This window comes from Enhydra lutris, unplaced genomic scaffold (genome assembly GCF_002288905.1).
Source record: "Enhydra lutris kenyoni isolate GAN:26980312 unplaced genomic scaffold, ASM228890v2 scaffoldscaffold44, whole genome shotgun sequence".
In the NCBI taxonomy this organism is placed as follows: domain Eukaryota; kingdom Metazoa; phylum Chordata; class Mammalia; order Carnivora; family Mustelidae; genus Enhydra; species Enhydra lutris.
In genome coordinates this window covers 884,462-952,741 of record NW_019154128.1, presented here as the reverse complement: position 1 = coordinate 952,741, position 68,280 = coordinate 884,462, and the positions used below count along the sequence as shown (strand labels likewise).

At 49.1% G+C, this 68,280-nt stretch overlaps 1 protein-coding gene across 1 annotated transcript; it reads right to left on the bottom strand.

The window, feature by feature from the left end:
• Window positions 1-7,870: 7,870 nt before the first annotated feature.
• Window positions 7,871-39,689, bottom strand: LOC111155892 (ectodysplasin A receptor). Its single transcript, XM_022516348.1, has 11 exons — window positions 39,460-39,689; window positions 38,628-38,750; window positions 37,693-37,874; window positions 29,593-29,678; window positions 22,291-22,377; window positions 20,631-20,756; window positions 20,441-20,515; window positions 20,068-20,140; window positions 17,416-17,572; window positions 16,052-16,112; window positions 7,871-10,465 (listed from the first exon to the last, which is right to left on the bottom strand). The coding sequence occupies exons 1-11, from the start codon at window positions 39,544-39,546 to the stop codon at window positions 10,143-10,145; spliced, it is 1,380 nt and encodes a 459-aa protein (XP_022372056.1). The 5' UTR covers window positions 39,547-39,689; the 3' UTR covers window positions 7,871-10,142.
• Window positions 39,690-68,280: the final 28,591 nt, after the last annotated feature.

Sequence of the window (68,280 nt, the reverse complement as noted above, 5' to 3'; positions counted from 1 at the left end):
ATCGGAGAAAGACAACTATCATATGATCTCCCTGATATGAGGAAGTGGAGATGCAATGTGGGGGGGGTTTGGGGGGTAGGAAAATAATAAATGAAAGAAGATGGGATCGGGAGGGAGACAAACCACAAGAGACTCTTAATCTCACAAAACAGACTGAGGGTTGCTGAGGGGAGTGGGGTCAGGAGAGGGGGTGCGGTTATGGACATTGGGGAGGGTATGTGCTATGGTGAGTGCTGTGAAATGTGTAAACCTGGCGATTCACAGACCTGTACCCCTGGGGATAAAAATACATTATATGTTCATAAAAAAATTTAAAAATTAATTAAAAAAAAAGAAATACAAAGACGCCTAAGAGACTACAGTGAACAATTATATGCCAACAAATTGGACAGTCTAGAAGTGGAAGAATTACTAGAAACATGTAGCCTACCAAAAATGAATCATAACAAAATAGAAAATCTGAACTAGAAAGGAGATTGATCATTAGTTAAAAACCGTTCAACAAGCAAAATTCAGGACCAGATGGCTTCACTGGCAAATTCTAGAATGCATTCAACAAAGAATTAATACCACTCCTTTTCAAAATCTTCAAAAAAGTACAAGAGGGGAAAATCTCCCAAACACATTTTATGAGGCATTAGGCCAACCCTAATACCAGGACCAGACAAGGATATTACAAACAAAATTATAGGTCAATATCCCTAATGAACAAAGATGAAAGAGTCTTCAACAAAATATTAGCAAACTGAATTTCAACAATACATTAAGAGGATCTTACACCATGATCAAGTGGGATTTATTCCAGGGATGTAAGGATGATTCAACATGTGCATATCAGTCAATGTAATACATCCCAAAGACAAAATTAAAGATAAAAATCAAATGATCATCTCAACAGATACAGAAAAAGCAGTTGAAAAATTCAACATCCATTTGTGATAAAAACTCTTAATAAAGTGGGTATAGGCAGAAATGTACCTCAGTGTAATAAAGGCCATATATGACAGGCCACGGCTAACCTCATACTCAATAGTGAACAGCTGAAAGTTTTTCCTCTAAAATCAGAAACAAGACAAAGATGTCCATTCTCACTACTTTTATTTAGCATAGTATTGGAAGTCCTAGCCAGAGAAATTTGTTTAAAAATATAAAGAGCATCCAAACTGGAAACGAAACAAAATTGTCACTATTAGCCGATGACATGATATTATATGTAGAAAACCATAAAGACCCCATTAAAAAACTGTGAGAACTAATAAACAAATTCAATAAAGTTGTAGAAGACAAAAATCAATACACAAATCTATTGCATTTCTTAACACTAATAATGAAGTAGCAGAAAGAGAAATTAAGAAAATAATCTCTTTTACAGTTACACCCAAAAGAATAAAATACCTAGGAATAAAATTTTTTTAAGTTTTCATTGAAATTCCAGTTAGTTAACATATAGTGTAATATTAGTTTCAGGTGTACAATATAGTGATTCAAAACTTCCATACAACACTCAGTGCTCATCAAAGTGCACTCCTTAATCCCCATCATCTATTTAACCCAACTCCGCATCCACTTCTCTTCTGGTAACCATCAATTTGTTCTCTATACTCAAGAGTCTATTTTTTTGGTTTGCCTCTCTCTCTCTTCTTTTCCTCCTTTGCTCTTTTGTTTTGTTTCTTAAACTCCTCATATGAGTGAAATCATATGGTATTTGTCTTTCTCTCACTGACACATTTTCTTAGCATAATGTTCTAGAGCTCCATCCATGTTGCTGTAAATGCCAAGATTTCATTCTTTTTTTAATGGCTGAGTAATATTCTATTTTGTATATATACCACATCTTTCTTACCTATTCATCAGTTGATGGACATTTGGATTCTTTCCATTATTTGGCTCTTTTAGATAATGCTGCTATAAGCATCAGGGTTCATGTATCCCTTCAAATTAGTATTTGCATTTTTTGGGTAAATACCTAATAATGCAGTTGCTGGGTCATATGGTATTTCTTATTTATTTATTTATTTGTATTTCTATTTTTAACTTTTTGAGGAACCTCCATATTGTTTTCCAGATGGCCACACCAGTTTGCATTCCCACCAACAGTGCAAGAGGGTGCCTCTTTCTCCACATCCTTGCCAACACCTGTTGTTTCTTGTGTTGTTGATTTTAGCCATTCTGATGTGAGGGTGTGAGGTAATAGTTCATTGTAGTTTTGATTTGAATTTCTTTGATAATCTGTGATGTTGAGCATCTTTTCTTGTGTCTGTTGGCCATCTGTATATCTGATTTGGGAAAACATCTATTCATGTCTTCTGCCCATTTCTTATGGGATTATATTTTTCTGGGTGTTGAGTTTGATAAGTTCTCTGTAGATTTTTGGATACTATCCCTTTATCAGAAATGCCATTTGCAAATATCTTCTTCTATTCCATAAGTTTCCTTTTAGTTTTGTTGTTTCCTTCACTGTACAGCAGCTTTTTATTTTGACATAGTCCCAATAGTTTATGTTTACTTTTGTTTCCCTTGCCTTAGGAGACATATCTAAAAAGAAATTGCCATAGCCAATGTCAAATAAGTTACTGCCTGTGTTCTCTAGGATTTTAATGGTTTCCTGTCTCACATTTAGGGCTTTCATCCATTTTGATTTTATTTTTGTGTATAGTGTAAGAAAGTAGTCCAGTTTCATTCTTTTCCATGTTCCTCTCCAGTTTTCCAAACACCATTTGTTGAAGAGACTATCTTTTTCCCATTGAAAATTATTTCCTGCATTGTTGAAGATCAATTGGCCATACAGTTGTGGGTTCATTTCTGGTTTTTCTGTTGTGTTCTATTCATATGTGTTTATTTTTGTGCAAATGCCATACTGTTTTGGTTACTATAGCTTTGCAATATAACTAGAAGTCCAGAATTGTGATGCCTCAGCTTTCCTTTTCTTCCTTCCTCCATTCGTCCCTCCTTCCCTCCCTCCATCCTTCTTTCCCTCCCTTTCCCCCTCCTTCCCTTCCTTCCTTCCTTTCTCTCTCTCTCTTTTCTTTCTTTCTTTCTTTCTTTCTTTCTTTCTTTCTTTCTTTCTTTCTTTCTTTCTTTCTTTCTTTCTTTCTTTCTTTCCTAAGATTTATTTACTCATTTTAGGGAGAGTGAGAGAGTGTGGTGGGGGGAGGGGAAGAGGGAGATGGAGAGAGAATCCCAAGCAGACTCCATGCTGAGCAAGGAGCCCAATATGGGGCTTGATTCAACGACCCCAAGATCATGACCTAAGCTGAAGCTAAGAGTCAGACACCCAAATGACTATGCTACTCAGGCACCGTCCAGCTTTGCTTTTCTTTTTGAAGATTGCTTTGGCTGTTTGGGGTGTTTTGTGGTTCCACACAAATTTTAGGATTGTTTGTTCTAGCTCTGTGAAAAATGCTGGTGCTATTTTGATAGAGATTGCATTAAATGTGTAGATTGTTTTGGGTAGTATAGATATTTTAAAAATATTTTTTCTTCCAATGCATGAGCATGGAATTTTTTTCCATTTCTTTTTGTCATCTTTAACATCTTTCATAAGCATTCTATAGTTTTCAGAGTATAGATCTTTTACTTCTTTTGTTATTCCTAGGTATCTTACGGTTTTTGGTGCAGTTGTAAATGGCATTGATTCCTGGATTTCCCTTTCTGTTGCCTTGTTATTGGCATATAGAAATAGAACAGATTTCTGTATATTGATCTTGTATCTTGCCACCTTTTAAAAAATTGTTATTTACTTAAGTAATCTCTACACCCAGCGTAGGGCTCAAACTCTTGACCCTGCGGTCGAGTCCCATGCTCTTCCAACTGAGCCAGCCATGTGCCCCTGTATCATGGGACTTTACTGATTTTGAGTATCAGTTCTAGCAGCTTTTTGGTGGAGTCTTTCACGTTTTCTATATGGAGTCTCATGTCATCTGCAAATAGTGAAAGTTTGACTTCTTCCTTGCTGATTTGAATGCCTTTTATTCCTTTTTGTAGTCTGATTGCTGAGGCTAGGACTTCCAATACTATGTAAAATAAAAGTGATGAGAGTAGACATCCCTGTCTTGTTCCTGACCGTAGTGGAAAAACTCTCAGTCTTCCCCATTAGGATGATATTAGCTGTTGGTTTTTCATATATTTACTATAGGTTGAATACCTAGGAATAAATTTAACAAAAGAAGTGAAAGACTTGTATATTGAAAAATATAAGATATTAGTGAAAGAAATTGAAGGAAGACTCAAATAAGTGTAAAGATATTCTTTATTCAGAGATTAGAAGAATTAATATTATTAAAATATTCATACTACCTAAAGCAATCTACAGATTCAATGCAATCCCTATCAGTATTACAATGATATTTTTCAGAGAAATAGAACAAAAAGTCTAAACTTTGTATGGAACCACAAAAGACCTTGAATACCCAAAGAACTGTACAAGTGTACTGTATGATCTCACTTTACGTGGAATCTAAAAAAGAACCCAACCCAGCAAGCTCATAAACACAGAGAACAGATTGGTGGTTCCAAGAATTGAGGGTGGGAGTGGGAGGAATGGATGAGTTAACTGTGTTTTGTCTCTTTGTTTTTTAATTTAAATAAACTGAAGGGAAATTAAAAAAAAAAATCCAACCTCTGAATTAGAAGAGGCCCCTGCCATGCTTTTTCCTGTCATGTGCTATTAGTCCAGGCAGAGCGGCTACTGGGCCTGGAAGCATAGACCTCCTCTGGGTGTAGGGTTACTGGTGTTTGCTCTTGGGGAGGGGGGGCCCATTCAGGTCCTCACAGCAGACAGCAGAAATCTGTGTGCCAGTATTTTCTCTGGTCACAATGACTGCCTCTTCTCTCCTGCACTGGTATTTTCCCTTGTACTAATCATTTTGTAATCATCATCATCTTTCCTATCTGAATTCCATTTGGAAAGTTCTTTGCAATGAGTTTACTAGTTTCTATGCCCTTCAAGATTAAATAACGTAATGATACGTGCCAGATGGGGTACTTTATTATGTGATTCTCACAATTCTAAAAAAAAAAAAAACACATAATACTGTTTTAATACTGTATTTAGGGGCGCCTGGGTGGCTCAGTGGGTTAAAGCCTCTGCCTTCAGCTCAGGTCATGATCCCAGGGTCTTGGGATGGAGCCCCGCATCGGACTCTCTGCTTAGCAGGGAGCCTTCTTCCTCCTCTCTCTCTCTCTCTGCCTGCCTCTCTGCCTACTTATGATCTCTGTCTGCCAAAAGAATAAAAAATAAATAAAATCTTTAAAAAAAATACTGTATTTAGTGCTGTAATTTAATACTGTAAATCCCTATTTACAGATGAGAAAACTGAAGCATAGAAAAAGGACTCAAAACTGTTGGGCTCTGGGAGTGCAGTAGGCACAATAGAAATGACCCCTGGGGCCGCCATCTTCCAGCCTCCTCCCCACCTTTCCTTAACCCTTGACTCTCCCGCCAAAAGGATGTATGCCCAGGTCACATCTCCCTAGGTAACTCGACACCTATGCAGGAAACAGATAAAAGACCCCCACCAACTCACTCCCAGTGCGACTTCCCCCATTCCTCTTTCTGGAGTCGAGGAACCTCGCCCGAGGGTGCCCACTTCCTCGCCCAAGGGTGCCTACCTCCTCCCAGTGAGACTTTCCTGGCTCCCCTTCTCCTGAGCCCCGAAACTTCGCTGGAAAGTGCCTTTAATAAACCTTGCCTTGCTCCCACTTCACCTGGTGTTGTGTTTATCTCGCTTATAAAACCTTACAAAAACTGCCTTTAAAAGAGTCCCACATGGGTGATTATGAGAGAATAGGAACATTTTCCCTCAGTGAAGTCGTTACCCTGTATGTGTGACACTGATCAGGATTAAGAAAACAAGGAAGAACAGAATATGAATAATCTGTTTCATTGGAATCACTATGTAACTTTGAGTAACAAGCCAGGCTCAGGGTTACTCTTAGAAAAATGGTTTTAAGCCTTCTCTCCATTTTCACCCTCTGGTTATCTCTCTATGAGTTTTTAAAAAATGAAATACATAGAAAACTTGAACTTCTCATGAGGTCTTTTGGCACCAGAACGAGTAGCTGAGCAGGACCCCTCTGATCATCCAAAATATATTTTAAAGCAACAATGTTTGTGCTGTCTCCAGGTTTACCTGGTCCATAAAGCATTCCAACACATTGGAAGTAGTACCAGAATTTTAGCTTTTTACTACAAAATGCAAGATTGTCTTTGAAGGGCTGCAAATGCATTGAGTGGAGCAGCAAAATTTCCACCCAAAGCCAACAACTCTTTCAAGCTTCTAAAAGCCATCATTGTTGCCAAAGGGAATGATTCACTAGAAATGTTTGGGGAAGAAAAGTATAAGCAAAGCCCTGAATAAGGAGATATCCTCTAATCCAAACTGGGTTCTCATGAGACTCTGCCATGTCGCCCTGGCCCACTGAGGCTGGAGGTGGAGGAGAGCAGAGCTCGAGCGCCCCAGTCAGGGTTGCAGGGCAGGTGGCCCACTGAAGTCCTTGCTGCTGAGCACCTGCAGCCCAGCTGTCCGTCCCTTCTTCACAGTTCCCCGCAGGAAGGCAGTCACTGCTTAGTATTCACGCAGCAAAAGAGCCCCCCTGGAAAGTATGCTTTGACAGAACACTTCCTCTGAGGATGTTACATTGTCATAGTCCAGTCATCATGTACTTATTGTGGTTGGCAGACCAATGGTTCCTCAAAAACATTTACCCTCTAACCCCTATGTCTTAGGACCATGTGACCTCACATGGACTTCGTAGAAGTGATTAAGCTTGAGATGGAGAAATGATTCCGGATTACCTGGGTGGCCCCATGTGATCACAAGGGGAAAGAGAGGGAAGCAGGAGGGTGTCAGGGAAGGATATGTGACAAAGGAAGCAGATGTTGGAGAGACAGGATTGTTGGCCTGGAAGATGGAAAGGAACCATGAGCCAACAAATATGGACAGAGGCTGGAAGTTAGAACAGGCAACATTTTCTTCTGTAGCCTCCACAAGGAATGCAATTCCATTCAAACTTTGACTTGAGGACTTCTGACCTCCAGAACTGTAAGACCATAAATTCTGTTGCTTTAAACCACTAAGTTTGTGGTAACATGTTACTGCAGTCATAGGAAACAAACATACCTGTGGATATTTGCATTGTCTGGCCTAATATTTTACCTTTTGTGATTTGACTTTGTTCTTCACAGTTAGGGTTATGACTTGCTTTGGCCAAAAGAATGAGCTAGAAGGGATGATGTGCCAGTTCTGGGTGTAAGCCTGACGAAACTTTGTATGTCCGCTCACTATTGCTCTTCTTTCATTGTCATTATTGAGGCAGGCCTAACCTAAATGATGGTCTGAGGTCTAGGATGGGGGACTACAGAACAGAGCAACCGCGGTGAGAGTATCCCAACAGACAGCGGCCCCCGCTGAGCCATATCCAACTGAGGCCACCTTACGTCAGCTGAGATCCTTATCGACCTCTGAACTGTAGTAATAAATTGTCACTTTAAGCCACTGAATTTTGGGCATTTTAGCATTACACAGCAGGAGCTAAGTGATACATGATGGCAACTTGGAAAGCAATGCTCCAGGTGTTTATTTACACAATCTCGTTGTAATGTTTGCTTCTGTCAAACACATGACCTAGGCCATAAAAATGTAGGCAATTCATTTAGGCTGGTCACAATCTTGCAGTCTCATCATACACAGGCAATAACCAGGACCAGAGTAATCAAAGGCTTCTCCACTCACCCACCTCCTCCCTCCATCCACCCCCAGAAAGAACTCACATTGTAGCAATCTGTCGATCTCCTTTTTATTAGTTTATTGAAATTGTAAAATATAATAAGTTATATATACAAAATTAGACAAAATTATTGAAAATTAAGACTTCACTGGCTAGGACCCATAGCTCTTAGCCTCGGGTGTTCCCTAAATGTTTTTAAGGATAGCAAAACAATGCCTGTCTCCATACAGAATGGCAAGGTGGAATTCCCGGCTCTAGTCAGTGATAATCATTGTGGTCTCATTGATTTGAATTCCATAACGTAGGCTAACGTCCATCAAAATAGACTTTTCTTGGATTTGTTTCCAAATAAGTGAATGACAAAGGAATGTTTAACTCTGTAAGGATGAGCTCCCTAAAAATGGCAAGTTTAGAGTCACCAAAACGTGGCGTGATGCTGGCTGGACATCCAGCCCCATGAAATGAGGCCAGGCTCCGGGCCTGGGAACAGCCCCCCCTGCTCCTTCACTGAGAATGTTGTTCTTGGGAAACTGCAGGTTGTCTCCCTGGAATGGTACGCTCATCACATGTGACATTTGCTGCCTGGTTCAGGGGGAGCCTCTCATCATCATCATCACAAAGCATGAGAAAGGGGCGCCATAGAATTTCAAAGAGGAATTAAAAGGAAAATTAAGTTTTGCCATGGAGTATTTAGCTTGCAGGATATACCAGATAGGTTTTGAAAAACAGCAGCAAACAGACACAGCAAATGATGATATTAAATATTCAGGACCTAATTATGATCCTATCACAGTATGTTCTACATTCATTGGTGGGAAATTGCTTGTTGGCTCTGAACATATGACTGATTTCCTCCCCCCAAAGCATTTGCTCAGTCATGCGACTTGTAATTTTAAAAACATCACTTTGTAAGCCAGAGACTGGTTTTAATTTAGTAATAACCCATAGATCTGTCATTAGGAAGCTCAGCATGAACTCTAAATTAACCCCCTGGTATGATCACTACACTGGCTCCCACGCTCTTGGCAACAGCACGTGTGGTAAGAGAATCTTCCAAGAACAATGCCAGTTTATTGAACTCTAAACATATGTTAAACAACTATAGTTACTCTGAGTTCTTCTGCTTCTAGTCTCATTTTACTTGATGACTCCCGGTATTCACTTGGATGTGCACCTTGAAGGCCTGGCATTTCCTACAGCCCTACTTCCCTGTTGCCCACCTGCACCTTACTTCCCCTGATTGCAGAGCCACAGGCTAACCTCTTCTTAGCAGAAGAGACACTGAAGCCTGGGAAGGAGAAGAAAATGGTCCAAGTTGGCACAACTAGAACCAGGTCCCTGATTCCAAGCCCAGGCCGTCCCTGTGCTGTGAGGCCCACTTTCCTCGACTGGTTCAGAAGCTTTCATGCCTCAAGTCTCATCCACAAGTCTTGGATGCTCAGAATCTACAATTGTGCTTGGCTGAACTCTTAGGAAGTCACCATTTCTCTTTATACATACAGCAGACCACTCCTTTCTGTGTGAAGCTAAAACAGGCTGACACATCATGGATTGTGTTCTTGAGCAATGCTTCCCACAAAGGGTCAAACCTGACTAAGGATGAGAGTGGAAAGCAATTCATGTGTAATACAAAATCACCGGGTCCCAGGCCCGGGACTCATGCAGTAGAAACTGGCCACAGATTGGACACAGGTCTACCTGACTGAACAAACACACACCTTGTATATCAGTGACAGAAGGCAGACCACAGAGTGAACTCTTCCATCAGTGCCTGGAAGGGCTGTAGGAATACAGATGGCGTAAAGAACAGGCAAAGTTATCCCAAAGAAGCCACAGACAACTATCAAACCTGACACAATACATGGAGTGGGGTGTCTGCCTTTTGTAGACATGTCACCAGGCTTTCAAGCTGCTTTCCTCATGAGGCTTCCCTCCTTCATCATGCTTGGGGAGCCATCTCCTCCCTCAGAACTTCTCTCACATTTTCTTAGCATCCCCTCACCCAGACTCTTTGATGTCTTCTAGCAAGGTGGTTTGTAAACACGTCTTCTATCTCTCCCTAGGTTGTAAACTCCTTAAAGACAGGAACAGATTCTTCACCTCTGTCATCCCCACATTGTTTGGTTCATCTGAGCACCCAGCAATGTCCCTTGAATGAGTTCATGAATAAATATTCATCCTGCCCGGTGAGGTACAGGTGGGGAGCTGGGAACATCCCAGCTTTAATATTTTATCTTTGGTTAGATTAGAAGATGGGCCTCATTTCCTCTTGTTCCTGGGAACAGCTTAGGGCAAAGCCTGGTGACAGCAGAAAAAGCCTCAATTCTTATCAGTCTGTTGGCAGCACTCACAGCTCCAGAGCCCTTGTTGGATCCTTGGTGCCTCCCAGGGAGGACAGCCCACAGGCCGGCTCCTCAGGATGTCGTGGGTGGTTGGGAGGCTGGGGGCACAAGCCCGGCCCACTCGAGTATGTCCGCACATAAGGACTCCACAGCATCTAGCCGCTCGATCTGCACCAGTTTTGTTAGCAGCTCTGGGATGCTGTAGCCTGCTGTGCTGATGCGGTCAAAGAGCTGCATGCCATCTGTCATGCCCCCAATCTCATCCCTCTTCAGTCCAAAGCTCTCGGCCAGGTGGCGCCATGTTTTCACAACAGCCTTCTCGGAGTTGTACGTGGAGCTGAGCATTCGGCTTGTCTTTTCAAGGCAGTCAAATGGCAGCTCTGTGGGGCTGAGACCTGCAGAGACAAAGGGCCACCATCAGACATTGTGAATGGCAATTAACAGAAGCACAACACAATTAAAAATTATTTTTAAAACTTTAAAAAAATTTTTTAAAATAAAACACAGATGCAGAGAACCACACAAAATAAATGCATAGCTTGAGGTTAACTACACCCAGGACTTTGCCAGCCCCAAGAGAAGCCCAAGTATCCTAATCTCAGTAATAGCCCCCTCTCCTCCTAGGAAAATAGCCGCCGCAATGTTAGAGTAATCCCCTCAATACCACTGTTAGCAGTCACCAAAGTCCTGAGCATGGGCTACCTTTAGTTGGGTGACCTTGTTTCCCCTGGAGCTACGCTGAGGAGGGAGTCAAAGGAACAGTATCACATCCCTTTATGGGGATAGCAATCACCTTTATGAAGGTACTTTCAAAGATAGCCTGAAGTTGGTGCTACCTGAGCCAAGTCACCACCATCTGATGGTTCTCAGCCTTCCCTGCACATTAGACTTACCTGGGATATTGGGGTGGGGGGGGATGATGTATTTTCACTTTTGGATGATGGAGTAAATATGTTTTTCCCTTTTCCACCTGGTAAGTACAGCTAAAAACCCTGAATGGTATGTACAAAGCAAACATAAAGAGACTCTATGGAGAAAAAAGACAGACTGGTGGGGGTCTTGGGAGTAGAGCAATGATGCGTGACATAGTGCTGAGTTCCTTGGTTTCCTTTTGCCTCATTATCACAGACATAGAGATGAAGAGTCCAGCAACCCAGAAATACCAATAACAAACAAAAATAACCCCAACAGAGGCCTGCTTTCTCAGCCAAAGCATTAGGAAAAGAGAAGCTCATCAAGAAGAAAACATTTATAGACAATACCCACTTGTTACAGCTGAACACCACAGAGAAAACTGTGGCCCAGTCCCCACTAAGGCCAGCAAAGGCTGTAAGAGTCTGGAGGTCCACCTTCAGAAGGCTCTAAGACTGCACCAGTTATTAAGGAAGGCCAAGTTGAGAGCCTGCCCACTCCAGTGTCTTAGTGGAGACCACACAGAGAAACAGATTCCCACCCCACCCCCCTGCCAGGAACAAAAAGAAGCCCCTACTTGGGTGTCAATGAAGAGTGAATGGGAACCTAGACATCTACCACCACAGAGATATCAGAAGAAACAAGCTACATCAGAAAGCTTAAATAAAATTCAGAGTCTCAGAACGTGACATAAATCTTCTAGTTTCAGTAGAAACCCACTCATCACATCAAGAACTAGGCAGATCTCAAATGTTCTTAATTTTATTTTTGAAAATATTTCCAAAAAGAATGTGAGGCAAGTCAGCCAAATCCTCTATTGTTGTTGATGGCTAGGAAGATCTCAAATGAATGAAAAAAGACAAAACCAGAGATAACAGAAATATTAGAATTATCTGATACATATTTTAAAGAAGTCATGATAAAAATGCTTCAACAAATAATTACATGCATGCTTGAAACAAATGAAAAAATGAAAGCCTCACAAAAGATAGAAAATATAAAGAAGAACTAAGTGGCAATGTTAGAACCACAAAAAGACAATAAATGAGATCAAAAGCTGAGTAGATAAGCTCAATGGCAGAATATAGACAGAGGAAAGAATTAGTTAACTGGATAATAGAATTGAAATTATTTATCTGAACAACAGATATAAAATAAACTAAAAAACAGAGTCCCAAGGACCTGTGGGGCTGAAACAAAAGATCTCACATTTGTGCCATGGAGGCCTAGAAGAGGAGAGAGAGGGTATGGATGAAAAAGGAAATAATGGCTGAAAACTTCCCAAACTTGGAAAGTGACATAAGCCTACAGATTCAAGAAGCTGAAAAAACTCCAAACAGGATACACCCAAAGAAATTCACATCAAGACACATCATAAACTCTTGAAAGCTAAAGACAAAGAAGTCTTGAAGGCAGAAAAAAAAAAAATCAACACCTTACCTACAGTGGAAAAGAATTAGAAGGTCAGTGGATTTCTCATCAGAAACCTGGAGACCAGAGGAACATGGCACAGTATTTTCAACTACAGAAAGGAAAGAACTGTCAACATAGTGTCCCATACCCAGTGAAAATAGCCTCCAAGAATGAAGGGGAAATCAAGGCAACCTCAGGATGAAGGGAAAACCAAGAATTTGTCACCAACAGAACTACCTTAAAAGAATGACTAAAAGAAGTTTCTCAACAGAAAGGAAAGCATGAAAGAAGGAACCTTGGAATATCAGAAAAGAGCATGGTAAGCAAAAATATTGGTAAACACAATAGCTTTCCTTTTCCTTTTAGGTTTTCTGAATTATGTTTGCTAGTTGAAACAACCGATGTGGTTCTGAATATATGTAGAGGAAATATTTAAGACAACTTTAAACAGGAAAGGACATAAAGGGAAGTTTTTTATATTTCATTCAAACTAGTAAAGGGATGACCCCAATCATCCTAAAATAGCTATGGAAAAGGCTATGTACTCAGAACTTATAAAGTGCCTCACTCAAAACAACACCAAAATGGATTTCTAAAATATGTTCAAGTGACCCAAAGGAAAGCAGGAAAAAGAAAATAGAGAAAATGAAAAACAGAAACAAAAAAGAGTAAACAAAAAATAAAGTAGCAATCTTAAATGATAAACTAGACCCACACAAATATGCCCAAGCTGATTTTTGACAAAGGCGCAAAAGCAATTGAACAGACAAAATATAGTTTTTCCCAAAAAATGGTGCTAGAGCTACTGGACATCTAAAGGCAAAAACAACAAATGAACAAACAGCAAAACAAAATAAAACAAAAACTCACCTCAGTCTAAGTCTCACATCTTTTATAAAAATTAACTCCAACTGATCATGGACTCAAAGGCAAAACAAAATGATAAAACTTTTTAGAAAACAATCACAAGAAAATATCTTTGTGATCTAGGACTAGGCAAAGAGATCTTAGCCTGGATACAAAAAAACACAATCTATAAAAAACACAATCTTACCAAAATTTCACCTTTCTGTGAAAGACCCTATTAAGAGAATGGAAAGACAACCTACAGAGTGGAGAAAATAACTGCAAATCACATATCCAACAAAGGTTACAGCAAAACCCTCCACAATCCATTTGGAAAATGGGCAAAAGACAGAGTGAAACATTTTACTGAAGAGGACATACAGATGGCAATGACCTCATGAAAAGATGCTACATTAGGGAAATGTAAATTCAGACCACCATGAGATAAGAAAACATAACTATCTGAGTGACTAAAATAAAAAACAGCACTACTACCAAATGCTGGCAAGAAAGTAAAGGAACAGGATGACTCACACATTGCTGGTGGGGATGGACACGGTACAGGCATTTTGGAAAACCGTTTGGAGTTTTTTTTTTTTTTAAAGATTTATTTATTTACTTGAGAGAGAAAGAGAGACAGAGACAGAGACAGCATGAGTGGGAGGGGCAGAGAGAGAGAGAGAGAATCACAGGCAGACTCTGTGCTGTGCCAAGCTTGGAACCCAAGGCTGGGCTCGACCCCACGACCCTGAGATCACGACCTGAGTCAAAACCAAGAGTCGGACGCTCAACCGACCGGGCCACTCAGGCGCCCCAGCAGTTTTTAAAAACACAAAACATACAACTATCATACAACCCAACAACTGTACTCCTGGGCATTTATCCAGTGAAATGATGACTTATGTTCACATAAAAATCTATTCATGGCTCTTTATAGTGGCTTTATTCATAATAGCCCCAAACCAGCAACAACCAAGATGTTCTTAAATGGATGAATGCTTCGATGAGTTGTGATTCGTTCATGATGTGGGCAGGTACTAGGGGTATGAGGAAAAATCTACAACACACAACAATCTGCATGAGTCTCCTGGGAATTAGGTGGAGGAAAAGGGCCTTTGGCAAGAGTCTACACAGTGCCTGAGTCCACTTAATGTTCACAAAATGACAAAACTGTAGAAATGAACAGATTAGCGGTTGCCTGTGGCTAAGGAGAGGTCGGGAAGTGGGGGAGAGAGTGAGGCTAAAAAGGGTATCCAGAGGGATCCTTGTGGTGAGAGAAATGGGCTCTGCCTTTGGGTATCAATGTCAATGTTCTGATTGTGACTTTCAGAGATGGTTCAGAGGGATGGTCTCGAGGAACACTGAGGAAAGGGTCCACGGGAACTCTCTGTATAGTGTCCTACCACCACATGTGAATCTGCTGTGATCTCAGAATTACAAGTTTAATTAAAAACAAACAAAAGAAATGGATGTCGGAGACTCACCCCAGCCAAATTACATCAGGATCTTGGGGGCATTTGGGGGCTGGGCTGGGCAGAGGGCAAATAGTGGAAAACTCTGGGTGAGTGTCTGGGTGAATATACTATTCCCCCAGGACTGGGCACTGGTCTAAGGTTCTCTGCCTTGGTGATGTGAGGGTCCCTAAGGGTTGATAAGCACACTACACACCCCAGGCTGAGAGAGGGTGGTCAGGCACATGGGGCTCACACACTTCATCCTCCCAGTCTCACTGGAAAGTCTCCTCTTTTCTGTGGGGTTCCCGAAATTAATCTGAAAACCATTGTACCAGGGATGGGTGCTAAAAGCCAAGACATCTTTTGGAACAGAGAAGAACTTTCCAGGGTAATGGAATGCAAACCGCAGACCATCCATCATAGGGCGGCCATGCCAGGCTTATCAGACATGGGGCATTGTTCATTTGGAGAGATGCTGTGTTTCAACAGGCAGGCAAGTTGAGGTCTTGGCCCCTGGAAGTTACCTCTGGCTAAAGGAGCACTCAGCCAGCAAGGCTTCCCCGGGCTTGGTGTGCTGAGCTCCACTTCTGCGGAGAAATGAGAGGCCCCCTGGCTCCACTCCTCCTGCCTGGGCCAGACCCAGAAGTCCAAGGAGGGATGCCCGTGAGACCAGGATCAAGTGGCCTGGTGAAGCTGGGGAGCATTTCCTAACCTCAGCGATGAGGGGTTTTGTCCCCTGGGTGAAGACAAAGGTAATTTAGAGCCTAGATTTGGAAGAAATGGGAACTGTGGATTCTGGTTTTAGGTTGAAATGCTTATATTTCTAGTCCTGCTGCCCAGACACAACGTGTAGTTGTTGTGAAACAGCCTGACTCTGCTGGCTCGGGAAGCATCTTTGAGGAGGGGAGCAGGTACCCAAGGAAAGGGCAAGGAAAGGGCCTGCTAATGACTGGGTAAGTGACTGAAAACACCAGAGCAGGGCAGCGTCTGACGGACACTGGAGGACGCCGGCTCCTTCCACTACTGTTCTCTCCTGACTCCATGGTCCCCCAGGGAGGCTCTGTCCCAGGGCTGGCTGGGTGTCATCTCCTGGTCCTGAGAGGGAAAGGGGCTTGGGGATTGCCAGAGAAAAGGCCTTAAATAGTTTGATGCCAAATTCCACGCCCCTTCACACATGATGTGGGTTCGCCAGCCACTGGGATGAGGAACGTGACAAGCTGGGGGTGGTGGTGGCCTTTCTGGTCCCCGTGGGACCTTGGGACTCCTGCCAGAGCCACCTCCTCCAAGCTGATGGTTGGGGCAAGATCCTTGGGGAGATCTGGGGTACAGATCCCCAAAGAGCATGTCCATGCCTACCTTCAACGACTCCACACACATTGGCGTACACGTCCAATATCTTTTTCCTTCGACTTTGAATCTATGGGAAAAGTTAAGGGTATGTTAATTTTCGGAATAAGAGAAAGTGGAAGCCCACAAAAATGCCCGTTCTCCAGCCCAGTGCTGGCAGCTGCTCTCCCAACTGAGAGTCAGAAATGCTGACTGGCGCCCTCACATGACCGTCTCATCAGGAAATTCGTGTACCTTCCGTGTTCAGAGGTGGAGCTGCTCTTTAGGGTCCCTTGGACGTTCAGGCTCACAAGACACCTGGCATCAGTCTGTGTGGGAGGGTGAGTGGTGGGGACCCCAGCTGGCCAGTGGGGGCCTGAGATGCCATGGCTGTGTCTGCAGCCATCCACAGACTCTTCTCCCAGAGCCCACCGCTCCGGGTAAGGACATGAGGCCATGCTGGATCGGCACAGGAAGGGTCCTGGCTGAAAGTTTCCATGCCCCACAGGAGCTGGTACCTCTCAGAACAACTCCATAGACCTCCAGGGTCCCTGCAAGTGATGGGTGCCATGACAGATGTCCCCGGACTGAGGGCAGCGCAGAGTGTGGCATCCCTGTCCGGACCAGCTTCCCAGGCGGGGACATGTTCACCATTAACAACATTACCTAGCCGCACACTGACCTACGCTTGGATCAGGCTGCCAGTGAACCACGTGCTGCATGCTCAGGCAGCCTGGGCAGCGCTGTGCCCCTCTGCCCGTGCACCCTGCCACGGCTCCTTCTGGGTGGCCTGCTTTGGGCGACAAGCTCTTTGGACCATTTTACATGCAAAATGCATATTATGTATGCATGAGTGTGTACACTCAGCAGTGTGTGTGTATGTGTGAGTGTATACACTGGGTGTGTGTGTGTATACACTGGGTGTGTGTGCATGTGAGTATGTATGCTGGTGTGTATAAGTGTGAGTGTATACACTCTGGGTGTGTGTGTGTGTGTGTGTGTGAATACTCTGGGTGTGAATGTGTGTACACTCTGGGGGTGAATGTGTGTACACTCTGGGGGTGTATATGTATGTGTGAGTGTGCACACTGGGTGTATGTATATATGTGAGAGTGTGTGTGTGTGTTTTGTGGGGGTTTTTTGGTCTGCTTAGACACATGCCCATACACTTACAAAAGTTTTTTTTGTCCTACGGTATTCCAAGCAATTTTAACATTTCTCTCTTTGCTTACTAGCTTCCATTTTCTTCTATAAAGCTAGGTGATACAAAGACAAGTTTCCCATTTTTTTGCTTTCAGCCCACCACCCTATCTAGGTTCCTCTGGCCTGCCTGCCTCATGCCTCTGTCTCCCTGGGCGACAATGAGTGTGCAAGGAGCAGCACTGGGGCCTCACCCCGGCTGACTTGGTGGCCGCCGACTTCTCCCGGGCCAGGTGGACCAGCGACAAGAGGCACAACTCTGGGGAGCCCTGCTTGTCAGAGGCTGGCTCCTCGTCACTGTCTAGGCTCCGGCTCAGCAGCTGCTCATTCTCCGATGACGCGTCGTTCTCGCTGTGGGAACAGGAGGGTGCTTGTTAGCAGTGTCCCTGACACGTTCTCCCAGTGGGAAGATGATCGATTGGGGTGTGGGGACCAGCAGCTCCTGGGCACTAGGTGAGAGAGACACACCACACCTGCTACTCCTCGTCCTCTGCTCTCCTCCCAACTGGTGACCTGGCTGCAGGGTGGCTGCGGGGTCCCCCACAGGGCTGGGGTTTATCAGGGAGGGGGACAGCATCTGCTCATCTGTCCCCCTGACCTGGCTCAGCTAAGCCTTCCCGAATAGGTCCCAGCTTCCTGTTTCAATGCAGGCCTGCTCCAAGTTCAGCCGTGGGTCTAAAGGCAAACAGGTTTTGTGGCCGGCGCAGAATCTGGGCAAGTTCTCCAGAACAATCCAAAACAAAGCTGAATGAGCCTTCCTGGGGACCCCCCCTGTTACCAGGGGGTGACCTGCTGAAACATGTGCGCTGTGGGCAGGGTCACAGCAAGCTGCGACGGGGCCTCAGGAGCTCCCCCAGGAAGCCAGGTGGGCCCACGTTCCACCACGGCCCACCGTCCACTGCCCTAGGCACATGTGGGTTGGAGCTGAAACTCTCAAAATCATTCCAAATATCTGAAAAACAACATTCTTTTTTTAAGGCATCCTGTTCGCTTCCTGTGGTCTGGCTGACAAATTACAAAGAATTCTTTTCTAGCCACTGGGTTACGGTAATGAAGCCCGCAGTCAATGCAACCCTAGAGGGGGGATGCAGGTGAGGCTCAGTAAGTTCAGGGCCTCTCTCGGAGTTGGCTGGCCTGCCGCGGTCCCCACCCGACAGCAGGCTAGGAACAAAAGCACAGTTGTCCCCAGAGATTACTGACAGCTCCAGGTCCTTCCGCTAAGGCCCGAGAGCAGACAGAGAGGACAGGATCTCTGTGCCTTGTCTTTTACAGCACGACTGTCCTGTTTTCATTTTTATTTGATATTTACATATGAAACAAGTATTATTTTTCCAAATGTTCTTCCAAGTCCCCCTTTTCCCCAGTCCTTAGACGAAACTTAAGTCCTAGAGATACATCCCTGCCCTTTGGGTACTCTTCTCTCCTACTTTTGAGAATGAGCAAAGGCTGGAACCCAGAAGGGGAGAGGCTGCCACAACATGAGGCTGGACAGACGGGAGGGTGGAGGAGAGCCTCGTCCCGGGGAGGCACACTGCCGAGCCAGCCCCTGCAGTCCTGCCCAGCCTGGCCCAGCCTGGCCCAGCCTGGGGCTCAGAAAAGGAGTCGTGGGAACAGAAACACTCACAGGAAGTGACCCCACCTAAGGGATTGCCCAGGAGGATCCACACTTTCTTTTCTTTCCCAGCATGCCCAGATTTCGTGATTTAAGTCTGCTTCCTACCCTTGCATCAGGGGTCTTGAGAGATGCTGGAGTTTTCTAAATGAGGTAACAACTTTGGAAGTGCTCAGTGAAAGCCAAAGCTCTCCACGAACCCTGGATTCAGGACCCCTCCTACAAACGAAAGGCTTTGCAGGAGTCCACCCACCTGGGGAAGGTCGCAGGCCAGAGGCCAGGCCAGGAGACAATGCTCCTCTGCTCTTTCTGTAATTAGTTTGGGGCCTCGCATGGCCTCAGTGCGAGAGGCTAGACAGGGGACCGACACCATGGGGTGGATTTGTGGAACCTAAACAGGACCGAGTCCAAATGACCATCTAAGGGGGCAAAGGAAAAGTTGACTTTCCTCTGCCCTGGATATTAAAGCCAGCGCTGATTCTACATTCTAATGTGTGGTAAGTATGGAAAAAATCTCACATGTCCCAGTTCTTCCTTAAGAGGCCTTACTTCACAAGTGTTAGTGGTTGGTCTGGAGTGTGCACAATATGGGCTGTGGGGCCAGACGGCCTGGACTGGTCCCCCGGCCCTGCTGCTCCTGGATGTGCGACCTCAGAAACGTGACAGCTTCCAAACTTCAGCTTCCCACAGATCAGGGTAATATGAAGACCTTGCACGTGGGGCACTCCCAGACTTAGCATGGCGCCCAGTGGGCAATCAGTCCCAGATGTCCATTAGCCATCATCATCACCAGCGCTGTTCGGGGTTTAGGGACACCAGTTCTGGCTTTAGCACTAGTGATACCAGTGTTGCTGTTGGCCATGGTGGGCTGCTGGAGAAGAAGGGGGCACTCTCTAGCTTCGGGTCAGCACACAGAAAGTGTTGAAGAGGAAGGCCGAGGCGGGGGGTGGCAGACAGCTGGCCCTGAAGAAAGGTGTTGACCAACTGCCCCTCACACGGCCTGGCCCCTGCTGCAGGTCAGAGGCGGCCCTGAGGCCTGGTACTCTCCTGCCTTGCTGGTCCCGGGGCCCTGTTCCCTTTGGAGCCTCCAGGCCAGTGGCCAGGCTTCTCGGGATGCTCCCCATCTGGCATGCCTACTCCCCTTTCTGCTCAGGACCCCAGGAGGATCCCTGACCTGACCTGGGGGTGGAGGGTGCCCCACCCCATGATGAGGAGCTGCTTTGGCTTGACTTACCTCTTGGCAGTCTTTACTGGAGCTGTGGTCAGCTTCTCAAATTCGTCCTTCTCAGAGAAAATCACCACACTGTCTGCAGGCAAATGAGAAGATTGGGGGGTGGGGGTGGGAACTGGAGTCAGCCCCTGGCTCTGAGCTCATCCGTCCCCGCTCCCCTTCACTTCCTCTTTAGCAGGCCTTCCCAGTGACTAAGCCACATCACCCCCAGGGCCAAGCGTGATGTGGGGGCCCCGATGCCTCTCCCTGCAGCCGTGTTCTAGGTGGCATGAGAGTGCCAGCAGCTGGGAGGCCAGGCTTCTCTTGGGAGGGCAAGGGGGGCACACAACCTCCACCCTAGATGGACACCCGTGCTTTGGAGGTTCGGTTTGCAGACCTTGGGCCTCTTTCTTCTCCTCTTCCTTGCTCACTTGGGCTTCCACACTCTTCACTGGGTGGCTGGTGCAGCAGGCTGGTTGGAGAAAGGGAAGGTGTGAGGAGTCTGGCTCATGGACTGGGTAAGCCGGCAGAACCGTCAGAGAGCAAGGGTGTGCGGGGAGGGAGTGGGGGCATTGGGGGCCAGTCACCTGGAGCAGAAGGCTTCGTCTTCATGATGTAGAACATGATGATGAGCACAATGGCTATGGCCATGATGAAGATGGTGGACATGGCAATGATCAGGGCGGTGGCCAGATGCCCTTGGCCTGAGAGCTCTGCTGGAGGCAGGGAGAGAGGGCAACACAGAGCTCAGGACTCCCTACAGGCGACCCTGAGGCCCGCAGAGTCTGCCCTCTAAGAAGACCGCAGTGCCTAAGGCTGGGGACGCGTCTGGGGGACCCTCAGAATCCCAAATGCTTGCTTAGCCTCAGGTTTGCCTTGGCCGCCGTTTCCGGAACCCTGGCTGGTCTTAACTGAGGCTGATGACGATGCATCAGGAACGCCAGGCTTTGGGTTTGCTCGGTTGTTCCTGAGGTGCTAACTCTTGGTGCTACTACTTTGAGAGCCCGGGGTGGGTTGGGATGCAGAGAGGAAGAAGCCCACGAGCACGTGTCCTGAAGACAGTTAGTCCCATCCAAGCAGAAGTCGCCTCCGAGGGCCAGAGATTCGATCCTCGGTGTGACGCTATCCTGTGTCTCATGCAATTTCAGCCTAAGCATCAATAATCAGCCTCCCAGGGCAAAGGTAGGGCAGGCGCTGCCGCAGCTCTTCCTCTGTTCTGTCACCCCCACCACTGGGTGCCCTTCCCCAGGGGGCTCTCATTGGTTTCCCCCATAATCCCTGCTGTCAACACGTGCAATGCCCTGATACTCGTTCTCTGAAATAAACAGGATTCTGGTCCTCATGAGGCAGGATCCAGGCGACCCACCATTTCCACAGGGAAGGGACAAGATCTAAAGCACCAGGGACCCCCTGAAGGAGGCAGAGGCTGTTTTGGAAAGAGATGCCAGGGCTTGTAGGCCTGGCGCTGCTGGTTTCCGTGCCAGTCCTCCCGGGCGGGGTGTGTCTGCAAGAATTCACTGTTTGGACCCCAGGAATGGGTGCTATAAATGATTTAATATTTGCTGTGTTGTGTGCTGTTCCCTGTCCCCAACCCGGGGCCTGGCGGAAATAAGACTCCTATATCCTGGCCAAGTCTTCTTGCTTTGATGCTCTGCGAATGTGCAGGAGGGCCAGGTTCGGGAGGGCGACGCTGAGGCGAGTGTGAGAGTGTGCTGTGGGACTCTGAAGGCCCCCGAACCTCACGGAGACCTGGGCCTTAAATAGGCTTAAATAATGGACGGCACTGAAACTGCCAGATGGTAGGAAGGAGCAGCGTGAGACAGCGGGAGGGACCAGCCTCAGGGGCCTCCTCCCTCCTCAAAGCCTTTCCATCCCTAAGGGATTGGGGAGCAAAATGTAGTTCTTGGAAACGCATATGCAAGTGCTGGGCTCTGCAGGTTGATCTGAAAGCCAGCAACAGAATGGCTGCTGCCATCAGGCCCCGCCATGGCCAGGAAGCTCGTTCTGTGCCGCCCAGTGCCTGTCCCCGGAGCGCCACCCCGCCCCTCCAGGTGTGCCTTCCTTGCCAGTGTGTTCTAAGGGGCCCAGGGCGCCCACGGAGAGATGGATTCCCGTCCTTGCAGAGATCTTGACCGACTTCCCACTCCTGGGGGGACCGAGGAGCCCCACTGCCGGTACAGGCTCCCACTATGCGTTCATCCTAGCCCCTTATTTTCAGCTGGCTACCTGCAGAAGCACTATCCGTACCTTTGTGGGCATGCTGGAAAGGAGACAGGGTGCTGCTGCCGGAGGTGCTGGGGAAGTTGGCCGAGACTCCGGGGCTGGTGCCTGCACCTGCAAGGGGAACCCAGTCACTGCGTGTTCCCCGGGATGACCTGGACAGACCCCACTTTTGAGGATGGAAAGCAAGGTGTGGCCGCAGATCTGGGAGATCTAGAATTCTCGATTACATGGGTGTTGCATCGGGGTCGGTGGACAGGGGAACATTTTCATTTCTTAGTGTGTTTCATAATCCTTAACGAGCACTTTGACCTCCCAAGGGTTATTCTTATTCTTCAGGAAGAAGGCACATAAGTAAATCTGCTAAGACTTAACAGTGGTGTCTCACCAACTTCACTTTTCTATGAATGAAAGTAAAATATATGCCATCTACAGAGATGAGAAAAGTCCATATATATACAAAAGGGTAGGAGGAAAATAATACTTGAGAAATTTCTTCAGTTATGTAAAACAGGAGTGTATTTTTAATCCCCTTTCTAGTTATAAAAGTAATATGTGTCATCATTAAAACTCAGGAGAAAATGGGGATCACTGACAGCGTTACTACCTGAGGTTACAATTTGGTATGTTTTCCTTTAGGATTTTCCTGTGATTCATTTTTTTAAAGACTTGTGACCAAACAGTTTAAGAGCAGAGATGAACTGTACCTTCCCTCAAAACTGAGACTCATAAATCTTCCCTTCTCTATTTAAAAAGTATCACTTCAGCAGGGGGGAAACAGAAGCTGGTTTTGTGATCAATCGAGTCACTAAGGAATTGTGTGGTTAAAACAAAGTAAAAACATTGTGCTGCAGAAAACACAGCTTGCTGATGGTCAGCCTTCCTTTTGGCGGGACTTGAGTTTTGCCAGTGATAAAAATGATCCTATTTCAAATACGTTTCCTTCTGTCTGGCTTTTGTCTGTACCCATGCTGGCAGAATTCATGGAGGGTCCTTGCACACTGCCAAATAAGGGCAGATGAGCTGACCTCCCCCAAAGTCACACACGTGGTCCCCGGAGCCAGCCCAGCAAGGAGGACTGGCGCTGACTCGGGGGTTTTGGTCCGCTGGCCTCCAGACTGTAGGATGTTTTCTTTAAGAGAAGCTTCTCAGAAGAAACCACACTCTGTGACTGGTGTCTCTAAAGCCACCTGTGCACACAGCATGCGGCAACTCAGGAGATGGGGACCACAGCCAACTGGTGAGTCCTGCTGAATTAGCTGCACATGCGTGTCACCGGAGAGCAGGGCCAGAAACATCTGTCCTTATACCCTTTCACAAAGAGAAATCTCTGCAAATAGGGGCCCCTGGGTGGCTCAGTCATTAAGTGTCTGCCTTCGGCTCAGGTCATGTTCCCAGGGTCCTGGGCTCGAGTCCCACATCAGGTTCCCTGCTCAGGGGGAGCCAGCTTCTCCCTCTCCCACTTCCTCTGCTTGTGTTTCCTCTCTTGCTGTGTCTTTCTCTGTCAAATAAATAAACCATTAAAGAAAAAAAAGAAGAAATCTCTGCAAATAAAATAGAGGGAGGCTTGGGAGGGCATGGGGCCAGGCTGAGGACTGGCTCCTGGATAACTGCGCTTCGTACCGCAGGTCTCAGAGCTGGCCGGTCCATCCCTTGGGTTGGCCAGGAATGTAACTGTTGCCCACTGGATGAGAAATGTCGTCTGCAGGCTCTTTCAACAGCATGCCTACTGCAGGGAAGCACTGAGGGGTGTGAGGAACACACCCTCCCCAACCACTTCGGGACTGAGGCTGGCCTAGGAAGCCCGGGAAGGCTTGGTGGCCAAGCCAGCAAGGGAGCTGCTGGTGCCGTCCTGTACCCCTTCCAACCCATGCTTGGAGCCGTCTTGCGAAGTCAGAGCTCTCGGCACCAGAGGCGTCTCCTCCCTGGGGATTTGCCGCTTCCAGAGCCCAGGGACCCAGCTTATCTGGAGGTCCTGGTCTTGGGTCTTTCACCTGGTCTCTCTCCCTGCGGGGCTGCCTCAGGTGTAGATGCTGGTGGGCACAGACCACTGCACAGTGAATGGGGTGGTCTCTGCCTCCTGCAGGGCACCACGAGTTCTGTGGCTCCTGCTTCTTTCCTTCTTTCTCAAATACTGGTCCCTGGGCTCACTTCTTAGCCCTCCCACCATAAGAGAGGCATGCTGAGGGGTGCAAGAGGTTTGGAAGCAGCAGGCCTGCCCGCGGGACCCGAGTGCTCACCGGCACGGGCTGCCCTTGAATGAATGCAGACTGCAGAGCTGACCTGCTCAGAACAGAGGCTGCCCATCCTAGCCCAGGCCCCCCACCAGCTCTCAGGCCCATGGCCACACCCTTCTTCCTTTAGTGGCTGCCCTCTGAGGTGATGGGAAGCAGGACTATGGGACATGGGAGTGGGAGGGTGTCTGAAGCAGGAACGCTATTGATGACAGTTGGAAGGGGCTATTCTGCTTCCTCCACTGGGCCTTCCTGTGCCTGCGGTTCCCTGGGAGGGGCCTTGCTAGTGTCCAGAGCTTAGAGATATTCCTTTGCCTTTCTGGAGGACAGATCAAAGCTTTCTCATGCCCCCCATCCCTAAACTCATGACAGCTCTCAGTGCAGACCACGAGGCTCCCCTCCAGTGTGGGACAGGAGGTTTTAATAGCATCCAGTCAAGTGCTAGAAGAGACATGGGGCACGGCCTCAAGCAGAACCTGCTTTCCTTTTTAAAAGAAAACATGACACTGAAAACAAAGCTAATCTATCGGTTTGGTAAGGGACTCAAGGGAGCTTAAGCTATTCCTCAGGGGGAAAAAAAAAAATACCTGTGGGCTCTGTTTGTGGATTTGTCATCTTTGTCTCTTCTTGTCCCTTTCTGCCAGGGCTTGCTGGCCAAGGCTGGGTGACAGAGCCTGGCTTGGGGACACACATGTGCCCAGGCCTGTGGTCCAGGGAGGAACAATGAGAACAGCCGGGCTGCACGCAGACTTCTAGAGATGCCTTTGCGCCTGGCCGGCAGGGCTGCTCCCATGGCAGCAAACACCGCATACAGGCCGCAGCACGTCCACAGGTGTACTAGACGTTCCCCTAATTGAGCTCCAGCCAGGGTCAACTGAACAGCCCTGGGCTGCAGGTGCTGGGTGGGGTGTGCCTGGCTGTTCTGTGATCCCTGAGCCGACCAGGAGAACGTTCCGTTCTGAGCACATCCCAGAGGAAGGGGGAAGATGGGCGGGAAGACAGAGTTCTATCTCTCTGGGCAGGTGCCTCCAGGACAGCATGCTACGGCCACCAGGTCCCTGCATGGCAAGCTCCCTGGCTCTGGTCTAATGAGTATTTGGTGTCCGGGCAGTTCCCCTCCCCCCGCACTCCGATATGTGCTTTGTGTTTTGGGTTCATTCGGTCTCCTTGGAACAGAGCATTAGATGGAAGTGTTCTTCAGTTGTTTCCGCTGGGTGGTCCACTCCCGATCCATCTTTCCCTGCATAATGCTCCCACTGGAGCCTAGCTTTGAACAAGCAGAGGGGAGATCCTGCAAGAGAGGAGTAAGGGAGGGTTGATGGAAACCATGGTCCTGGAAAATCGGCATGGATTTCCACACCAGGCTACCTTAAAACTAAAGTCAGTGGAGCCTGACTCCGCCCTGCTCACTGGTGTCCTCGGGCCAGCACTGACCTGGCACAAGCGGTGCGGGGGCCGGGGCGGAAAAAAAAGGCCCGGGCGGTGTTGTCCACCTTCCTCAAGAGGACTTTGAGAGCTGTAAGCATGTGGCTTAATGCAGTAATGCTTGCATTCAGTGCGATGACAGGATTTACGGGGCCTTTGAGGTTTGTTAATCCACACAATTTATAAATATGTTGTGCGTCTTAAAGACCGCTGGGGTTCTCTGCATGGGGCAAGCAGGCTGGATTTTCAGGAGTGATTTACTGATTCTGAAGAGTCCTTGGCGAGGGTGCTCCCCCGCCCCGGCTGCTGCGCCGGCCTGGCGCCCCCCAGTGGCATATCCTGGAACAATGGGCAGAGCTGTTGGAACCTGGCTGCTCCAAGCGAGATTTCTCTGGAGTTTGCTGGAAATGCAGCCTGGGAATCCACCCCAGACCTGCTGCATCAGGATCTTTTTTTTTTTTAACAGGATCCTGGTGGCAGGTGTACGCACTCAAGTTGGAGAAACAGTGTGTTAGAAACAGCTGGCCGCTGGTCTTTGGGGACATGAAGGTTTCACATTTGAGTGGCATTGCTGTTGGGCATCGCACGATGGCATCTGCTTTCCTGAGCAGACTTTTCCAAAAGTTGAGTCCATCTTGCGCCTGGCACAGGGCTTGGTGTCAAAATAAAATGAAGAGGAGTTCATAAAAATGATGATGATGGGACAAGTGAGCTGCTGTGCTGGTCCCTCCAACACTCTGTGAGGGAGGGCTCCTGCCAGTGGGGTCCCAGGAGAGCAGACGGAGGACAGGATGTGTGGCCTGAGGGGGCCTGGGAGAACTGGGTTGGAGCCATGCTCACCCACTGGGCTGGGGACCTGCCCCCTGTTCCCTAAGTGCCATGTGTGGCACTGCGGCAGCAGGTGACGTGCCATCCCAGGATGGGGAAACTGAGGCACAAAATTAAGTAACTTTCCAAAGAGCTACGAAATCCAAATCTGAAGGCACACCATCTCTTCCTTGCTATGACCCCAGGTCATGCCTGTGTCATTACAACACGGAACCCTTCCATGCCAGCTTTCTGGCACGAGTTCTCATGACTTCATTTCTCAGGAAAGAAAGAAAGCCAGACAGTGCTGTTTCACCAAGTGGATGTTGCTCTTCGACTTCACTGAAAAATAACCGAAGGGCTTCTTCTCTCTCTTCCATCTGGTGCTGATTTGCCAGGACACACAGTGGTGTGTTGGAAGTGGCTTCGTTCACTGCGGTGTGTGGAAGGAAGCCCTACGCTCTTCTGATGGGCAAGTCACAAGCAAGGGAGATGGGGAAGTCTTTCTCTCAAGGCTCTTCAGCACTGTGGCGGTGCCCCAGGCATCTGGGGGCCTCCCTGTTGGGCTCTGGTGGTTTAGAGAAGAGTCCTCATTTACACATGATTTGTGGTGTCAATACTCCAAGTATTTGGGGTGTGGGTGTGTCAGCCCTATTGGTATTTTCTCAATGGTCCAGGAGAGGAAACAGACACAGAGGGATTGTGGCTTGCAAGGTGTTTTAGAGTCCCTGAGTACCAGGCTCTGGAGCAACTTCCAATAACTTCTGTTTCCATCAGGCATGACCATGGGCCCAAAGTTCATAACCAATGGCCCCATGGCCCGACACTTTACAGAGCCATGTGCTGAACCTGCAATTACTCCAAGATGGGAGAGCACTTGCCACACAGAGAGAGAGGGGAGCAGCCCTCCAGGAAGCAGCACCTGGCCAGCCCTCTGTGTTGAGGAGCTCCCGACCAGGGCACCCTGGGCTCCCCCTGCACAGGTGTCTTCTTGGGAGCTGCCCCTTGTCCCTGGCTGCTCCAGACGTAATACACGCAGTGTACGCTTTCCTCAGGTCTGTGCCAGCTTCTCTGACCATGGGTTTGCACAGTCCAGTACTCACGGACTCAGTGTAGCTTCATGCAGTAAGGGCCCAGGGACATCACATCAAAACCAGGGGAAGTGTCTCAGGTTGGAGGCCAAGGCACTCTTGGCCACTGACTGCAGGCTCAGGAAGGACAGTGCCTGGTGGGGCTCAGGCAGCCAGCTGACGACATCAGGGTCTGATGCATGAGGTTTCCCTGAGTTCCTGGTTTTCCTGGGGTGACCTTGTCAGGGGCAGGCCTGGGAGTTTGAGTCCCAGGGTCTTCATGGAGCCTATAGTCACAGCCAGATTTTCTGGTTCCATCTGCTGCTCCTGAGCAGGAGTTTGGGGTCAAAAGGTCCCTGGACTGAGGATGGGGGCAGAGGGAGGTGCAGAGCCCAGAGCTGGAGAGGATAACCTTATGTCCACACTCGAGGCCCTGACCCAGATGGGGCTCCGTGCACCAAGTTACCTGACAAGACCTAGCCCGTTGCCTCTCCCCATATCCCATACGGACACACAGAGGTCTGGTTGGTTGCACCCTGACTCTAGGTTTCAGTGGTTTTGCTGGCCCCTTTCAGGACTGATTGCTACAAACCTGCTGTGAGGCCTTACTGGGAGTTGGTTTTCAGTTAAGCAATTCAAGGGTGAAGTTAGGGCAGGGATGCGCTCCTTCTTGAAGTGTCCAGGGCTCAGGGGCTTAGCTCTCTCTCCATGTGATGGACCCACTGTCAGATGGCGTGAGGAGGGAGGTGACCTTCCAGCTGGCCAGGTGGTTACGGAAGTCTCGCACAGGGACAAACTCTGTGTGTGAGCTGTGTTCCAGGTTCCACAGGCCAAGGGCCTTTTCAACACAGGTGGGCAGTGCCTGACATCTTGGTGAGGGCTCCATTCATTCCAGAACTATCTGGTATTGAATCGGTCGGGATTCCCTAGCAGGAGACTGTGGTGTGGCAGCTGACTTCACCACAGGATCTGCTGGCATCCTGGAGCCCTTGGGCCTCCTCCAATTTGTGAATTAATGAGCATGTGGCTGGGTATAAAGCTCCACTTTAAAGACACACAAATCCATGACTGCCGGGGCATCTGCTGAAGCAAACTAGGAAAGAGGGGGTGTGCCCCTGGCAGTGGGGGTGGGGCTGGAGGAGAGCAAAGAAGGGCTCCTGCGGCCAGGGACGGCTGTCCACCCATCCACCTCCATGGTGTCTCTCCAGACCACAGCTCCGAGCGGCCACACACTGCATTCTCCGGAGCAGAGCTCCCTTCCTCACAGAGACATGCAGTGAGGACTAACCAGAAGGAAAACAGGAAAGCACCAGCCCACAGCCGGCCTCTGAACTCGTGAGCCTCACTGCACACGTGAGCTTCGTGGAATCCGGTTCATTCACTGTGACCACTCCTCACCTTTCCCTTGGCCTTACCTGCTTTGAAAATACATGTATGAGAACTTATGATCATCTAGTGCTTTGCAGGACGTGGCAAAACACCTCAGCAACTGTGATCTCATTGGTTTTTCCAATAATTGCATGAGAGGGGAGTTCAGATTTTTGTGTCCCCGCATCACAGATGAGAAAACTCATTCCAGGTGGCAGGTGACTGACTGACCCAAGTCTCTTGCTATAGCAAACCTCCCTGCAGGGACCTGCACCTGGCTGATCAGTCCACGGAGCATTCCTGGTTTTGCCCTCACTGTAGTTCATCTGTCCAGGTGCTGGGACTGGTTTTCTTCTCCCTCCCCTGGTAATGAGAGATACAGTGTAGAAGCAGTACAGTTCTGATGGAAGGATAAGAGCACTCACATTCCTTGGTGTTAGGGGGTGCCAGGAGGCAGGAGTAGCAGACCATGCCATAGATGTTCCTGGGTCTGTTTTCCAACATGTAGTAGCTGCAGGAAGGGAGAGACAAGACAAAGCAGACAGCTGAGCCCGGTGTCACTACAGGCAGGCACTGACCACTCGGCATGCCCATGATTCAGGCATGATCCTAGCATCACCAAAGTCAGGAATGGAGACATATACCATGGGAATCAGGAGCCCTCAGAACCAGCAGCCCATTTTCTTTTTAAAAAGATTTTATTTATTTATTTGACAGAGAGAGAGATCACAAGTAGGCAGAGAGGCAGGCAGAGAGAGAGAGAGGAGGAAGCAGGCTCCCTGCCTAGCAGAGAGCCTGATGCGGGACTTGATCCCAGAACCCTGAGATCATGACCTGAGCCGAAGGCAGAGGCTTAACCCACTGAGCCACCCAGGTGCCCCCAGCAGCCCATTTTTACCACTGAGTTTCCTCAGGAGTTTTTGGCATGACTTGAAATGGAACATTCTTTTTCCAATATTGGGCCACGTTGGGCCTTTCCATCTCCTCTCCTGTTTGGCTCTTTTCACTGATGGATTTGCTCAGAGTGTGAGTGATCATCCTGTCCCCACCATTGGTCACTGGGGTATCTGCCAGTAGACCCCAATTAGCTCTCTGGGTGTCCCAGACAGCGAGCCAGAGCCCCCTGTAGGAGGAGGACCCCCAAGCCAGCAAGTGCCCATCTCACAGCCTCTAGCCTGGTGGGATTACTGGTGAATGCATCTCTGAGCCCCTCAGACATGGGCACTTTCCAGACCTCCTGCAGGCCTGCTGAGATTGGACAGAGGTGGCCGCAGTGGACAGAAGGACAGCAGCAGCATCTAGAGAGGTCAGCACAGAAGGCTTTTGGCATGGCCTGGCTTACAACCAGGTCATGACTGACATTCCTTTGCCTGAGGGCAAGTGCTCACACGGGGGCTGGAGGTGTGAAGGAAGGAAGGAAGGTGTGAAGGTAGGAAGGAAAGGAAGGAAAAGGACAAATCATTCACAGTAAGACGGTGAAGTCCTTTCCCCCCATTGATGCCACATCTTTTGAGTTTCCCAGTGTTAATGTGGCAGCTGCAGTGACCGTGCTCACCCTCAGGATGCCCTCCCTGCCGGGCTCTCCACCCTGGGTCAGAGCTCCCTATGGGACCTGCCACCCTGTCGACCCAGCCATCCTCGCTTCTGGCGCTCACAGCTCTGGCTCCTTTCCACCCTCAGACTTTGGCACTTCTCTTGGCACGTGCCTGCTTTCCATAAACACACATACGGCGATTATCATGGAGCCATTTATCACATCATGAGAGGTCGATTAAGTAACATGAGCTGGTGCCAAAGTTTTCCCTCATTACAATTCAAGAGATGAAAAATCCCTCTGCACTACTGGATTTTTCCATGGTTGGTTTTTAATCTCTTTTTTACTAGCCGTGCACACTCAGGCCCCCGCTGATGGCGGGGGAGGTGTCAGCATGACAGGGGTGCTGGACGGGGGGCTGTCTTTGGACTCCAGCCGCCATAAGCTGGACCATTACCAATAACATGATCATAATTGCCTGCCCTTCCTCAGGGCCTTTTATCCTCAGATCCCTGTGTATCTTGTAAACATTAATTAACCAATCTCAAAACACCCCTCAGAGAAGCCACAACAGCCAGTTTTCCAGTTAAGCCTTCTGGAAAAAGCCTCTCTCAAACACACATGCTGCCACCCTCCAGAAGCCATCTGGGCCTGGGATGCAGGAAGCAACCATGGGGCCTTGGCGCATCTGCTCCTAGGAGGCGGCCTCTGTCTGTGTGTGGCCTCACAAGGGTGACAGGCTCCAGGTCAGCTGCCAGATGTCTGACATCCAGACCCAGTGCTGGCACTGGGGGACCCTGAGCCACATCCCCCCCACCTCCAGCACGGCCTGCTGCCAGGTCAGGACTGTCTCTGTGCCTGGCCAGGGAGTCCCTCAGGGCCAGACTCATTCATCGCTGTCCTCCTGGCCCTTGTGCTGGGTACTGAGGAGGGACAGTTTTAGGCCAATATCGGTTGGAAAAATAAATGAATGAGACGAAATTCTTCTCCATGGAAGTTCAAAGTTCACAGACTGACAAGAGCGCTGAGGGAGTTCTGTGCCTCTTTCCTCCCGTTTAAAAAACCAGAACCTCAGAGTTCTGAGCCCCAGGGGCTGAGCTCAGTCTTAGATGAAGAGCCACAGCCCCCCAGTGGGCGGGGCACAGCCAGCTCAGGACAGCTCCCCTTGGGCTCCAGGGAGGCCTTGGTCTGCCCTTGCTGGGGGGCCTGGTCTTCTGCCCCTTGTCAGCACAGGGCTCCTTCTTGCTCCCAAGTGGCTCTGCCTGACTCCCACGGGGCCTCTTAACAGCTGGCCTCCCGTCCTGACCGTGTGTCTGGACCAAGCTATGTAACGTATTAAATAACTTGGCCAAGTAACAAAATACTGGGACTATCCATTTAAAAAAAAGTAAGTTGGCTCCAGGCCGCCATTGTGGGATCGCACTGCCCAAGTTGGGGTGTTAACTACCTCACACACTTCCTGGCATGGTCTGCTGCACAGAACATTCCCGAGTGTGAGTGCTTCCTCTTTAGGAAGAGCCTCAGCAACTCTTGCTGCGACTTACACCCGAATCTCTCATCCTAGCTGCGCGGGCACGTAGAATAATTGTTTGAGGGCCTCCTTCCGACCCATTCCCAAACGCTTGAAGCTGGCTGTTCATTCAGGGTCTGTGGCCCTGACAAAGAGTATTGGGTCCCTCCGTCCTTCTGTAGAGGCTTAATTGCCTATACTTCCATCTATGTTCAGACTTTTCTTAGTTTTTTTTTTCTTTTCTTTTTCTTTTTTGTTTTTTTCCTCAAAGGTTGATTAAGGTAAGTAGACGAAGATAAAACCCAGTTTAAATGGGGCCTTTAGGGGCACCTGGGTGGCTCAGTTAAGCAGTTGCCTTTGGCTCAGGTCATGATCCCGGGGTCCTTGCTCGAGCCCCATGTTGGGCTTCCTGCTCAGCGGGGAGTCTGCTTCTTCTTCTCCCTCTGCCCCTGCCCTACTCATTCTCTCTCTCTCTCAAATAAATAAATAAAATCTTAAAAAAAGATAAATGGGACCTCTAGAATCTTCTGTGAAGGGACTGACTTCCTCCATGTCAATAGATATATAGATTTCCCTCAAAGACTTCTTTTCCTAAGCTTGTCGTGGATGCCACTGAGCCACCGGATGCTCTGTCTTCCCACACAATGTGGTATGTAGACCCGTGTCCTTGCTTGGTCCTCCAACTGCCCCACAATGCCTCATCTGAAGGGAGTAGACGCGAGGTGGAAGCCGGCCAGAAGGTGAGATGGGCCATAGCCAGACGTGGGTAAGCTGATGCCCAGGCAGGGGGCAGAGGCAGGCTACAAAATCCAGCCTTAGCTGTCTTTCTCTTCTCCTGTTTTTGTTCCTGGTCCTCCCACACAGCCTTTCTCCACAGGAAAGCTCATTGTTCTGCCAGCCTCTCAGCCACACACTGGTGCACAGCACAGAGGGCAAAGGAGAGGGAGAGCATGCCTGCCAAACCACAAGGGGGCCAGGGCCAAGGCAACCTGTGGCGTTAGGAAGGCAGCTCTGAGGAGGCCTGCGCTGCGGCCTGGCAGGCACGAGGACTCAGGAATGAAAACAGCCTTTCACCGGGCCACCAGCACCAGCTTACCAAAACTCCTTTACTCCACCCCTGTGACACAGCATGAGAGCTTTACTTGTTCCCTAGACCTAGGGCGGGTACCAGGAGGTGGGAGGCCCTGCGGCCCTCCCCTGACACACCCCGAGCTCCACAGAGCCTATAGGAGGAGGCTGGGGGACGAGAGGTACAGCAGGGCCCTTTTGTGGCAGTGGCCTCAGGGGCTGGGAGTGACAAGGTCAAACTGGAAACCCGCTACACCTTCACATCCGTGGAGCAATGTGAGGACACACTGCCGTGCAAGTCGAGATGTGTTTCCTCACCCACTCTGTGTGGCCTTCACCCACTCTGCGAGGGTGCTGGGGGCTGAGACAAGGTGTGGAAGAAGCGGGTCGCTTTTCTCATGGAGCAGGGAGGGAGTTACTCAAGACTTCAGAGCTGGGAACACCCATTTAAGAGTGGAGTATAGATGTCAGCCTCCCCACTAATTCTACACACAGTTATCTTTTGAAGCCTTCTAGAGGCAGGGCACGCACAACCACTGGCAATCCTCTTTCTGGGAAATGTATGAGGGCCAAAGAAATTGTCTTCACCCCACAGAACAGCCCTTCTTGTGACAGCGCTGACACCTGCACTGGTCCCAGGGCTGTGCTTTCTGGCGAGGAAGTATCTGTGGATCGAGGTAAGGATGAAACAGGCTGCTCCAAGTTCATAATGGCTGCCCCTTTTAGATCACCTGGAGTAGTATCATGGCTGTATCTCCCAGACCACTGTGGGATGCATACGTGGTCTGGGCCGCAGCTGTGCGGCTGGGTCAGAGCTGGCAAGGCTGAGGACGAGCCTCTGTTCAGTACCTACCCTTGCTCCCCCTCTGTGAGGCTGCCTCCCTGGAGGAACCTGTCTGGACCAGTGGCTCCTACACCATTAATGCAGAGATGACTTCCAGATCTGACCTGAGCTTTGTACCTGTTTATCCATCTATGTGTCAGATACCTTGGTCTGGAGGCTACAACCACCTCAAATGCACACATGCATCCTCCATCTTCCCTCCCCCTTCTCTCTGCTAATCCTAATCCTCCTGTATTCCACCTCCCAGCAAATGGCATCAATGTCCTCACAGCTGGCCAAGGCTGCCATCTGAGATTCCTCTTCAAGATCTCCTCCTCCGAAACCCCCATGCCCTCGGTCTACAACTCCAATCTGTGCTATCTATCTTCTAGTGAACTCTCAAATTTTTCCTCTCCCTCTGACTTCCAAGGCTCCCATCTGGCCCCAGTTCTCACAATGCCTCTGGGCTCCATGTCTTCCCTACGCAGCACATTTTTCCTCGCTGCTGCCAAGAAGATTGTTCCAAGGTACTGCCCAATCGTGTCCTATCCAAGTTTAAAGTCTGCGTGGTGGCCCGCTTCAGCATCAAGCTAAAGACCAGTGTCTTCCACATCATTTCCCAGAGCCATTTTCTCTCTGGCCCCCACCTCCCCTCGCTGGTTTCTCCATACCTCCATGGCTGCACCTTCCATGTTGCCACAGGGACCCTCATCTTCACATCCCACCAGGTTGCTTGCCCCTTTGAGCTTTGCCTTGAATCTCTTGGAGAGCTCTGTCCTAGTTCTTAGCCTGACCAACTCCACCATCCCAACATCACCCTAAGTCTTCAGAGAAACCCTCCCGACCCACCTACCTAACCATGAAGGGAGGGGTCCTTCCTGGACTTCTAGAACACCATGTTCATCCACCGCACGATGTTGGGGTCATTGATTTCCTTGTCTCACTCTCTCACAGAAATGAGGAACCATGTCTTTCCTCTTGGCCTTACAAGCGCTGACCTGATAGCTCACGGGTCAGCGCTTGGCCTTACAAGCGCTGACCCTCTTAGCTCACGGGTTTACTAAAGCAGATGCAGGAGCAGTTAGGCTAGGCTGTGATGGTCAAGTCAGCTCCTCACACTGAGGGGCTCTCAAATAAGTGAGGATTTTGAAAAAAGGATTATTTGCTTTCCAAGGTGAGCATGGCAAATGTGTGCGTGCTTTTCTTTGGCATACCTATAGTTACTCCATGAAACTCTGCCTTTCTTTCCTGAATTATGCATCTGCACCAATAAGAATTAGTGATGATGAAGTTCCAGGAAGCACACAAGTTCTCAGTACCCACTTAATGGGAAGACCATGCTGAATTTCTCTCCTTTAAGCATAGCACCTGTGCACCAGAGTCTCTCAATGGATGTTTGTACCATTCATTGGGTGGGAATGCCTAGCTTCTGCTTCTTCTAACATGTTCCTTTTGGTGAAGCCTGCACTAATGCAATAACCTCAACAACCAAATTAAAGACTGTCAGCTATAGAACTTTTATTTTTATCATATTCTTTAAGAGAACCATCTAATATCTTCCCTAGGTATAACTATCTGCTTTTTTTGCATATTGAAAAACAAGGCTCCACAATAAGGTTCCTTGCTTTCTTTATTCATTTGACCGATGTGTTTGAATCACAGGCTGTGTCAGGGACACTGACATGGGGTTGTCAAGCAGATATTTGGAAATGCAGGTCTGTAGCTCTGGAGGAAGTTCTGAACTGAAGATAGAACACTGGAGAGGGTATGGGTGGGCGATGGTCACCAGCAGAAAGAAGCCATGGGAATCAATGCTTCTCTGTAACAAATTGGAACTAAGATTTTTAAGATCTCATTTTAAAGAGTTACTCACTTTCAATCTATTCTTAGGTTGCTGGGTCTTTCTGCCTTCTTCGCATTTCCTTTTTCTTACAAACTAATGCCTCATGTTCTTATTTGAATATATCCTTCTTACATTCTTTCTTCTCTTAATTCAGTACAGTGATCCAGAAAGATATGGTGCACAAAATGGTTTTTTTCAAAGTATAGTGTGCTATTCAAAATGCCACTATTACCACGACCACCACCACCTCTATTATCACCACTGCCATCATCACCACCTCCATCATCACCATCACCACCTTCACCATCAGCACCTCCACTGTTTCCATCATCACCACCACCACCTCCATCATCAGCACCATCTCCACCCTCATCACCACCACTGCCTCCATCATCAGCACCTCTATCATCACCATCACCACCTCGATCATCACCACCACTGCCTCCATCATCACCACCATCACCTCCATCATCACCACAACCACCTCCATCATCAGCACCATCTCCTCCCTCATCACTACCACTGCCTCCATCATCAGCACCTCCAGCATCACCATCACCACCTCCATCATCACCACTTCCATCATCACCACCTCCATCATCACCATCACCACCTTCATCATCAGCACCTCCACTGTTTCCATCATCACCAGTCTCCAACACCACCATCACCTCCATCACCACAATCACCACCTCCATCATCACTACAACTGCTCCCATCACCACTATCACCACCTCCATCATCATCACCACTGCCTCCATCATCAGCACCTCTATTATCACATCACCACCTCGATCATCACCACTACTGCCTCCATCGTCACCACCATCACCTTCATCATCACACCACCACCTCCATCATCACTACCTCTATTACCACCATCACCACCTCCATCAACACCTCCACTGCTTCCATCATCACCATTGTCTCCAGCACCACCATCACCTCTATCACCACCATCACCACCTTCATCATCGATACCACCACCACCACCTCTACCACATCTACCTCCTCTACTACCACACTGTAGCCTTTGCCATGGTTTTTTTTATCTGTAGCCCTTGCAAGCACTGTGCTGTGTGGCCACTAGAGGGAGGCAGCAGCAAGAGCCGAGGCTTGGTAGATCCTTGGTGTCAAGCCGGAGCTTCTCTCTTCCAGGCAGAACTTGGTAATGTGTCCTGCCTGTCAGAAGGAAGAGTTTATCTTTCTTTCAAGCTAGCTACATTTTCATTTTGCTTTTTTGGGAAAACTTTTGATACATAACAGAATTGTGGTGGAATTATAGCTACCAAACAATTCACATATTCCTATTAATAGCTTTTACCCTCAGATTTTTCCAGAATACCAAAAAACACTGGATTTATACAGTGTATTATACAGTTTATTAATTTTCTTTTCTTCAAAGCATTCCACACGTGTTATCTTAAGGTATTTAACAAATTTGTTTGATTTGGGTTGTTGGGAAGATATTATCGTGATTCTGACTAACATCCACTTAAGAGACATGGAAGCTGGGCCTGGATGGGCTGCCCATCCTCTAGGTGGCGGGACTGGCCATCCCAGACCCCATGCTTCCTGACTCCAGAGAGGTGCCCCCTCCCTGCGGACCTGCCCCCTGTAGAGCCAGTGGGAGTGATACTACACTGTGGTCAGAGGTGCTCATGTTCCCTGGGGCCTTGCCAATGGGACATTCGGGCCTTTCTGCAGGACGCATCCTGGGGGGAGGCCTAGCAGTGGCCATGCTTACCCAGGGAGACACGGCCCGCACTCAGCATCATTCTCCATGTCCCCTGGCGTCAGCACGGTGGCCCGGAAGAAGCCCTCGCAGTCCTTGTGGCGCCTGCATATCTGGTAGCCTCCTTTGGAGAACTTCTCTGCTGGGCAGGGGACGCAGCCATAGTCCTCGTCTTTGGTGCCGTAACCGCAGGACTGGCCAAGGAACAGGACAGAGGAATACAGGTGAGTATGGCAGCCGTACCTGCCGTGACTCCACCTACGGTCCTTGGGGGCACTGGTACACCAGGCATGCTGGGCACACTGGTTGCTTCCAGAAGCTTCTCTTGTTGGGCTTTGGTTTCCTGACCTGTCCTAACTGCAAGCCCCCCGTGCTCCAACTCTGAGCTCCTTTCCCCAGTGCTCCTGGGCTTCAGACGTTGCTGCGCTCCCCGGGGTCCCTGAATAGGTTTGGCCAGCTGAGGGGTTGCCCTGGCAGTGACACAGCCCATGGCTTCTGACATTCTCAGCTCTCTACGACAACCCTGAACGCTGATGCTGGGGGCCTTTCTCTAGACTGAACACCAAGCTGAGCCTCTCCCGCAGGAGAGGGAGACGCCGCGCTCAGGATCAGTGTGCCGCTACTGCGGGACATCAGTCATGCCTCCTGTTCAGACGCCCTGAAACCCGTCTGATCCAGGTACAATAGGCAAGTGATTGTCCTCTAAAATAAATGGACACAGCTCCTGAGAAATCTGTCACAATGGCCAGCTTTCTCTGTCGCCAGGGATGCGCCATTCCTGGGCTCACTGCTGCTCAAACCCTTTAACCGGGGCGTCTGAGGCCCATAGGCAACCGGCCTGATTTAGCTTGGGGACCACACATAGAGCCATACACACGCGCCGATGACACCCGCCGTGTGACGGAGGACAGCTGCCCGGGCCCCAGGGTGGCTGGCAGGGGACTTACCAGGTAGGGCTCCTCCCCCGGGCCACACTGCGGACACTCGTGGCACAGCCCCGTGGTCTGGTTGTAGTACTCGTTCTCGCCGCAGTTGGAGTACTCTGCTTTGGCCGAGCACAGCAGTGACACCTGCCACGAGAAAGGGTGTCTTTCGGCCTCTGTTTCTCCTTGGAAACACGCACGCTTCCTCGGGGAGCACCTTGAGCGGTGCTGCAGGGGAAGGAGCCTGGGTGGGGTCTCCTGGGGCTCGGGTCCCTCTAACTGCAGCCACTACACTGGGCAGGCTACCCGCTTCCTGCCAGCTGACCTCACTGCGGGTCCCCCTCACCCCTCCATCAAAACTCCATCTCATTTTCGAGGCCTGTTCCAAACTCCTTTCACCCACCAACTCTTGCTTCCACCCTCCCCAAGGTCATGGAGGAGGCGGCCCTCTTCCCAGAGCCTCTGGGAACAGTGGATTTCTGTCACATGCAGCCCCTTCTCTGCAAGAAGCCTGGGTCCCTCCTGGCGGTGGGGCCACAGGCGTGGTGCTCACCGACAGGCATTGGGTTGCATATATTGCAACACAAAGAAGCATTTAAGGACCTTTCTCTATGCAGAACCCTAGAAAGGGAGCCACCAAGCAGTCTAATCTGAAGGGGGTCTTGCTCAGTGTTCTGGACCCTCAGCAGAGCCCAGCGAAGAGGCTGCTAGCAGGTTCCATCCCACTGCACAGCTGCACAGACTGACACGGAAGAGGCCGAGGAACCGGCCTCCCGTAGGCTGGCAGGCAGAGGAGCTCCCCAACCCCCCGCCCCTGGGGGCGCTGTGGGTGCTCACAGCGGGAGGGTGCACTTACCACCAGCACGGGGAGCCACGGCACACGCTTGCAGCCTCCCACGCAGGCCATCTGCTCCCACCGCTTTGCCTGTAAGACACACTTCATAGCACCCAGGGGCCTGCATGGCCTGGCCACAGCCTAGCCCCCTTCCTCAGTCCGGTGGCCTCCACCATGTCCCACTGGGGATGAGGGGTCTCCCAAAAGTGGGGCAGGAAGCAAATACAACATAAAAGCAAAGGTGGATTTTAAGCTGAGGCCCGGGCCCCTTGGGCTGACTCCATCCGTGGCCCTGCTAAGATCACACCTATCCCAGGGAGGAAAGACCAGAGAGCATGGAGGGCCCATCATGGAAGACAGGGCAGTGACCAAATGTTCACCCATGCACAGAGTCTGAAGAAGCCTGGTCTTACACAGAGCGTGAAGGGGGGGTCCCAGCAGGCCCCAGTCCTCCTGCTCCGGGTGACGGTGCCACGACTCAGAGTCTGGCCCAGCCCATTGCACTCCACTGCCAGCCCTGCTGCCAGGTTCTTCCTCTCTCTGTTGAGAAGAGGCTGTGGTCAAAGTGGTTAAGAGCGCACGAGTCTGACCACTTAATTTTATAGCCAAGACAATGGAAGACCACTGGGTGTAGTGACCTGTCCAAGGCCACACAGCCACTTATGGACAGAGGGTGATTATGGCCCAGGTGTTCAGGTGCTTGATTTGAAGGAGGAGGTATTGTTTGTCATCTCTCCATCGTGAGGATGGGAGGCCTATGTTTCTAACCAAAAGCAGTCTTACCTGGGAGCCTGCCTGTACAAAGACAAGAGACGGGCTCGTGGGAGGGCTCACGTCCCTCAGTGGCCACTGCTGGTTCACTGCTGTCTTGCTTTGACAATTCCAGACAAAACAGCATGCTCTCTTCTAATGTCTGGGTTGTGTGAGGAACCTTCCAGAATAAACCATGGACTCAGACAGGAGTCAGACCCCCCAAGAACATTTACCCTCTAAGCCCTCTATCTGGGTGAGCCGTGTCTGCTCATGGAAACCCATAATTCCCAATACCACACAAAAAAGACTGTGGAGGATAGCTCAAAGCAGGAGACCTGACGAATGGGGAAATTCACTCTTGTTTCTGGAGAAAAGCTTTGACCTTTGTTCTTCAATACAGTATCTTTTTTTTTTCCCCAAGCATTTTATTTATTTATTTGTTTTAATTTATGAAAGACATAGAGAGAGAAGGAGCAGAGGGAGAGAATATCCAAGCAGATTCCCATGGAATGTGGAGACTCAGGGCTCCTTCCCATAAGCCATAAGACCATGACCTGAGCTGAATCCAGGAGTCACACCCTACCCGACTGAGCCATCCAGGCCTCCTCCCTTGGAGTGATATCCACTAAATTTTCAACGAAGATTTTTTTTAGCAGGGGTGAAACAGAGTTGGGGTGACTACGGACCGAGGAGGGTTATGGGGAAGTCTCCCTTTCCATAAGGTTCTTAGCTTCAGAATGATGTACAAGCGTATGGGTGAACTTTGTGATCAGAAAAAAAGGCAGTAAAGACATTTCGCTTTGGGAGGAAGCATATGATTGCTCTGAGAACAGGCAGAGAAAGATGTCCAGAGCGTGATTCCAGAGACAGAGGACCCATTGGAGACACTGGGGAATGGGCAGTGCCCTGGGGGCCTGGATCTTTCCCCTGCTTACCTGAAGATGTTCTCACCGGTAAGTAACATCAGGGGGCCTTTGGAAGGGTTAGGTTTCCAATAACTCTTGAAGAGATACAAAAGCTGCTTTTTCTCGCCTGCTAGCATGCTTGCTATTTTGCAATTCAGTGCCACATTTACGTTTGAAACACACTAAATGGACTAAGGCAAGATTAAAGCACCCAGCCACCCCAGCGGTGAACTTCTGGGTGTTTTCCTTCTAGCAATGGAGCAAGCTGGGGCAGGCAGGGAGGGAGGCGGAGGGAGGCAGAGGGAGGCCTGACCTGCAGTCCTGCCAGGGGGAAGGGTACGGTACAAACAAAAGAACCAGCTCTCTGCCCCACTGACAGCCTGGCCTTTGCTTCGGAATGGGGGGTAGCAGAAAGGAGTGCAGGCAGCAGGGCCAGAAGCCCTCCCCAGGAGAGCTGCAGCCCTGGAGGCCTTCCAAGAACAATACTAAGGGTTTCTAATTTAATTGACTTCTAATTATAGCTGAGTCTGGGAGGGCTTCCCTGTAAACATAGAGAAAGGGCTGGGCTGGGTGCACCTTAGTGTCAACCTGGAGCATTTATTGAGAGGCTCGTTAAGGAGGTTTCCAGGTGAACCCAAGAAGACAGGAAAGAAAAAAAAATACACAAGGGGAAACAAAGTCTGTGGGGTCCGGTGCATTTCTGGCATGTCTACCTCTCCAAGAAGGTGATTGGGCTGGGGGAGGAAAGCGGGGGAGGCCTCTGGTTAGGGTTTCATTTTCAAGGCCTGACTTCCCCTGGAGACGCAGCTCTGCCCTCCGGAGCCAGCCTGGCCTGGGAGCAGGGGGGCCCAAGCTGCTCCCAGAATTCACCTCTTGCTTGTCTTTCCTTGGGGGATTCCCAGTGCCCCGAGGAGGGCAGTATCTTAGCCTGCGGGCTGTCAGAGGTACGAACGGAAGTAGCTGAGCGTAGACTCCCACAGTGATGGAGACACGCAGGTGGCAGTGAGACAAGGCTCTGGCTTCACCGCACAGCTGTCCAGCTGCCGGGCACCCTGTTCAGGGGGCTGCAGGGGAGTCCACCACCGCCCCCCAGTCTGGGAAGGACACTTGCCTTGTCTCATGGCCTCGTCTTTGCAGCTTCGTGCCTGTGGCCATTTTTGTGACAGCATAGAGACCCGGGACCGGGTGAGCCATTTGCAGGAAAGCGTGGCCCACCCGGCCCTTGTTCACGGCTTCCCCTGCCTCCCACGGACTGTACCATTCCTTCCTCAGTACTATTTCCTCCTAGAACAACAATACAACCATGAAAACAACAGCCGGTGACTGTGGACCTCTGACCCCTGACCAGGCACTACTTTGGCTTAACCCTCACCACGCCCCCACCCTCACCGCATGAGCTCTCAATCACGGTCAGGGGAGAACAGGCTGGAACCGTGGGCCCACGTGGAGGGACGAGTGCTGCTGGGATTACTGGCACGTTTCGTTTCCTCTCCCTCTGTGACCTCAGCCTGCAGCCTCAGACCTGCTGTTAACCAAAGAGGACAAAAAAAGGGTGGTGATTCAGAGCAAGGGCTGAATCACATCTTGGCATGCTGTGTAGCCACTCAGTGCCTCAGTTATATAGAACTTATCCATGAAACGGGCATAAGACGAAGGCCTACCTCATGTGGGGGAGGAAGGCAGGCCTGACTATTCCTGAACTTGAACTTGGCCTCTCCTGCTGTGACTACCACCTCAGCTCCAGCTGGACATTTACCGCACAGGTCTTCCCTATAACATCCTCACTTTGTGGCAAGACTTGGGCTGACACCAAGGAGGCTGACTCTGGAGACCCGGGGCTGGGAGGAGTGCGGTTGGGCACCTGGTTCGAAGTGCTCCAGGGAGAGCTTGGGGCTTAGCATAAAACCAGAAGGTTCAGGGTAGCTGGCAGAGGTGCGAGCCTCAAGAAGCTTATGGTCTGTTAACCTGGAGCGTTGGATGCAGCTGAGACATCAACTCTGAGGTGTCATTCTCATAGCATTCCAAACTACAAAGCCTTTCCAGTCGGGCCAATTCTGGGCTGTAGGTGGAGGACTCACACAATGAGGCCCACCTCCTGCCCTCCAGGTGACTGGGGAGTGAGGGGGCCAGACGGTCACCCACAGCTTCGGGCCTGGAAGTCCAAGAAGCTCGGGGGCAGCCCGTGGTATGCAGGACAGGAAGGGCCTGATTTGTCCTGTTGGGCTATTTCAGCGATAGACCCTCACCTGTGGCCATTTCAGCCACTGACTGAAGCTACCCACGGAGACCACTGACTAGGAAGAAGCTATGGTGGTCAGGCGGCCTGCTCCTTTGGAAGCACCTGACCCATTCTTGGGGAGATCAGGGCAGCCAGAGTCTCACAAAGGTCTTGAAGGGCAGGTAAGAGTTTGCATGGAAAGAGGTAGGAAAAAGGTCTCCCAGAAAGTATGAGGAGGGGCCCCACGTGGCTGGAGGCAAAGCCACGGCTGGACCAGAGGGGTAAGCACAAGGTCAGAGGAAGTCCAGGGGCTGTCATGGGCCTCGTGCACAGGCTGGGCAAGGCAGTGATAGAGTGGCAAGCTCACCTTCCCACTGCAGTGCCAGAAGGAGCCAGTCTGGCAAGAAGTATGTGTCACAGTGCCACCCAACACACACACACACACACACACACACACACACACACACACACACACACGTATCACTAAGTCACGTGAAACAACGGTATCCTTAGTGCACACTGTTGGTTCGGCGGGCTCCGGGAGTGCAGGAGGAACAATAGAAATGACCGCTGGGGCCACCATCTTCCAGCCCCCTACCCCCCCCAACCCTTGACTCTCCCGCCAAAAGAATGTATGCCCAGGTCAGGTCTCCACAGGTAACCCGATACCTATGCAGGAAACAGAAGTATCAGGACCCCGCACGCCATACCCTCCAATCACCAAATACCCTACCGTATATGGATGTGAGCCCATGCCCTGCCTTGGCCCGATAAACCCCCCCCCCCCCCCGCCCACTCCCTCCCAGTGCGACTTCCCCGATTCAGCTTTCCAGAGTCGAGGAACCTTGCCCGAGGGTGCCCACCTCCTCCCGGCGTGACTTTCCTGGCTCCCCTTCTCCTGAACCCTGAAACTTCGCCGGAGAGTGCCTTTAATAAATCTTGCCTTGTACCTACATCGCCTGGTGTCATGTTTATCTCTCCTATAAAACCTTACACACACAGTGGACTATGATCTAGTCCATCCTATTATTCTCCTTCCATGGGAACAATGGCGGTAGCTGCAGCCCACGAAAGTGACTGGGGAAACCACCACGTGTAATCGGAAAACCACTGATCTAGATGAAGACAAGGCAGGAGGGAGGAAGCCTGCAAGGAGCTGATGGTGGCCCGATCTCAGGGGGAGCCAGGAGGTGGAAAGGAGGGCGTGGAGGGTCCAGGACTTAAGGAGACAGGTTGTCAGAGGGGACAGAGCATCGAGGCTGGCCCGCATCTCTGCTCAGCTCCTGGGTGTGCAGGAGGTGTGTGAGGCTCCTACTGAATAGGAATGGGGCAGATGGGAGGTGTTACAAATGTGAACACATTGAAAAGCCTGGAGGGCCTCCAAGAGGAGGAAGCCTCTGGCAGCTCACATATGAGTTGAGCTTGGGAGAAAGATCTGAGCAAGGGAGAGTTTATATGGCTGTCACAGTGTTGGTTTTAATAGGCTGTCCTGCACTGTCATGTGGCCAAGGACCTGTTCATGAGAAAAGGCCCTGGTCTGGGCCTTGGGGAGGGGTGGAGCGCGAAACAGAGGAGCCCCTGTCCTCAGGAACCTTCCTTTCTCTGGATAGAAAAGCTCCAGGCTGGAGACCACTGGATCACTCCCTCCACTCCAGGAGCCTTTCTGGAACTCTGGAGAAAGCCCAGGTTCCCACAGATGAGGAGGCACAACCCTCTGTGCCTATGAGGAGGGAAACCGGGGACCAACAGACACCGCAGCTGGCAAAATGATATGAATGCTTGCAACTTTTCGGTAAGCTGGAAATGATTTCAAGATAAAAAGGAAAGAAAGGACGCCACATGCCAGCACATAGCTTCACCTCGACCACAGTTAACGGAGAGCTGAAGAAAAGTCTTGAGCGTTTGGAGGTAAATTGCTCCATGGCCAGTCTTCCAGAGAAGACAAGAAATGAGGCCTGTGCCTGTAGTTGCACGTGAAGCAGGATGGTGTGAAGAGAGAGGCTGTGGGGACTCGCGGAGCTGCAGGCTCCCTGGGGGGTCCTCACTGGCCCCTGCAGCCCAAGAACCTCGGCGCTGGGTCCCCATCTGGGCAGAAGGTGCAGGGATTGTACATGCCGGACGGTGCTGACCTGCTGCCTCGGGCCTCTCCAGTAGCACACCCTGTGCTCGCTCACTCCCTGAGGCCAGGGGTGCTTGCTGGTGGTGTCAGCACACAGTATCAACCATCCTCCTTGCTAACACCTCCTGAGGGCTAAGTACCTCCCGGACAGTAGGCTGGGCACTTTAGCCTGTATTAGCCACCTAATCCCCACCACTGCGGAGCCAGTAGGGACTTCTATAACTCCGTTTGCTCAGGCAGAAACCAAGGCGCAGAGAGGCTGTGTAACTTGTCCAAGGTGGCACAGCAGTGGGGCAGAGCCAGGATTTGAACCCGCATAGTCTGTCCCCACAACCTGCTCCCGCTGCTTGCTACTGCCCCCCTGGATGTAAGCAAACACAGTCCAGGCTACACACGATGTAGACAAATATCTTTTTATTCTATAAAGATTTTATTTATTTATTTGACAGAGAGAGAGATCACATGTAGGCAGAGGCAGGCAGAGAGAGAAGGAAGCAGGCTCCCCACTTAGTGGAGAGCCAGATGTGGCGCTCGATCCCAGGACCTTGAGATCATGACCTGAGCTAAAGGCAGAGTCTTAACCCACTGAGCCACCCAGGCCCCTCACATATATTTTTATTCTAAGGGAATGACAAGGTTCACGGGACTGTGGGCTCCCATGGGGGCCGGTCTCAGGTTTTGTTTTCTTGGTCTCTTGGTAGTCCTATGACCCCAAGGGGCAGCACACAATCTCCTCCATGAAAATGGAGGAATTTGGCTCCCTTTCCAACTGAGGGATTGCTATGAGGAATGCAGGAGACCCCAAGCGTGGCAGGGCTTAGTGACTTGGAAACACCACTAAGGGAAAAGCTGATGATGTTCTCAGCATTGACTGTTGTGTGGTTGCATCTCAGACTGCGGGAGGGGATTTGACCTTCTTAGGCCTGAGTTACTGAGGGCAAGGCTGGGAGTTACTGCCCTCTGCATAAGTGGCTTAGAAAGAACAAGAATGCCTTTTTCTTTCACAGCATTTGGCAGTTTCACACACTCTCTCCCACACTGGCTTCTAGAAGGGTCCTTAGACAGTTGGTTCCCGTGTTCTAAGAGCAGCAGGTCAGGAAGGTTATGTGGGTGGTCTTCTCAGGAGATGACATCCTGCCTTTCTTTCTCAGAAGCTCCCTGTGGTATTCCTGCCCTTTGGTAAGACCACATGGCTAGCAGAAGGATTCTGTGTGCTTGTGTGGAAGGATTATGGGCACCTGTCTTGCCTTGGGGACTGGATAACCGGCAGGACATGTGGGGTATGGGGAAACACGATATTTGAAAGCCTTCAGGGGTGGAAGAGGCTGCCCATGGACCTCAGGCCATGGCCTTCTCACCCTTGGACATGAGCAGAGTGGGAACAGCTTTCCTTTCACACAGCCACATGCAGAATGGACCTTTCCTCTGAGTCTCAAGCTGGACTGGATAGTCAGGTAAGGTTGAAATAAGGTAAAATACACTAAAAGTCGTATCCATCCAGCCTTGCTGCCCACCCCCCCTCCGGGGGGCGGGGGGCGGTCTCTGGAGCCGCAGGAGCAGCACCACCTGGGAGCTGGGTGGAAATGCCCAGTCTCAGGTCCCTGAAGGACCTGCTGCTTCAGGATCTGCTTTCCAGCCACATTGCGGGGGGGTGAGGGTGGGAGTGGGGGCGGGTCTGTATGCACCTGAAAGCTTGAGGAGTGCAGCTCTAAGGACCTCCACTAACTTTTTACTCAGACCTTGTTTGATTTGTCCTTGCAGACCCAGGCAAGGGCTTCTTCTGGGTCTCTCTCTCCTTCAATTCTGATGTTCCCCCAAGGAACAAATGCTGTCATTGGCCTCACCCCACCCTATACTATGCACTAGACATGGGGACTCATTCGTGTGCTTTCTTAGTCGTATTCATTTATCGTTTATGCAACAGCAACTGTGAGTTGCTCCTGTGTGACAGACACCCCGGGGACTGTGACAGACAGACAAGGGTCTTGGCCCAGGACATCTCTGTGCCCAGGAGACAGACATAGGACACACAATTACATACAGAATGTCAGGCCACTTCTTACATTTCTAAGGGCCACTCCATCAGGTTCATTCCGGGCTATAATGGGGTTCAGGGCGGGCCACCCCCACATATGCACTTTGGCATATTATTTTGAATTTAAGTTACTCAAGAAACAGCTGGTACTAGAAGGGCACTTTGACCCTCCTTTGTGCCCCTGAAAGCAGAGACAAAGCTCCCCAGTGAAAGGTGCCCTCCCTGCACAGGTGGAGACATCCTTATTGCCAGAGGTAGGAATTCAGGGCCAAGAAGGCAGAATAAACAAATCCTTTACTTGTTTACCAGCCCAAGTCCAAAACTTCCTTGTCTTGTCCATTCCTCCCTCATTTACATTTCCATCTAAAAGGTACAAAGTTGCTTGCTTTGGCCACTTGAGTCTCCTGTTTTTATGGGCTCCTACAGGTACAAAATTAAATTTTGTTTTTCCCCTGTTCCTCTGTCTTTTGTCAACTTAATGATCAGACCAGCCAAAGAACCGAGAAAGGAGGAGAGTAAAAATTCTCCTCTCCTACAGCAGTTTGCCCTCGGGATGACCTTCACCCTCAGAAGGCTGGCTCTGCCTCAGCAGACACTTGTCATCACAGCTGCCTCCAGGTAGCTGGCAGGCATCATGGCAGGAAGGAGGCCCTGCTCCATATTCGCTATCATCTTTGGAACAGACAGTCACGGCTGGGGCCAATAGACAGTTGAGTCTCATGGCTTCACCTTCTTGATCCAGTAGGGCCAGCCCTGGAATGTGAAGATGCTCCTTCTTTCCGAGAGGCTGCTTCTCTCTGGGAAGGTGGTATAAACCACACAGCCACACCTTAGGCACTGCCTGCCCTGAATCCTTGGGAGGGGGCAGAGGCCATGGGGTTGGGGAAGCATTTGCCTGAATGAGGGCTTCAAAGTTATCTTTTGAAGCATGAGGGTCATGTTTTGGGCCCCTTCCTTCCCTCCCATGGGCTCACCTGCCAGAGAATTCTCAGAAGGTGGTGCTAGCCGATTATGTCCCCTCATCCTTATCCAGCAGCAGCGACTGGGGACAGAGGTCCCACTAGGCTCCCAGGGCGCAGTGCTGTCCTTTCGGACCACATTGCGGGGTGGGGGATGGGAGACAGAGACGGCAGGGTCTGTGGCCGGCCCACCCTGGTCCTCTGCACAAGTGCTTTGTGGAGAGGCGGGGTGCTGGCAGCCGCCTGTGTTCTGGGGAGGCGGTTCCCTGCTCCCTGCCCACCCAACACTACCCTCTCCTCCTGGGCCTCCCACACTCTCCCCTCCCGCAGAAGGCTGCCCCGGGGGGAAGGCTGCTGGTGGCCTCCTCCCCACACATCCACAGGATTCCTTTGCTCCCCAGACTCCCCAGAAGGCCTCCACTTCCCACCAACAGAGACAGACCTTCGCTCACCCTCCAGGAGTCTGTGGAGGTCATTATCAGAGCAGCTGAAAACATTTCCATTTGATGTGATTTATTGCTCTCAGGAAGCACCCCCCTCCCGCCCCATTTGGATAGTGCTAATTAGCACTGGATTGTGAAGAGCTTAACTCATTGTCTTTCACTTCTGTTTCAGTCAAGTCTGTCTCACTGGAAGTGCCTGGAAGATGTCCTGGGACAGGCCATCCCATTGCAACAGGGGACTGGGGTCTTGCAGGCACACTGGCCCATAGGGCCGACCCCGAACTTGCTGTCTTGAACTTCTTAGTGATTTTTAAAGGTGGGGCACCCCATTTCCATTTTGTACAGCTCTGCAAGTTCAATGGCCTGTCCTGTTCTTGGCCTCTCTGGCCGGGCAGGCAAGGCTGTCACACAGGGCCTGCTGCTGGACACCCTCCTGCCCCAGGAAAGTGCAGCCAGGGATCAGGAAGAGCACAAGAAAAGGCGCAGAGGCACTAAAACCTTGCCAAGGCCTACAGGCCCTTCACTGCCTCCAGGGACTCAGGAATGCAATCCCAGAGGAGCTGAGAAGGAAGCCCAGAGAAATTCCTGCAGTGCCGTTCGTTCGTTCGTTCGTCAGGGTATCTTAGAGCTTTAAATCATACCACAAGAGGATTTTAAAGGGCAGTCGCCATTCTTTTTTTTTTTTTGAAGATTTTATTTACTTGAGGGAGAAAGAGCATGAGCAGGGGAAGGGTTGGAGGGAGAGGGAGAAGCAGACTCCCCTGCCAAGCAGGGAGCCTGATACCGGCTCGATCCCAGGACTCTGGGATCATGACCTGAGCTGAAAGCAGATGCTAAACCCATTGAGCCTCCCAGGCGCCCCAAGGCCAGTCTCCATGCTTGACCACCGCAGTGAGAAGCTTCTATCCAGAGCTCCTTGGTGGAGGTTTCAGGATCATGGCAGTTTAACTGAGCTTTACCAACATCTCCGGGGTAGGGACAGTGTCCATGCGTTGTCTCAAGGAAATAATTCCGATTGAAAACATAGACACATCATGTATGTGTATATACACGTACATGTACAGACGTATCTATACATGTGTGCATATACATAACAATATTTTTACTAAGGTCAAAGATCTTTCCTTATCTGTTGGAGGCCCCGTGCTCAGGTGCCAGCCAGCTGCACCCACTAGAATTTACTCTTGGGATAATTCTAGGGCTCCAGATCTTGCCTCTCATGTCAGCCTATGGGATCTTGGAGTGGGGCCGTTGGGGGCTTTCATCATAAGATGATCATTTCATGCCTTTTGTACTCTAAAACGATTAATAGGGCACAGGGTTGATGGGTTCTCAAGGAGAAGCATGACGAGTTACCCTGGTTTCGCCAGAGTTTTGGGGGCAGGTGGGGTGATACACAGTGAGGGTGGGAAGAAAGTGGAAAGGGGCAGGAGGCCGGCTGATCAGCCACTGGGCAGGAAGGCCAGAGGAAGTCTACCTACTCTGCTGGCAAGCCACAGACAGGGCCCCCCACAGAAGACCCGGCAGCTGGGATAACCAGCTGGGCTAAACCCCTTGGGTGGCGCTTTCCCACAGGATATTGGCAAAGGCTCTGGTGCTCTGAGCTGAAGATTGAAAATGAGAGCCCCTACGTTTTATTTTTCAGTTCTAATCAAAATAATACTCAGAAAATAGACACTCTTGCACAGATAGGATGGATGTAACACACGAAACATTTATTTCGGACTACTTTTAGCTCTTCCCTTTGAAGGATCACCACTAATACAAATAAGCATGTCAAACTATTTCAGATTGTATGGGGATCATTAGCTCTTCAGCAGCAGAATCCGGGCAGGCAGCAAAGAGCAAGGAAACCAGCATTTTGGGCATTTCTGTTCACATCACATCTTTCTGTGTGACTCACCCATTCCTGTCAGTTTTCATTTTCCTACAGAAAAACCAGCGCTGATGGTAATTGTTTATGAAGTGCTCTAGACAGCCATGGCCCGAGAACGCTCCCTAAACACCAAAATTATTATTGTTGTTTGTCAGACAAGGCCCCGGCTTCTCAGAATACTAATTAGATCATTCAGCAGGTGCATCTGCATTTGTGCACAGAGAGCTGGGGCTGGAGCCCAAAGAGGAGGGGAGCTCTCTCCTACATTTGGGACAGGATGTGGTGCTTGGATGCTTCTGCAATCCTGATGGCTCGCTCATGAAGATAATATGGCCAGCAAATATCCATCGCGAAAGTTCAGAGGGAGAGCAATTATGCTTACCCGGAGCTCCTGCTGTAAAGATATGTGCTCACAGTTTCATTTCTATTTCATTTAGTGCCTCAGAGCTGAACGGATCTTGTAGAAGAGATAAAGTCAGGTGAAGCTTTAAAAGAGTGCCTATTTTATTGCCTTATCAAAATCAGCAGAAGGCATTTTGAGGGTGAAATCAGGGAGGTTATTGTAACTCCAGTCCATTGCTTTAAATGACACAACCAAGATTTTCTAGGGCTCTTATATAAACATATAAATAAAATTTTGTTGGGACGTAATAACAGCCACTCTCCAGAGCCTCAATAGGCATGCCATCCATCCTTCCATCTGTCCATCTGTCCTTCCATCCATCCATCCATCCATCCGTCTCCCCATCCTTCCGTACATGCAATAGTTATTGGACACCTACTCCAGACCAGGCTGAACAAAGAAACTAGCATAGTCACCACGCCAGGGGTGCCACATGAAGGAGGCACAGTGGGATGGACACGGGTGGAGGTGAGGGATGGGGGCAGCGGGAGCAGGGGACCAGTGGGGGAATCAGGAAGCCTGCATAGACCGGGAAAGGCTGCTGGGCTTCGGGATAGTCTGGCATCACAAAAGCCAAGGGCAGGGAAAGGAGGGAGGATGGGCGTGGCCTGAGGCCTGGGCAGGGTGGGCCCCACTGGGGCCACTGAGAGCTGCAGAGCACTCCCTCCAGGTCACCGCTCTGTCCCCTTCTCTAAGCAACAGAGAGGTGAGTTACTTCCTAACCTGAGTTCTGGAGAAATAGAGAACTCCTTCTCCTTTTCTGGCAAGAGGTTACTGTGCTGGGTTCTCTCTCAGCTCAGTGGCTTTATTTCTTTTCTCCCAGCAGCTCAGTGATATCTGGAAAGCAATGCTTTCAGGCCACCTGTCACTCCCAAATCCAGCCATTCTTCCTGGGCTTGGGTCCACTAGAGAACAGGGCTCTGGCTGGGTTAGGGAGGTGAGGCCTGATGCATGGACTTATCGGAAGCACCCGATTTTACCCAACAGCACAAGAAAGATGAGAACATAAAAAAACAATCACCGGAAGACACACTGCGAGAATCCTAAGCCATGTCAGCCAAGTAAGAGACATTAATTTGACGGTGAAGATATCCTTTAAGTAAAGGAAGTTGAAGGAGATAAACCACTTATTGGCACTGGGATCAATAGATCTTAAATTAGCTACAAAGCTGTGGCAAGCAATGAGGCAAGAAGGATCCAAAAATTGTTGCTATTATTATTTGCCCCCGAGGGGCCCTCAGACAGCCTGCTGCTCTCTGAGGATGGTTATTGTGGGTAATTGAGACGGCTCCCACTTGGGTGGCGGAGGCCGGGGCAGGGGGGCCTCCCAGACGGCTGTCTGAGAGGAAAGGTGAGCTGAGGGTGTGAGGAAGGCAGGCGAAGGGCAGGCGCTCGTAAGTGCCTACACCGCCCCCACCCCCAATCTGCTCTACACTTCACGCCTCTCTTTGAAGTCTGAGCCCAGAGAGACAAGAGTGCCCCCTGTTGCAGAGGCCTTTGCACCCTGGGCTCTCAGGAGGCCCTGAGCCTCAGACAGACGCTGGCAATGGAGGTGGTCAGGGCTTCTAATCTCTTCATTGTCTGTAGCCAAAGCCCAACAGCATCGTTACGCAACGTGCATGTGGAGTGAGGCTCAGAGCGAGAGAAGGGTGGCTTCTGAGGCAGTGAGCCCTGTCACCGCACGCGTGCAGTGTGCCGCACACTTATGGCCACCTGTGGGTGGGCACATCCAAGGGGGGACAGTTCAGCGTGACTGAAGCCATGTCTCAGAGTCCCCGAGTTTCCTAAGAGCCTCTGGCTTACTGTTCTGGTTATGGGTACATACTTCTAGCTTCTTATCACTAAGATTGTGCTTTAAAAAACAATCAGCTTTACTGACGTGTAATTAACTCACAGTAAAACCCACAGGCTTCCCGTGTGCAGGGCGGTGACTCTGAGGCCGTGAATGCTGTGTACGCCGTGTAACCACCACCCAGTTGTGACACCGACAGTCCCATCGCTTCTAGAAGGTCTTGGTGCAACCTATTGTCATCCGCCGACCCCACTGGGCCAGTTTCGAAAGGAAGGATTGGTTGTGCTTGTTCGAGCTGTCACGGGAGTGCAGCCATGCCACACGCATTCTCTGTATCTGGCTCCTTCCACTGAACGTAATTCCTTGTTTCCTCCAGGTGTGGGAGTCCCTAGTTTGTTCCTTTGCTGGGAAATAGTCTAGGTACTGATACACTACCACGTTTATTCATTCACTTGTCTGATTTCTTTTTGTTCAGCGTACATTTTAGAAGTGATTTTTGGTTGTCTCCTGGACGGTGCATCTGCAGTGAGTGACCTAAATATGAGGCAGGTTCCCAGCACGGATGCTCCGGGGCTTGGTCTAAGTCTGTTCTAGACGCTCCCAGAAGAGGACTTTCAGTTACCTCTAGACACAGAGCCGTCTGGAAGGAACCACCCCAGAGCTTCCAAACTGCTTCTACTGACCTGCTCCCTTCGAAGGACTCCCCTCCACCCCTTGCCCTGGCCACCCACAGCCCCACTGATGGCTGCCACAGAGAGGCAGCACGCCCGAGGTGAGGGTCCACAGATGAGACCTGCGGACCCCTCCCACACCAGCTCGAGTGTGGCCAAAAGCGAAGGAGAAGAAAAATGATAGCATTTGCCCAAAGCTAATTTAGCGATGCTTTCCGGTCACTTCGGAAAGATTGCTGGTGTAGTACTGAAGACAATGGCCTGTTGGCCACCATAAATAGTCATCCTCAACAACATTCTTCTGTCCTGTGATGCTTTTATGGTCACACATGGAACCAGCTCAGAGAAGAAGCAGACACGGTGCGTGCATGTAGTCCTCACTTCTGAGGACGCTGTGGTCCTGGGGACCTGAGAGGCTGGAACGTGTGTGTCCAGGGAGGTGGAAGCAGGGCTACGTGCTGGGTGTGGGGAAATCAGCGGGCACAACTCCAACTCTGCTGCAAGGCAAGGTCCCCCTCTCGAAGGTTCCTTTCCAGCTGGAGAAAGCAGGGGGCCTTTTCTGTGACCTTTGTCCGATGAAAACCCAGGGTGTGCCTGAGAGGAAGGTTTCTTCAGGCATCGTGTTTTGGGAATGGAACCCTCAGGTGTGTTTGTTGCAGGCAGATGTCCTCTCAGCCTATTGGGAGTATTTATGGAGAGCGTACCCAGCGCCAGGCCCTGTTCATACACACACTCTTGTTTAATCCTCTGAACACTGCAAGGTAGGTCCTCACTATTCCCCGTTTAACTCGGGAGCCAACAGAGGCTCAGAGAGGTTGAGTCACTCTCCTGAGGCCACACAGATTGAGGCTGGAGAGCTGGGCACAAACCCAGACTTGCTCCACTTCCCACCATTCTGCTCATCCTGGGAACAGGGGAGCCGTAGAGAGAGCCGCAGAGAGAGCAGGGAGGGGACAGGGTGAGAGGGGCAAGTCAGGACAGGAGCCCAGTGTCAGTGCAACGTGAATGGAGACCTGTGAGAGCTGGACAGTCCTCTGGGGGGCGCTGCCCCCGCAGCCTTGCTGAGTGGGTCTGTTGTTGGGAGCGGGACTCTGTACCCCCTCTCACAGGGGGCTTTTGAAGACTCCTGCAGCCTCTGGCTTCCAGCGATGGCTTCCTGTTATCTCTTCTCCCCTTTCAACACCGCGCCAGCACCGCGGTTGCTTCACTCCCGGGCACACATGCCGTGGACTCCCATGAAGAGTCTGTGCCCTGAGAACCTGGGGATGCCGGCTCTAACACAACCCACGGGCAGCAACACAGACATTCTCACGTGCCCGGGCTTTGAAGTCGGAGTTTGTTTGTTTGTTCCCGAGTCCATGGATCTCTCCCTGCTCTTAGTACTGGGATCAGCCGCACCTCCCGCCTTAGTCTCCTGACGTGGAAACGGCCCAGCGCAGGTGGCATTTCCGCCGGCAGCTGACCTGGGTGCGGGGCCAGGAACGCGCTCTCCGTGCCCCTCCGAGAGGCCCTTTTGCCTGCATTGGAGTCCCAGCACGAAGCAAGCAACTTGTACACTTGGATCCTTCCTGTCAAACTCAAGTTCTTGTTCTACCGGTTTGAAAGAGGATTCTTTTTCTTTTCTTTTCTTTTTTTTTTTTCTTTTATGTTCTGTGTTCAAGCACAGTAACAGGCAAGCCTTGGGGAGGGCGAGCTAAGGAAGGAGCCCTGTGGGTTCATCGGAGCCCCCCAGAGATGGATCCGCTCTGATGAGCCTGGGAGACCGAGGAGTCCCTGGGGCGGAGACTGAAGCCCCTTCTCCATGGCTTCTTTCACTCTTCCCGCGGCTAGGGTATACATGAATGTGACACAGACTGTTCTGTCACCACCTCCCCATCTTGTTCCCACCCTGCACCTCTCTTCAAAGAGGAGGAGCTGGAGTCACCGTATCCTTTTTAGAAAGCGACTGAAGGTAGTGCGTTGCCCTCGCCCAGACAGGTAGCAACTAGTCTGGATGACCCAGGACCCACGTGAGGAGAGCCACCACAGGCTGGGGAGTGCTTGCTTTTGGAAGGAGATCTTCCCAGCCTAGACTGCGGCGTGTTTTCCTTGGCTGGGGCGTGGAAGGAGAGCGGCAGGAGTCGGCCCTTGCTCTGAGCGTACTGGCTGCTGCTGTCCGCTCTCCAAGCCTGGGAGACGGGCTAGTGGGCTCCATTCTGCGCGTGTGCATGGAGTGTGCCCCACACTGTGCCCCGCACTGTGCCCCAGGCCCCGTGGGACAAGGGTGACCACCAGCCAGCTCAGCAGTCCCAGACCTGGGCTGAGCGGGGTGGCCTGGCTGGATCCGCTACAGGCGGCGCTATTTCCCATGAGCCACAGCCCTGTGCTCTTGACAGAGGGTAAGCTCCCTGCGCCTCAGTCACCTTACAAGTCTGAAATGGTGGGGACACTGCACTGCCTGCCTGCTCGCTTCTCTGATGAAAGGATGAGATACTCTTATGCAGAGGCGTCCTGATGTGAAGGCTCCATGCAGGTACTTACTCAGGAGTGTGCACAAGCAAACACCGCCCAGCTATAGAGGAGCAAGCCCTCCTCTGTTCTGTGGGAATGGTATTTTCTCTGAGAAAAGTAAAATAGACCGATCAAGCCTGAAAGATGTTGGCCATGGAGCCCACACTTTTGCCTTTAACCTGAGACAGCTGTTACGCTCACAGTGGGTGAAGCAGGGTCTCCTGCTGGGGAGGACGACAGGCTGGGGACGATCAGAGCACTCACACACTCAGTAGACCTCAATGAAGACATGCCGAACTCAGTGCTGGGTTAGGATGGGCGCAGACACCCACACCCCTGGGGCGCTGCCCAGAGCAGGCACTGGTCCAGTTGCCACATCAGCCCACGAGGTGGTCCTGCTGGGGTTCCCACTGTGTAGATGAGGCAACTGTAGCACCGTGCATGATTGGACCTTCCTGAAGTCACACTTCAGGAGTGTGTGAGTGAGTCAGCAGGTTGGGCTGAGTGGCCGAGCCAGACACCTGGCTGCAGAGGCCACACTCTTACACCACAGACCAGGGATGTGGACCCAACCTTGAGGAGCTGACATCTGGGGAAGCACAGGGCCTGTGGTGGCTCTGCTTATTTATAAGTTCTGACATTTCCCCTAGTAGGAAGAAGCGAGGATTTCCAGGATCACCATGGTATATGAATTTGGTGATTTCAGGAAATTGCACCCTTTCTTCTAAACAAGAAAGTGCATGAGTGCAGTTCATAGCTTTCCGACCTGGGGAAAGCCTCGGAAGCTGTGACTGCATCCACCAAGCTGCCTCACTGTCTGTGCCGAGGGGACAGGAGTCCTCATGGAGGATGAATGGCTGTGTGGCCATCAGCCAAACAAAGGCAGTGTGTGTGGCTGAGCCCTCCCGAACCCACTCCCCATTCTTGCTCTAGTGGAGCTCTCTGTTTATTCCAGGGGCTGATAAGGAATGTTATGCCAACGAATCCAAGTACACAACAGTTAAAGACACCTTTTATTAGGTGTTTCATTACATATTTCACTACTTTGGCAGTCTGAATGCTATTTATTCCCATGCCAACAACCCTAAGATGATGCCAAAGGATTTGGAATTATAGTATGCTGGTATTAAAATGTAAAAAAACATGTTTAAAACCTGGAAACCTGGTAATTAGTAAGAAATATTAAATTCTTAAATAGTGAAAATGTCTCTTGAGTTCTTAGGGGAGCTAATTAGAGGGCGGGGTAGAAAGAATATAACTTGGTTTATTTGGACCACCAATGTTTTACATGTCAGCCAGCAAGAGTGCCAGGAAAAAGAATCTTGAATGATTTAAAAATAAAAATACAGCTAATAAAAATGATCTATATATATTTTAAAATGGCGTGGATCCCAAAGGGAGAAACCAAATATGGTAGACACATGCAATGGAATACTAGTTTGCATTATAAAAGGAGGAAACTGATGCATGTCACACAGCTGAAGGATACCACGCCGAGCTAGCCACCAAAGACCAAACACCAGGTGACTCCACTGATGTGAGGTCTCTCAAGTTGCCAGATGGAGACAGACTGAAGGATGGTGGTTGCTGGGGGCTGGACAAGTGGGGATGGGGAGCTGGCGGGTCGTGGGGACAGAGTTTCTGGTGGGGAAGGTGGAAGAGTTCCAGAGATGGATGGTGGTGATGGCTGCTTTGTAGAGCTTTTGCAATCCTGCAAAGCTTTGCAAAACAGAGTTTTGGAGATGCTGGCTCGGGCTGGTGTGTGGGCCTGTGAGTCTGCCTACTTGTGAAGGTCTGTGAGGACAGCTGCTCTCCTGCGTGGCCACCTGTGTCCCCTCTGAGGGCAGCAGGCCATACCCACATGTAAGTACAGCTGTATGGGTAAGCCCCCGGGAAGGTGAGCAGAGAGAAAGGGAAGAGAAGTGCAATCTAAAAGGCCTTGTCTGCTTGGCTTCATGGGGCAGGTAGGATGAGTATGATGTGAGAAGGTTTTGAAGTGGAGAGGGGTGGGAATAGAGAATAAAAGCTTAAAAGGCGGGGCATCTGGGTGGCTCAGTAGGTTAAGCGTCTGCCTTTGGCTCAGGTCATGATCCCAGGGTGGTATCATGGAGCCCAGCATCTGTCTCCCTGCTCAGTGGAGAGCCTGCTTCTCCCTCTCCCTCTGCCTGCTGCTCTGCCTACTTGTGCTCTCTCTCTCACCCTCTCTCTCTCTGCAAAATACAGAAATAAAATCTTTTAAAAAATAAAAATCAAAAAGAAAGCTGAAAAGGCAGGGCAAGGAAGACTTTCCAGGAGGAGCAGAGAACATGGGTTTGAATACAGCTCCTATCAGACAGATTCTGGGCTTACTGAGCCTCAGGTCCAAGGGGGAGGAAGTGAGAGGCCGGGAGCACAGCGGGAGCTGAAGTGCATCTGATTGCAGACCATGGGAGAGGACAGTCAGATTGCAAAGGCTACCAGCTTCACAGAATTTTTTTCATAACGCAGATGTTGACCCTCCACCCCGTCTTCCCATCTGACCTCTCTTCTATCTAACACACAATCAGCCAGAATGATGTCTCCTGGCCTGTGTGTGCATTTCCTCCGTTTCTCTGCATTGTTACCAGAAGCATCCACCCCTTGGGCATGAAGGAGTCAGCTGTTTGGGACAACCTCCAAATGCTGTGTCTTTGAGGACACGCCAGCCTCCTCCTCCAGGCAGTCCTCCACAGGACTTGGAAAATGTACTTGGGGAGCATTCCAGATGTGAGGGGCCGTCAAGGTACAAGATTAACCTGGGTGCACTACCAGATATTCTGAGGCCTCAGAATGCCTCCCTTTCCATTTCTCCCTGCACTTCATGGAGGCTTTTCAGACATTCATTTCAGTACCTACAGGGCAGTGTGGCTCCATGTGGTGTGATGGGAGGCAGATCCCAGGACCCACACCCCTGAGCACACTCAGCATCCCTCTGAGGCTCACGCACACCAGAGGGCTTGGGGTGTATGTTGAGCCTGACTCTGTGTAACAGTAACCCGCCGGGCACTGATGGCAGGACTATCCTGAGCACTGAGCAGTTCTTACAGGGTTTACTCTCTGTCCAGAGCCTATATGCTAAAAACTCTTATACACTTAAAAAGTTTTTATGTATCAAAAAGTAAAATTGGGGTGCCTGGGTGGCTCAGTGGGTTAAGCTGCTGCCTTTAGCTCAGGTCATGGTCTCAGGATCCTGGGATTGAGCCCCGCATCAGGCTCTTTGCTCAGCGGGGTGTCTGCTTCTCATTCTCTCTCTCTTCCTGCCTCTTTGCCTACTTGTGATCTTTTGTCAAATAAATTAATAAAATCTTAAAAAAAAAAAAGTAAAACTGGTGGGGATGTATATTGATGCAGCCACCATGGGAAACAATATGGAGGTTCCTCAAAAAATTAAAAATGGCGCTATCATATGATACCATCTGATGCAGCAATTCCACTTTTGGGTATTTACCCAAAGCAAACAGAAAGAGTAAGTCGAAAAGATATCTGCCCTCCTCCCATGTCTACTGCACCATTCTTTGCAATAGCCAAGATAGGGAAGCAACCTAAATGTCCATCAAGAGACGAATGGATAAAGAAGATATGACACACACACGCAGACACACACACACACATGCACACACACAAAATACTATTCAGCCACAGAAAAGAACAAAGTCTTGCCCTTTGTGACAACATGGATGAACCTCGAGGGCATTAGGCTAAGTGAACTAAGGCAGAGAAGACAGAGAAAGATGGATACTATGTGATTTCACTTCTAGGGGGCATCTAAAAACAAACCAAAACCCCACCTCAAACTCCAGATAGAAGGAAGAGCTGGGCAGTTAACCAGAGACAAGTTGGGGGCTTGAGGGAGAGGCATGAAGGAGGTTATAAGGTACAAACTTCCAGTTATAAAATAATTAGTCCTGGGGATGTAATTACAGCGTGGCGACTATAGTAATAATATTGTCACTATATATTCGAAAGTTAAAACAGCAGATCTTAAGAGTTCTTATCATAAGAAAATAATTGACCTGTGTGATGATGGGTATGAACGAAATGTATTGTGGTAGAGATCACTTTGCAGTCCATACATACATGTATTGAATCATTCTGCTGTGTACTTGAAACTAATAGAAGGGTATGTGTCAATTACATGTCAATAAAAAAAAAAAACCTTAAAAAAAAGTAAAATGGTCTTGGAGTGAATTATTCTCCAAAGAGACTATTTTTAAAATAGAGGTCTTCACATTTCTTTCATGTACTATGGATTCCTTTATTTTCACCAGTGTAAGAAGCAAAAGTTATGAAGATACTCTTAGGACTTCACACACACACACACACACACACACACACACACGTGCACACACACACACGTGCACACACACACACACACATATAAACAGACATATGCATACACTTGGAATGTCCACTTAATGTTGGTAATGGTCGTTTCTGGGTGGGAGAATTGGGAATATTTTTCTTGCTTTCCTCTTTACATTGTTCTATATTGCTTGATTTTTTTTCTATGAGCATACACTATTTTGAATAAAAAAATAAATAATTATTCTAAGGGAAAAAGCAAAGGCACAAGAAGTGTCTGGTGATTTTGCTCTCTAGTTACCGGAAGAACATGGGTGGCCTGAGCCCATCCATCCTTTCCTTACAAACAGTCATGTGTGGCTGGGGCCTAGGGCCCATCACTTTGGAATGACATTTCCTAGTACATCCCACTTACTCTAAGTGAATATCGTCTTCCTGCTGCCATAGCTCCTCGGAGAAGAGGACACAACTTGTGATTAGCTTTATCATTAAAACAGTTTTTCCCTAACAATTCTTTCCCCATCGTAAACAAGAATCATCTGGGGTCGAGGACTGATGTGGAGTCAGACAGCCCACTTGGGTGACAGCCCTCCCCACCCACCCCAGCCCCGTATGCCATATGGAAAACGGATGTTCTCATTTCTTCCTGAACACCAAAGAATGACTCACTTGAAATAATGATGTACGCTGCTTATGATTTATCATGGGCTAGGTCTTCATGCTGCCTTCGAAGCAGATGTGACTGGAAAATGACCTCAGAATAATATGTCCCTTCTAAATTGAAGAGTCTATGAGCTCACTGAGGCTAATGTCCTCATTTCCTTCAGTTTTTGAAGAAGTTAGTGTGTCTGGGAGGAGGTGGAATGCATCCCTCTAAGAGCTGTGAGGACTGGCTGCAGCAAAACGGACAAGTCAATGACCAGATGGTTGTGTTCACTGAGCTCTGCCTGGGCCATGGCTCTGTGGGGAGGCAGCCCCGATGGCATGATTTCTGATCACAGGAAGGAGCTTCCCAGCTGGGGAACTGAATGCTACAGCCATAGCGAAATACCCAACCCTGCAAGGCAAAACAGACAATAATACCCTCTGAGATGTGTATTTCTTTCATAAGGGCTGAAGGCGTTAAGAGCAGGTGAGCTTGGCCAGGGCCAGAGTAATCAGGGAAGTGCAAGGGACTGTTTATTCCTTCACATTTTAGTGTGACATGACTCCCCACAGCATGTCAACAGGGCTTTTAGTGGTGCTTTTGAAGTACCAAATGGCCTTTAGGCTTCACCTCTGCTCTTCTGGAACTTTCCTCTGCCTTCTCTCCCTTCTCAGGTCATGTTTTCCAAAAAGCTCCCTGAATTGGAGACTGAAGTACACATCATTTATCAGAGAGAGCTTCGGGGATCAACACTTGTGGATGGGAGAAGTTGGGCTGCAAAGGCAATCCCAAGAAAGACCTCAAGGGAGCCAGGCAGGACCTACAGAATTGTCTTGATTTGGAGCAATGGGACCAGGCCCTTACACCCCCATATCAGCCACGCACCGGATGTGGGATGCACCCAGGAGAAGGGAGTGACCATGGTGAGGCAGCCTTCTACCTCCAAGGACAGCTGCCAGGTTAGGGGACCCAGCTGTGAGCCATCTTCCAGGCATTGTCCCAGCCTCAGGGAGGCACCCATTTCTTGTGCTTGCTCACCAGGCTGATACCCATCTATCTGGGGGTTTCTCAGCATCCTGAAGGAATTCTTTATAGCTTGGTGCTCTTCCTCAGTGGACTCTTATCATGCGGAGGCCCCTCTTTCCCATTCCCTGGTCACCCCACAGGTGAGTGAGAATCATCTCAACATCCATCTTGCAGATATATCCTGGCAAGTGGACCTTAATTCCAGTGGCTACAGCACAGTACCATAGTAGAGGAACCCTAACCTTAGCAGATGATCACAAAGAAGTCAGCTGTCAGTTATTTCTGTTATCTGGGCAGCACTGTGTCTGGGGTCAGACAAAAGCTCAACCAGAAAGGGTATGATGATTACTTTTCTACCAGATCGTGAATGTTAGAATCAAAAGGAATTCCAATATCAAGCGTATCTTGATGGGAAGTGTTAGTCTTACCAGAATTTAAACTGAAATTCTTTGTTTCAAATCCTATACGTAATCCTGTTTATAGACACAGCACACAGATAGAGGTAACATGGTTTTAGAGGAAAGAGCACTGGACTAGGATGGTGTTTCCTTTCCAGAGGCCTCAATTTCATTAACTATAAAGTGGGTATACTATATTAGATCACAGCTAAATGTTCCTCCATCTCTACTAGTCCATGAGGTTCTCTTAGATCTATGATATGCAGTGAAAACTTTTGGCAACACTATTACCAGAACAAATACCCATGTTGTGGACTGCTTTATCATATCCTGAATAATTCAACAAACATCATCATCCTTCCAGGGGCTGCTGGGATACCAAAAGGAACATAAGGATGAGTAAGATGCAGACTGGCCCTTGAGACTCTTCCAGTCTAACGAGAAGGCTTAGATAGCAGGCAAATAACCTTGAAAGTAGGATCAAGACTATTTCCATTAGGGAGCACAAACATCAGTTTTTTCTTGTTGTTGTTTGCTTTGCTTTTTTGTTTGCTTTTTTGGGAGCAGATCAAAAGAGAAAAATTACATTGCTGGTTGGGCAGAATGAAGAAAATTTCATGGATGAAGTGGCATTTGATATTGTCTTAAGAATCTGAGGCGGGGAAAAGAATTTGAGGTGTGGGGATGATGTGTGGAAGGGGCGAGGGTGGGGAGGTTACAGGTGGTGCTGGGGTAGTTTGTTTGCTGCTTTGGTTGAAATGGTGTGTTCACCTGAAAGGTATTAGCAGATCAGGTTGGAGGGTAGTTTGGAGATTGATTGCAAAGGGCCTTAAATAATAGGATTTAGTTTTCATTAACCAAACAAGGGTTTTCTGAACAACAGGAAAACAGGATGTGTTTTCTAAATCTCTCTTCTTCAGATTTGATTATTTCAGTTGATCCGAATTCAATTCACTGCCTCTTTCTTCTACAATCTCCAACATGTTGTTAAGCCCACTGGTGAATATATTTCAGATATTGTACTTTCCAGTTCTAGAGTTCCCTTTTTATTTTTTTATTTTTAAAAAGATTTTATTTATTTATTTGACACAGAGAGAGATCACAGGTAGGCAGAGAGGCAAGCAGAGAGAGAGGGGGAAGCAGGTTCCCCACCAAGGAGAGAGCCCGATGTAGGGCTCGATCCCAGGACCCTGAGATCATGACCTGAGCTGAAGGCAGAGGCTTTAACCCACTGAACTACCCAGGTGCCCTAGAGTTCCCTTTTTAAAAAAAATAATTTCACTTTCCCTGCTGAGAATTGTTATCTGTTCACTCATTACATCCAACTTCTCCTTTAAATCACTGAACATGTGGATATTAAATATCCTAAAGTCTTTGTTAATTCCAACACTTTTGTTGTCTTTGGATCTGTTTCTATTGACTACTTTTCCCTGAATTGTGGGTCACATTATCCTTCTTCTTATGTCTGGTAGTGGTTTTACTGCTGGACATTACCATTTTACTGCTGGACATTATAATGATTTGCTGTAGAGCATCTACTTCGGAAGAGTGTTGGGTTTCACTATGGAAGGTGTAAATTACTGGCATATTCTCTTGGAACCATCAGGCTGGACTTCATTCTTTATTAGGGCACATCTATTTAGCTTTTTCTCTTTAGTCCTAATGCATGATCCTTACACCTAAGGCATGGACTTTGGGGGTGCCATTTGATGGCTTGAAGTTCTCAGTGAGGCTTTTCCACCCTGCTTGTGCCAACACTCCAAACTTTCCCAGCTCTGTGAAACTTCTGAGGTCTATTCAGCTCATAACCCTGTAGAAGCTGCTCTCTGCTGTGTTGTGTTGAGTCTTAGCCAAGGACCCATGGGGAACCCTCATGTCAGTTTATGGGGTTCCCTTCAGTGTAGCTCTTTCCTATATGGTATCTTGTCCGACAGATTCTAGATACATTATCAGCCCCAAATTCCCATATCATCGCCTTTTCATCTCAGTGAGATGGCCTCTCTGCTTGGCCACACTGTGGTCTAGAAAGTGCCTCCCATCAGAAAGCTGGGTAATGAATATGTCTCTCTTCTCTTAAGGATCACAACACAAACTGTGTTGTTTGTTGCCCAATGCCTGAAAACAGTTGAAATTGGCTCCTATATCTGTCCAGTTCTGAAGTTCTTTTTGATGGGCCAGGACACAGGAAAATTAGTTTGATGGTGTCCTTGCAGGACAGCTCTGAGTGATGAGACACTGGAGGTGGGTATATGAAAATAAGGTCCTAAAGTAGGGTGGTGGCAATGGAAACAAAAAAGAAGCATCTAGAAAACTTGACGGAGGGGGCAAGCTGGACAGAAGAAAATGGTTCAGAGTTTCCGAGTCTTTCCTCTGCTCTTTTACCGTCATCTGTTTGTCCAAGAATCAACTGAAGTTGAACCAGACTGGTAGGTAGAAGGGACCAAGAACATGGTTATTCTTTGAAATAATGTTTTCCTACAAACTACGAATGGGACACAAAAGATTGCCAAGATCCTTGCACTTCTCAGCTCTCTCCTGAAAAGGATGATAAAAATTCTAGGGTCAGAAAAACAATTCAAGGAGCCTCTCTGTGTAGGAGACTGTCCTGTCCAAGACTTCTTACTATTATCACTCAGGAAAGTTGATGAAGAAATGTAACACTTGCGACCCACCAATTCCTTCACCACATCCTTATAAGATCCTTCAGTTATAGCCACGCAAAGAGCACAGGAAGTATTTAAAGGCATGAATTCTGTGTCTTCGAGCATGTTCTCTTCAGAACAAGAAACCCATTCCAGAACCAGCAGGATGAATGTAGTGTGCTGGGCAGATGGTTATGGATGGAAACAAAGGATACATGGCCTGAAATTTCTGTTTATCATTTAAATGGTTAATGACTTGATAGAATTTCACAGATTTTCTGAAGTCAACCTGTCCTCTCTCTTCCAAATTGGAGACCATGATAGGATTGGGTAAGTGTGGCTTCTACCCCATCCATACGGCTATCCACCCAGAAACTATATTTGGAAAAAGATTCCCTACCAACTCCTCTTGGCAAACTTGTGAAACATATGCTTTGTCTTTCCATTCCAGTCAGTGCCTTTCTCACTTAGACCTGTGCCTTGTATGGTGTTTTGTCAGGTCCCTGAATTCTCTGTTTTTACCTGCTTTCCTCTACCCATTCCCTCTGTGATTTTGATTCAGCCAACTGTCCCTAAGAAAATAATTTTATACAGAAATTCATACAAGGTTGCAAGTGACTGGGGCATCTTTCCCAGGAAGGCACTCACAAACTGATTGGAATAATAGCATTAGAGGGTGATGACTATATCTTTAGGACCCTTAAGTCAGATTTCTTAGGTTCAAAATCTGGGTTGATCATTTGCTAGCTATGTGACTTTGGGCAAATCATTTAATTTTCTCTGTGTTTAAGGTGTCTCATTAGTAAAATTATACCATTAGGTCCTATCTCAGAATGCAAGAATTAAGAGAGAAGATATGTATAAAGTGCTAACAGTGGTTGGTGCATAATAAGTTTAATGAACACAAGCTATTTTCCAATTTTGGAAATTTTCTGCAATGAAAAAAATTGGAAAATAAAAGAAAAATAGAAGAAATAAAAATCACAATCCATCCATTTTGATGCATTTTCTTTCAGTCTTCTATTTGCACATAGATATCTCTAAGAATGAAATTAGGATAGCAGTATACATACTCCTCAGCATTTGCCTTTTTTCCCCTTATAGCTTTAATTATTCATAAACTGCATTCTTTTTAATGGGTCGGAACTTTTCCTCTATATGGATGGACCATAATTCAATCAACAAATCCCCTAATATCTGATCTTCAGGTCATTTTCCAATGTTTACTATTACAAATACTGAACAATAAGCATCTTTAAGTCTGTCTGATGATAGTCAATGATGACACTGATCCATAAAAGGGCAATTACAAAGTTAAAGGCATGATGTGTGAGGATGGTTCCTGTATAGGCATCCTTTATGACCCAGACAAGACCTCTGGTTTAGTTTTGGGTAAGAACACAGTTTGGTTTTGAACACTGGGTATTCCTGATGCCACTGAAAATGTTTCATGTCCTCCACCTACTGCTCACCAGCTGTGCACCAAGTCCTTCAGATAGGAAGCTTCTGACATTTGTCAGTCCCTCCAGGTAGACTCTGCATGTGGTGTCGTGCAAGGGGTCCCACGGGGGGCTTTTCTGGTTAGATGGTTATAACCTGGCTGATGGACTGACCTTTCCTTTGTAGATACCCAGTTATGGGCAGCTCCTTCCACCTGCTCAGCCATCATCCTGCATCACTGGAATTTGCTGAAAATCTTTGGCTGATGGTTTGTTTTGCATTTTCTTCCTTGTTCTGGACTTTTGCAGTTAGGATCCCAGCTGAGGAGGTGATGACTCTAATTGGCTGACTTTGCACTACCTTCTCCAATTTCCCCAGTCCTATTTCCCGAGCTTGGGGGGAAGGGTCTGTCGTGGCTGCCACTAACATCCAGTCCCAGCCCCTCCAGGTCTCCACGAAGTAACGCTGTGGGCTCCCAGGCCACTGGCTTCTTGCGGCAGATGAAAGCCCAGGTTGTTTTGTTTAGAGGCGGAGGCGATCCCTCTTACGCTCTGGCTTGGAGACCACGGGTCTTAGTCACCAGGTCAGGAAGTCATGGGCGGGGCCGCTAATGTTACTGTTGGGAGCGCACCTCGTAGGTTCTGTTTGGGCTTTCCTAATAACGGTCCCTCAAACAGAGGCTCTAAGTAAAGTGGTCGGGCTGTGTTTCATGTTTCCCATGGGCTAGATGGTTCTGCCAGGTTCTACCTGCCATCCCAGTTTCCTCACAGCCTCCTCCATGAAGACATTCTCAGACCACAGCCACACACCTGGATGCATTTCAGCTAAGTGAAGAGAGACGTGCGGTTCCTCCAACTGCCTTTAAAGTGTAATTGATGGGGCATCACCCACCATTTGATATCCAAACCCCGTCTTTCACCAGGCCTACCCAGGAAGGTTGGTGGAGGGAGGATGCCTCGGGATCCTTGCTTTTTAATGTATCGGAGGTACTCCAAAGGAAAGGATATTTGTTTTCCCTTTTGCTCCTCTAATTGATGCAGCTGTTGCCCAGCCTCATCTGCATTAAGCTAAATATTATGTCTTTGTAACGTTTTTGATCTTCATTAATTATAGCTCAGGAAAGCTGACAAAGGCAACCTGTCTCTTTAATATAAACAAGATTAATTGCACGGTTCCTGCAGAAAATGAACTACCAGCAGTTTAACAAAAAATGTTTGTCTTTAAGCAGCCTTTGGATAAAAAAAAAAAAAAATTAAAACTGTTACAGGAAGTGCCAAAGCTGCCAAATTACCATGCCCGTGAGCCTCGCCCTCATTATCAGACTAAACGAACGAACGCACACACCCCTGCACTTTCATCCTCCTCCAGGCCCAAGGAAAAGAAAGGCGGTGGGGAAAAAGCACCTTTATACAAAGAAGTGTCTCTGAAGTCTGGAATGCACCCTGGCTGTTTGAAGACAAGATTTATACCTGACACCTTTCCTTAAGCTCATTGTTGAGACTCGTCTGTTTTCAAATCAACCGCAGACTGACTGCTTGAGGTACTTCATCTTATAACGACCACATAATCTAAGATAAATACACAAGGGATTGCTATCACTTTCATTAATAACCATGAAATATTCCTTCCTTCAGCAGGTTAAAAAAAAAAAGAAAATAAAACAGGCAAATACACTCAGTGGGCTGAGGTTGAAGGCTTGTGGGGAA

Excerpts from the sequence above, each read along its gene's own strand:
- LOC111155892 (XM_022516348.1), bottom strand. The coding sequence starts at position 39,546 with ATGAAGTGTGTCTTACAGGCAAAGCGGTGGGAGCAGATGGCCTGCGTG. Across the intron at positions 29,679-37,692 it reads TGCGGGCCGTGTCTCCCTGG|CTACTACATGTTGGAAAACA; the intron begins GTAAGCATGGCC and ends CCCTTCCTGCAG. Across the intron at positions 20,516-20,630 it reads GACGAAGCCTTCTGCTCCAG|CCTGCTGCACCAGCCACCCA; the intron begins GTGACTGGCCCC and ends TTCTCCAACCAG.